The sequence below is a fragment of the Lissotriton helveticus genome, chromosome 3_1 (assembly GCF_964261635.1).
Source record: "Lissotriton helveticus chromosome 3_1, aLisHel1.1, whole genome shotgun sequence".
Lineage (NCBI taxonomy): Eukaryota > Metazoa > Chordata > Amphibia > Caudata > Salamandridae > Lissotriton > Lissotriton helveticus.
Window position 1 is genome coordinate 203,848,686 of NC_136061.1, and position 72,089 is coordinate 203,920,774.

The following is a 72,089-nucleotide window of genomic DNA, read 5'->3' on the forward strand; positions in this document are numbered from 1 at the left end:
ACTGTTCTGTGTGTGAAGAGAGGAGGGTGCAAGAAGTACCACCCCTCTTAACTTTCTAGAGTCAAAAACAGTTCCCGTGCCCTGGTACTGGTCTGCCTGAAGAGGAAAGGTGCACCAGCAGATTACTGTTGGAAGACCACCTTGTACAAGACCCCAAGCTCTGTCCCAGTGCTGGGTTTATAGAACTACTGTTGGACAGAATCAACAGTCCCAGGCAGTACTGAATTGTAGATAAAGGTGTGTGCCAGACACACAATCCTAGAACTGTGCCACAGCTGAGTACACAGCGCCGCATAGGTCTAGGGCCCCACTGGTGAACTGTATTGCATCTGGAGGGAAAGGACAACCCACGGGATACTGCCCTACTCTTGCAGGAAGAGCTCTGTAGCATCAGAGGGGAAAAACCCACTCGATGACCCTGTGCTACTCGCTGGGGGTCTTGAACTGCACTTTCCCACTGCTCACATACCGGAGTCACGTCGCTGGCTGCAGCAGTGGATGTCCACCTGGTCCCTGGTGGCAGCCGTCAGCCTGGCGGCCCAGTGGCTCCCCACCCTCGCTCTGCCCTCAGCCCTGCCAGTGCGATGGGGATGGCGGGGTAGACTGTTCCGGCAGGGGCCTGACGGCAGTTCCCGTGGGGCCTGGCGCATTCACAAAATCTCTGTAAGTATTTTTCTTGTGTGAGAAGTGGATATAAAACTGTTAATAAATAACTAGTCTCACCGAATGATTCGCAGCAATATATATTTAAAACGGAGTTGTGGAATACTTATGAAACGATGTCTATTGAAAACTACGCTATAATATAATAGCAGCACAAATGTACTGATTTCAATATGACTGTCCCCTTAATGTAGTTGCAGGTCATTGTAAGGTGATTCTATCAAACTTAAAACTAACGTATGTCGTTGTGTGTGGTGGTTATCACACACAGGTGGAGTGAGTAGGTTGGGAACTTTTTAATTTTAGAACAATTGAGAAGTCTCCTTTGAGTAGTTTAAAGTGATATTTTTATACTTTACCTGCATTCATCCCTGGTTCTTATTTCTATTATCGTCCAATTGCAAGGAAGCGCTTATAGAATGGCATAAAGCACTACACAGATGACATACATGACATATCCTGTAGGAATGCGCGAGGGGATGGTAGCAACTTTCAAACACCCACTAAAAATGAGAAGTGGGCACTCTTTTTCTATCTTTATCAAACGTGTTCCTCAGATGATAAGCTGGTGCTGCAAGGCATATATTAATGGCAATGTAGCACTTTGTGAATCTCTGTAATATTATAGTGGTATTCTGTGGCTGCTAAACCCACGGTTGCAAGTTTATGCATCATGAAATTGATGACACTTTATGCCAGATGTCATCATATTGATGATAATGTGTAACTGCTTTCGGATGGATGGTGGTGTTTTGTGCCTTAAATTGGAGCCAAGAACATTTTTGGTAGAACCTGCATTCTATGGTTCTTGTTTATATTTCCTGTGTCAGTATGTACCTCATGGTCCTTACGCTGTTTTCTTATTAGTTATCGTCAGAAACATCATATTTGGGCTACATCGTGCCTAGTGTGGTGATATTGGCAGTGGTCGAAGTTGGGTGAAAAAAGTATGGGAACTGTGGGCGGTGACTCCAAGGGCGAGGATAACCCAAGGATTGGATCAGTGGGCGGAGTCAGAGGTGTGGCCAGAATGTGCCAAACATCCCAATTTTTTGTATTTGTTATTTCACCGACCAGTTACAGCTTATTGTGTTATTTAATTCAACCAATGGATACACTTGATTATTTAAGGTTTAATAAGAGTTATTGGCATTTAAATACATTCACAAAGTGGGATACATATTTCCAATCACACAATGTCCCAAATACGCCTAAAAGTTGAATCACAAGCCATTTGTCTCCAAGCCATGCAGTTTCTCTCATTAGCACTTCGTTCCCTTCTTCCACAAGAGCAGTTCAAACATGTACGGCTAAATATCCCTGTTTGCAAATGTTTTCTATACAATTATGGCTCTGCCATATTTGCCACATAATACATCATCCACTGCATAATCTTACAGTTTTAACTAATCGTTTTTGTAGCTCAAATGGATAAAAAGTTATAAAAACGTGTCTTGAGTTGCTGCAAAGTGGACGGCCCTTTGCAAAGGTTGACTGATCACCTTCCTCAATGCTGCATTTGTATGTTATACTGATACTAATGAGACAGAATCTTTGCAGAGACTTAACATGTGTAAAAATGTCTAAATAATAAAGTATAAGAAAATATATTGCATTACGCTGCAGCCTTTTGTTTGTTGCATAATTTAGTCAACACTGCAGCATCATTTTGTCCCCCATCACTGCATAATTCCAGTGGCTCCAGAGCAGGTAGCACATGTTAAAAGTGATTGTGCATGAAGCAGAGAGACTGTGAAGTTTGCAAACTTAGTTTGGTGTGCGCGCAAATCCTGCATTGCTAATCCTTGGTGAGTTGCAGCTACTACTGCTGAAACAAGGCCAATGGAGGAACCAATGGGTGAGGCGGACCGGCCTCGATGGCAGTGCCGGCTTTAGTGCTGGTGGCGCCCTGTGCAACAATGTTTGTTGGTGCCCCCAATGATCACCTATGCCTCGGACTCCCTCACTACCACCCTTTAACAGTCCCCCTCAAGTCTCCATAACCACACTCTTTCTCAGTTGCATTTAATTTGATTTACAGCGCACTCATACCAGTATACGTTGTCAGAGAACTTCACATCACTCACACTACACAGAGACAATCATTTATATGTGTGTAAATCACTGCATAGGAAATGTTACATAAGACAAAGGACTACAAGGTTTAGAAGCCAAATGACAACCATACTAGTAGGCAGTATAGTTTAATAGCTCACTGTTCTATGTTAGGATTTTAACTTATAAACTGCAAACAAAAGGATCTCACTGACAAAAGCAGTAACCTACTAACCTAGTTAACAGTATGTGCACTTTGGGATCTGCATAGTACATGATCTTTGCAGCAGGCACATTAACCCTCTGTGCTACCTTTCCAGTAGTCAACCCTTCCACTAGACAAAACTCAGATCTCTCTCTAGGAAGAACATTAATCAACAAGGTTATCATGACATTTTTATTGTTGCTGAAAATTGCTGGAGGCCAGGAATAATATACTTGCGAACACTACACACCCACCCAAAATAGGTACCCAGTGCAGTCACACCGTTCGCACCGCCCTAACCTGCTCAAGGTTCATGTGACCTCAGTGACAGAGTCACAGTGACTGGATCACTGCTGCTCTAGGGTGTGCTGCTTCGCAGGCCTGCCCGAAGACTGGAGATGAACTTCAGTATGGATTGTGGTGGACTGGCCTTCAAGGTTAACCCACAATTGACACCATTAGGGTACACCTGCTTGTGCTAAGACATCAGGCCTTCTAAGGTCTAGTGGGGCCTTCTAAGGTCTAGCAATGGAATATGCTCCCTCAGTAGAGTGGTCTGGTCATGAAGGCTGAACCCGGTTCCCCAGTTCCAAATTCAACAACTCTGGCCATAGTGCCACATCCTCTCCCCCACTGAACACCATACTGCCCCACTGAGAGAAACTCACACTGCCTTCGGCTACAACCTAATTGTGCCCGCTATAAACACTTAAATGCGGCTCAATTCAAATTACAAGAGTAATATGCTGCCTAAAAAAAAAAGTAATAGCAAACACTCTTAGGGAATGCAAGATTCAGTAAAGCATGTGAAATGTAAGCAGAAACAACATGGTTACCTTAACGATCTCTCACTCATTATTCAGAAATCAGCGAGTGGTTTTACCTGAAAAACTAAGGACAGGACTACAGGGCCCTGAAGGGAACCGTTTCAAAGTCCATTGCTTATATCCTTACAAAACGTAAGCAGTATGGTTTAAAAAGACCACATCCATAAACACAGAGCCATGGTATTTTCTTTCCAATCCACCCATCAAGCAGGTATTGCAATACATCCAGGAATGGTTCACTTCCCCACCTGGGGATAACAATGCTGTTAAAAGAAAGACGAGAAAACAAAAGTAGCGCTTCACTGCAAAGTCTGTAAAGTGAGGCTGATGTGTTTGGATGTGAATAACACCAATCTGACCACTTTGCAACTACTCTGTCTTTCTTTAATTAGTTATGAATTTATTTTTCATATTTAAAACCTTTTATTTCTCTCAATCCAGAGGCTGCACTTTGGAACAGGGAAAAATGTCAGAAAAAGGGCATTTCCCTCAAGAGTGTTTTTCTTTTTTGGATCCATTTCACAGGGAAGCATGTAAATGAAAGACAGAAAGAAAGGTTGTGAACTTTTCTTCAAGTCACTGTTTTCAGTAAGTGTGGAGCAAGACAGAAAGAGAGGGAATAATAGGAAGAGAGGGGGGCAACCGTGCGCACCACCATTTAATTCATGATTGAACTTTAATCATGAATTAAATGGTGCGCACAGACTTGAGGCTTACTTGATGTCCCCGCGGCTGAAACTCAGTGAGGAGGCCCCTGGAGCGCACCCCCCCCCCCCCCGCACCTGTGTTACGTCCCTGCCGTGACCTCTGCATGTTTCCAGTTGTCTGCGAAAGTTACGCTATGGGTCTTCCATCTTCTATAGTAATCTTGGTCTACTTGCTTTTGCTACAGAGAGGCAAGTGATAATTATATCACGTTATCATCTGCACTGTTCACATTTTAATCTTCACAGGACCAAGTAAAAACCAAGAATATTCAATCTATCATTTAATCAGTGTTGCCATCGTTGCAAATCCGAATAATTGCTCCACTGACTACTTATAGCTAGAAGGGCAATGTTCAAGGGCCTCTGCTTTGTCCACAGAGCCCTCCAAAGAATAGGACAACTATACCTAGTTCAAGTTAAATTCAACCAATACAAACCTAACAGGACACTGCTTCATGCTTGCACCTTACTGCAACAAATCCGTAAAAGGCGCTTCTTTCTCAGTACAAGCTACCAAGCTCTGGAACTCACTATCACCCAGCATCAGATGCACCCAGGAGCATATACATTTTGAAGACAGTTGAAAACCTGGCTATTTCCTAGAGGACTGCACCACCTGCATCCAGACAACTGAGCCAGAAAACAGTCACACCCTCATGAGCAATCCTCAGCTTACAATGCACAAACTGTAAACAACTCAACCACCAAACCGCTTTCATTATGCAGCTAATCAAAATGAGCTGACCTGTGGTTTACTGTAGCATTATATAGTTATGTACTTCCATATATGATTGTTATGGCCCACAATGAATGAATTAAATCATTTTTAAAGTGTAGTAATACCCATGGGCGTCTTGGCACTAAAACCACAGCCCCTAGAGAAGAGGTGCAACTGAAAAAGAAAGCACATATAGCTAGGAAAAAAATAAATAAATAATAAAACAATAATACGCAGTGGTCAGCAACCAATTGTAACTTATACCTTTTTAATTCACATAATACATATCTTCTACGAGGGTTGTCCATCACCAGCACTGTGCAGACAAAGAAACAAACCCTACCAAATAGACAGGAAAGGGATAACTGAAGAGATCTGTCACACATTACTGGACAATTTTGGACGACTTTAATATAGTTCATTCACTGTAGGTCCCAAACATCTATATTTATCTTCTTTATACCTCACATCGACACTCAGATTTGGGATAATAATAAAAATGCCCTCTATGGATTTCTTCACTTCTCTCTCCTTCTAACTATGCCCGTATCAGGACCACAACTATACACAAAATCTCAGATTGGACAACCCAGTGCAGTAAGCCGCTAAGTAGACTATATTGTATGAAATACCATAAAAGGATTGCACTGGAGTTTAGCGCTAACAAGCTAACTGCATACTGAAAACCATATAACTGCACATCTGTTTCTTACACTGTATCTTCTAACACACTGCTACAAGCTGCGTGCCATAACACGATAACCGCACTTCGGTGGTCATCACTCAGGACATGCAAACACTTCCCACATAGGCTGTAAACAAAAACAATATCTTTCCAATCACACACCTTACATGGGTCAGGATGCTACTCATTTAGGCAAGCGCCGCAGCTCCCCACATAGGGTTAGTAAGCGCCATATAAATGCTGCAATACAATACGAAAGAATACAACACAGAACAGCAAAAAAATATGTGCAAACAAGATAATCCTGAGAGGCCAAGAACAATACAGCTCAGCAACAAAACTGTTTATAACAACAAGCAGGATGGCTTAATGAGCCGAAAAATGCAGTGATCCGCCAGTAACATTCTCTGATGTCAGCAAGGCTGACTCAGCCTTCCATCCCTCTGAGGTGGGTAAACTAAGTACCATTAAACTTAATTATAGTAACTCCTGTTCAGTAGAGCGCTTAGAAACTGGAGAGGTGTAACAGGACATGCTATATAAAATGAAAACTGTGCACAGTTGCAAGTGTTTTGTTCAATTATTCATCAGGTTCAGCAATTATAGTTTGTAAATGATAAATGATTAAGTGCATATTTATTTACACTCCACAAATGTGTATGCTAAAGTACTGTATAAATAACTATGCAGAATTGCCTAAAATGCAGTATAATGCATAGGGACGAACATGCTAAAGGACGATTTTCATGCAGCACTCAACAGTTGCCTCCACATAATGACGAAGTTGAGAATTGTTATTCTGCAAATTAGAATTCACTAAAACAGAACAAAACACAACAATTTAAAGTTCCAATTGCAGAAAGTCCGAGTCAGTGGAAATCAGAAATGTGCCCCTGTGGGCCACATGTTACTATCATAATAGTGATAGTTTAAAAAAACAATGCTGGGATTGTTTGTTACGGCTAAAAAATATTAATTTAAACTTTTTAAAGAGATGACAGCAAGTTATTTTAGACTTTTAATTTAAGTGTGTGGGCATCTAGAAAACTTGCATCTCAATGGCTTGCCCAGATGTTGGGTGGATACAAGGACAGTGTTAACCTCAAATCATTAGACAATGTGCCCCATGAGACGGAAATCAAACCAGCATTTCAACATACAACCACTAAAGAAAGGACTAACTCAAAAGAGAGTTTGAGATCAGAAATTGTAGAAAACACATGAAGGTTTATTAATAGATTAAAGTGCAATACAGAAGTTCAGTAAATGCAGAGTAGCAATATTCTCAGTTGGAATGAATAAAATCATTTGCCATGAAGGCTCTCGGTATAATAACAATGCAGAATAGTAGATAAGCACAGAAGATAGACTAAGGGCCTAATTTAGATCTTGGTGGACGGGTTACTCTGTCACAATGGTGTCGGCTATCTCATCCGCCAAAATAAATTCCAGAGGATATAATGGGATTCATATTTCGACAGCCGGGATATCCATCACCATTGTGACGGAGTAACCTGTCCGCCAATATCTAAATCAGGCCCTGGGTCTCAACTTGCAGCAAAATCAGTGAAAAGTCAGGCAGCATCCCTGGGGGGGTCGGAAAAGTCTTGATGACTCACCCCCAAATTCAAGGGTTTATATACAGTTTTCTTGCATAGGGGAAATCTGAAAATTCAGCATAGTATGATCAATGTGCCAACAAATCACAACCTCACATTTTTAAGCATCACAAGTCCTGTCACCTTAGCACAAACTGACTATATGAACATTGATCCCCTTTAACCTCTGACATAAAATCATCTGGAGATCTCAGAACAAATTAGTTGTATAAACAACAGAAACATTTGTGAGAGAATGCACTACAGTGTGCTAGAAGGAAGAACCTTGAAGATTGTTACACATGACCCCTTCCAGTGAGATATCAAGTTCTTTGAGAATAATATTGTCGTACAAAATAAGCAGTGAGCATCCTGCTGCATGCACTGTCAGGCAAGAAATATAAACCGAGAAAGAACATAATACAGTATCCATCTTAGACAAGATGGTGTCAAAGCCAAACTAAATCCTAATGAACCTATGCCAGGAAAACACACGAAAACACAGCATGATGATTTTGTTTCACATTGCATTAGCTGTATGTCAATATACTCTTGTGAATTCAATTGTGAATTAATTACTCTACAGATTAATATTAATGCACATTTAATTTAAATGCACAAACGTTCCCTCAACATTTATGTATTTGAATAAAACAAAAAACGTATGAAGGTGTTTTCATGTAGGGGATTATTTGTAAAACAAAATAACCTAACAACGCGTATCATTTTATATTTTGCAATTCTTTGCTTTGCAGTAAAACACATGTAATGTTCACTGTAAAGAAATGGATTGGATCTTGGCTAGAGACGCTGGAAGATGTGGTGGTATGTTGTTTTGGAGGTTGTGGTTTCGAAAGTTCATGTACTGTTTGTCGAGGTTCCCAGTGCCTTACAGCTCCTTGAGCCTTGCTCAATAAAATTGTAACCTGCTGTCAATTGGGCTTTTGCATCCACTGGTGCCTATTGGTGATTTAGTGGTGCATTAAGGGTGTTTGAGAAGAGGAGACGAGGATTGGAAGAACCATACAACCTCACTGTGGGGCATATTATCAAAGAATGGCGTTAAAATTATCGCCACTTTAGCGGCAGGAAACTGCCGCTAAAGCGGCGATAATGGGCTTGATAATATGCTTGATAATATGCCGTAGAGAATTCAAATTGAAGCCCATGTTCACACCGGAACATGGGCTTCTATTGGAGTTCTCAAGGGCGTATTATCAAGCCCATTATCGCCACTTTAGCAGCAGTTTCCTGCCGCTAAAGCGGCGATCATTTTAACGCCGTTCCTTGATAATATGTCCCTGTATTGTTTCATCACTGCTTTCTCGTCTACGGCAAATGAGTATTAGCTGTCTACAGTCCTGGCTTTAGTGCGGTGCAACCATTGCCGTCACACTCGGCGGCGAACTCAGGGAGCACTGCATTCTGAAATGCCTCATGGGTGGAAAGTTCCTGCTGCAGATTTCTTTGTGCACCCAGCTATTTTCATACTTTAATACAATAGTCACAATAATTCTGGTGATTAATGTACATGCTAGAGAGGTCTGAGTATAGTTTAATAGCAGTTTTGACTCCTGATAAAGTAATGCAGAGGGTTAACGTGCCTGCTGCAGAGCATTTGTAACATGGAGATCACCTATTTATATTTCATCCAGATAGCTCAGTGAGCACAGATAGCACAGAGATCCTATGGCTACCTGCAGTTCTTAACCTCTTCCGTGCTCATGACGAGCTCAGCTCGTCATGAGGCACGGTCGCGCTGTACTCATGACGAGCTCAGCTCGTCATGACACGTGCGGCGCTCACACGCAGTGCTAATTCCCCCGCTGTGCTGAGCGTTCTATAGAAACAGGCGTGGTCATGACGAGCTCAGCTCGCCATGAGCACAGCGCCACCGTGCTGCATGACGAGCTGAGATCGTCACGAGCAACGCGGCACTGCGCGCGCCACCCCTACCCCCAGCATAGCGGGGGAATTAGCCCCCGCAGGGAAGGGGTTAAGTTAAAATCCTTCTAATAAAGCACAGTGAGCTGTGAAATGGTATCTAAGCGCTGCATGGAAACTGCACAGCATAGGTTTAGAACCTTATGTTTTTTCTCTAGTCTTTGTTATCCTAACATCGCTAAAAAGGGTTAGTTTGGGTAGAATACATTCTTATTATTAAATCCTGAGTTTGTGCTTCTCCAGACCAAGCACTCTTAAAATATACTGCCTACCAGTATGGATGCCATGTGGCTCCGACACCTTTGAGTCCTCATCATCTTAAGTAACAATTTGAGTGTGGTAGTGAGGAAGCCTGTAGAGAAGGAGGTCATTGAGATTCGCCAACAAAGACTCTCATCCAAGGTGGCTCTACCGCAGTAGGCGGGTCTGGCTGTCCGAGCCCCATAGTGCAAGGCCTACTCATCACTGCATAGACTTTCCACGTACTTTATTAAACTTTGACTCTGTTAGCGGAGATTTCACAGCTGCTAGCAGATGGCTCATGCTCTCCCCTCTGTCCCCCGTCATTTTGTAACTAGTGGTGCCTTGCACCTGGCTCACTTAGTTCCTCCTGCTGCCCCTCCCCACCCATGCCGCCAGCCTTCGCAGTGCACGACTTGTGTTTTAAACTCATGCTATTTTGCCTTCAGATGTTATACATGCCAACAGACCCAATTCAGGCAGGATACTCTCGAAGGGCTTTATTTTACGTCTCCTGCCCAAAATTACCTCCGCCTCAATATAAGTCAACGGGGAATATACATTCCCCTATTTTTTCTTATCTCCCACTTACCTGTTCTAAAATGTTGCCATGTATGAGATATAAATGGGGAGATCCTCTCCACACTTATATCTGATATTTCACCTTTATGTAGCTTGTGCTACTTTTTGGCACTTTACAGCTACAACTGGCCTACCAAAGTATGAAATATGAAATTTACCAATTACATGGTTTTTCACTTCTCGGGAACCGCAAGAACACTTGGTAGCTAATACCTATTCAGTCGTCTAAATATGAGATGTCCTAAGCGAAAAACTAAAACAAATCAGGGAAAGATGGAAGAATTATGGATATCCTACACAATCATAGAGTCACTCACTCAGTCACACACATTGAATTATTACGCATTTACATGCACAATTAATTGCAGTTTCTCTGTGTTTTATGAGACACCAGTACACCCTTGTTAATAATAACTGTTACACCAGAAATCTGTTTTCTGTTTAATATAAATTCTCTGTTTCCAGTTCTTTGCAAAAAACATCCAACATGTGTTTTGTGACTCTAGTTGCTCCATTAACGTATTATGGTAAAATTCCTTGTTCCTATTTCTGTGGTTGACAATCTGCAACTAGTTTTCTGAGCTCTAAGTAATGTTCAAGGCCCACAGTGCAAGAGTCTGTGAAAGGGGCTACTCACCAGGTCATTAAGGACATTGTCTGCAGTCCTCAATGCTTCACCTACAAGTCGTTGGTTTCGGGTGTGACAACACTACAACACCCAGAATGCATTAGGCTATCACACAAAACCAGCACTGGAAACAGTGTCCAGAATGACTAGGAGTCGGGTGGTCTTCTTAGGCTATGAGTAGAACAGGTTCATGGTGCCTTGGTTAGGAGATGGCAGCCCACCCTGCTGTGAAACCTGCACGCCACTGGGAAAAGGCCAGAGTGCACAAATGTCCAGTTCGGCCCAGAACTGCAGGAAGGAACTTGGACTCACAAGTGACAATGCTGCATTTTCTACCTTTGTATGCCATCACTGGTCAACATCTCCGTGAGGGAATGTCTTGCTCTCCCCTAGCCCATATGATACTCGACACCCACCTCACAATTCTACAGCACTCTGTTGTAAATTATGGAAGAGTGCAGTGCAGGTGGCAAATCCTGCGTAGATCAATGCAGCACAAAAATGCATTTAAAAGGCTGTTAAAATTGCCTCAAATCCTTTTATGCAGCATACAATTAGCGTCAGGAGCAGTATTAAAAGAGAAGCTTAAGATGCATAGAGGCTGGACGAAATACTGGCGAGCCCGAAAAATAATCCATGAGCAAACATAATTTAGCATATTATTTAAATTAGTGATTAAGGCAATTTACGCATAATGTGCAATTTGGCATTTGTACCACACTTACTTGATGTGGTGCTGTAGTTCAGCAGACTTGGGCACCCATAGTTGTCTCCCATGGGAGGTGCACCAGCTTTTCATGAAATTGAGAATAAGTATAACAGACAAAGGTCATATAAGGTGCACCTGAGGCAAAGCCAGGTCTTTCCATTGCTCCTGCAGTAGAGCAGAGGACACAATCCAGCACTCTTCTTTCCGTGCCCTACGCTTGCACTGGAAGAAAGCGTAGACTCAACCCTATTCTAGGGTCAGAAGACAAAGCAGTACTATTTTTACTACATAGGCCATCAACATCAGTACAAGTGGATAGGAAAATTACTTCCACTGTGCAAAGCCTCTTTGCACATCAGTCGGAATTATTAACTTATTAGGGTGTTAATCAAACCCGGCAAATACTGGGTGCAATAAAGTACACATTCCCTGTTAAATTTCGGAACATCAACTCTGCCAAAGTTTAACAAAGGGAAAATGCCCGGAAATTAGCATGGCATGCAGATTTTACTGACTAACCACCAACATTTGCATGGTATTCATCCATTATTGTGGAAAATCTAGTAATATGTGTCAGGGACTGTCCGGGACTATGTGGGGAACACAGGCAGGGACTTGGGCAAGGACTGGGCACGGGGTAGAAAACTTATACAGGAAGTGGAGTACAGAGCTGCCCAGGATCATACAGGGAGTCAGAGGAGAAAAAGGGATCCAAAGGGGAAGCCTGTACAAGTAAACAAGATGGGTAAGACTTAGAAAGGAAGGGCACTCACAAAGCAATTTAGCATTCAGAATAACTACACCCAGGATGAATGTGCAAGACATATATATGAAACAACATTAACAATAAAGGGGGGTGTGGGGTAAAGCACTCAGGAGCTCCAGATGGTAAGACTGAAGCTCAGTAAGTTTCTTACCCACAATTGCTGTTACAGATACTGACTGCAAATACCCACATGTAGGATATGCATGCAAAGGCAGGGTCTGTGGAGCTTATACCTATGGTGATGTTCAGCGTCGGATTGGTAACGGGGGCATTCGGGCAATGCCCGAGGGGCCGGGGTCCGAGTTCCAGCTGAAGGCTGCTTTGGAGCAGCGTGGGGGGCGATTTCGGTGGTGTCTCTGTTGTTCTGACTATACCCCCAGCGGACCAGTGGGTGTCTGAGTGGCCTTTCTGGAGGTAGATGGGGGCTCATTATCTCCCGTATAGCAAGAACAGGTAGAGGTGTCACCCCTTTTCTTTCGCTGGGCCTTCCATTACTTTAGGCACTGAGCAGGGCAGGGGGCCTGAGCAATAAGTGGCCTCACTTGTTTTTAGGTGTATTTCACTAGTGTAAACTGATGCGTGCATTTTTTGTTACCACTTTTACCCCTTTTATGTAAAATTACGCTGAAAGCAGTGATTTGAGGGAAGGCATTATGCAAATGTGGGCCGATTTTTTTTATGCGTGCCCGGGCCGATTTTTAATCCCAATCCAACCCTGGTGATGTTATACATGTAACTCAAAGACAATACTCACAGTGAACAAGAAACACCACCTAGGTAGTCAGCTGTGCCCACGGATCCTGGCGATCAAACAGGAACGCTCAAGGCAGTAACAGCAAAGGGGTAGAACTAAACACAAGCACAATAGACAAAGAGCTAGCAAGGAGGAGTGCTTAACAGGAAAGGAAGGAAATGACCGGGCGTGCTTGGCAGAAAGCAGGTAAACATACAAGGTAACAGAAGTAAGACAGCAGAATAGAAAGACAGCAAACTAGAGCTGGAACGAAGGAAATGGGAAGTAAGGCAGGGACTGGAAACGGATATACAGAAGGGGAGGCTACAAGGGTATACTAGAATAGTGCAGGTTAAGGAATCAAGAAAACAAAGAAGCATAGAAGGCAGTGCTGGGGCAGGAACAAGAAGTGAGCTAAGGCTTACCAAAGCTTCAGGAGTCAAGGTAGCACTGCAGGCAGTGCTAGTTCAGGAAACAGGGAAATTACTTTAGCTCAGGAGACAAGGTAGCACTACAGGCAGTGCTAGTTCAAGAAACAGAACATAGCAACAGCTCAGGAAACAAGGAGTCAAGAGAGCACTGCAAGCAGGGCAATTGAGGAACAAGAACTAGCTGAAGCTCAGGAACAAAGAATAACTATAGCTCAGGAACTCAGGAACAAGGTAGCACTGCAAGCAGTGCTAATTCAGGAGAAGGGAAAATGCTGCAGTTCAGGAACAAGGAATGCTAAGGCTCAGAAGTAAAGGTACTAATTCAGGAACAAGGAAAACAGCAGCAGGTCAGGAACAAGGCATAACTAAAGCTCAGGAAACAAGGATAGCGAAAGCTCAGGGAGCACTGGAAACAAGGATCGGTCTCACCGGTAAACAGCTACAATGACAAACGTTGGCCTGAAGGTAGCTGGGGGTTAAAAGAGCTCACAGTAATCATATGCATCAGGTGTGAGCAGGCTAGCAGCAGCCAGCCACAGGTGAGCTGAATTCCTCCACCCATCCTTGGCCTGCAGGGGTGGAGACAAAGCAGTGAACAGGGAATTCTGGATAATGGAGTTTCAGGCATGAATAGGCTGGCTTCATGTATAAGCAGCTGGCTTTCACAAAACCCGGCATGGATTTGGAATGGATGTCAATTCCAAATAAGTGTCCAAATGCCTGGAAGTCAGAATATGCATACAGGTGAGTGTCTGGAGGCATATTAGAACACTGGAACGCCCCACAATTCGGCCCCCTGGTGGTGGACACGAGAGCACAGGGAGCGAATCGTGACAATATGTCCAATTTAGCACACCTTCTTCAGGCCATTCGTAATAAGGGACTTAGTTAACAAAATCTTATGGAAATAAAGTCAACAGTGTAATGTAGGGGAAGTCCTGAAAATGAAGTCACAAGCCGGATAAGGGTCCCATGACTTCCTCAAAGGAACACTACCCCTGGGCTGAACTTTGTAAATGCCCCAGAGATGCAACAGGACAGCAGATCAAGGCTGATACTTACCTGCAGACCGACAGAGACCGGCCAACAGCAAAGACTGCTTATTCCCTTTGCTAATTTCCTGGTCTTATTCCCATATTCCATTAGTACACCTCCCTCCCTTTCACCTGACTCTAGGTTTCATTGTAAAATAGTAAGATATCGCTTTCCGAAAATATGATGCTTTCCTGCATGAAAAGCATGAGTCAAAAAATACACCGACCTAAACTAGCAGCAATCTTTGGCCCTTTGAAGACCCAACAGCCCCTTACCTTTGTACAGCATATATTAACTTTGTACATTTTCAGAGGCATAGATCTTGCAGTGAGTATTTTAGCTCCTGTACACACTCCCGCCCAGCCAGCCACAAATTCGACATTTTTCTCACTTGCAGTTGCTTATGCATTTGAATCGCCCCCTGGAGCTGCAGGCAGCTCAAACACACACATATTCATAGACACACAGCGTCTGTTTCTAAATAACTCAATGCAGAACACACACAGCTATACCAGCTCACGCACCGCCATGTCCTTGGGCACATCTTAGCACGAGCTACCGAAAGGCTGGGATGAATATTTGATGAAGGTAGAATGAAGAGCTTTTAAAAAATTAAAAAGGTAGGGAGACGGACAAGTTGGAATAACAGCAGTCTCACCGCATCAAGCGAGTCTACAAACAAGTCATTTAGCAAACGAGAGGTCGGAAGTGATTTGTTTCTTGTGCGCACAGTAGATACCACTGCTCGGCCTGGGACTGATACCTTCCCCTGTGTCTATGTGTTGTCGGAATAGCACTCTATGGCACGTGTAGCGGTTAAGACTCCGTGTGTGCCTTGCTCGTAGACCTGCATTTGTCTCCCCATGCCTATTGGTGCGGAAGGTCAAAACATTAGTCTAATAAAGTGTTCAAGGACATAAACAAAGCTAAGTAACGTGATTGGTCGTGCTTTATTTACCAAGTTGGCTTATATGGGCTATCAATTCGAACTTCACATTTTTTCCCGCAAATAAACCTCAGTTAAAACATTATTTTCACCAGCTAAGCTTATTCAACAGATTTACAAGACTCTTAAACAAGAGGACCCATAAAAAATGCAAGAAGTGCAAAAATTAAGAAATATTTTGTAACCTTTCCATGTCAATTGGATAAAGAAACCTAGGTATCTACCATTATGTAATATTTTTTTTTAGAGTTTAATATAGCGCAAACTAGACCCGAAGATATCTGGTATCAGAGCGCTTTACATGAGCACCAGTCTCATTACAGACGGACACATTAATTTTTGTTAGGCACTGGGAGAATAAGTGATAAGCCCAGAATCACAAGATGTTGATCATAGTTGTCGAGACTCGAACAAAGTTCCTCAGCTTCGAGGTTTACTGCTCTAGCCGTTACACTATAAGGTTGTGGGATCTTCAGGTTGCACCAAGTGTGATTTACAATGTGGGAAATTGCTTTTTGTGTGGGTTTGACAAATTTGTGACTATTTTTCCAATGCTTTCTGAGTTATTTAAGCGTTGAATTTTATTTTTGGTTTAGCATTTTCAGTTTGTTTCTGTCCAGGTAGATCACTGTGACGCTCTTGAGATAGAGGCATTGACAACCCCAGTAACTCCTTTCATTCTTCTTTCCCCTATGCTAGGCAGTGTCTCATTTGTTTTGCTGTGCACAATCATAGAAGGATGCCTGACAATAGGCATACTGGTATACAGTGCATATTGGGCACTTCTGCGTATTGGTTTACTGTGAGTGTAAGCTGTTGCAGGACATAGAAAAAGGAAAATGCATTCAGTAGAGAGAACATGTGCCCTGTCCCTGCTCTGTATATTGAAGTTACCGGTCTTAAAGTGGTTTGTCACCTCTAGTGAACATGTGGAGGTGTTGCATGCATGTACACCAACATTCCAATATTTTATTGCCGTCATATTTTCCAGCATATCAAAATACACATAACCCCTATATGCAACTCTAGATAACATTGAATACAACGACTTTCCATAAGTATAAACATGCATTTAACAGAAATGGTAATAACATCCCCCACTGTTCATTCTTGTATAAACCTTCATACCCAACCACAATAAAACACACACATAAACTCAAAAAGCATACACAAGATAAATGCAAAGAATAGAAGTAGTGAGAACAAACATGTCACAACATAAACATGGCAGGCATCTGCTTGCAAAAAAATATAATTGAATATAGCCGCAAGCAGCCATCTTGGAATAATATTGTTTGTAGTGTATTGCTGTACTAAATTTCCAACCCAGATGCCAAGATTTAAAGCAATGTATTGACTGTCTTGAAGCAGAACAACAGTCAAACAATGAAACATTTTGCAAAAAACTCAATCCATCATCACCATTCAGTAAACTACGCACTGTGTGGCCATTTTTGAATAGTAATGTGCATAGTAATGCATTGTTGCACAAATCCAAGATGGCAGCCATCTTGTAAGGGTAAAACAATGAGAACATGTTGACAATACATTACAAGATGGCTTACCCGTTTGGAAGAAGTGTCCACATGGGATGCAATGCACAACAGCTGAAGTTCCTAGCAAGCGATTTGGCTGCACAGACTAGAGAGCTAAAAAAAAAACAAGAAGACAGAAAGAAATTAAAAAAAAAAGGCCCTATAAAAGGAGAAATGAAAAACTGCCCCACAATCTCTGGCACTATAGCACACTCATTTACATGAGTTTTTCCCCTTGGAGGCAATATGCAGTCTTTACCCCAAAATAAGAAACCCAACCCCAGGCATTTCCTATCTATTAAAAAAATGGGGTGGAGGTCAGCCCCCGAGGCATCAGGCTAGACCTTTACCCCAACAACAACAGTCTTTCTCCACCCTAGGGGGTGCAGATTCACCCCAATGTCCCTCAAAGCGGTGGAACGCTAAATGGATGCCAGGGATATATTTTGTTTGACAAGGTTCAGGGGCTGGTCCATCCTGGCATCCGGTCATGCCTCCATCCCTAAAGCCCCCACCCTGGGGAGACATTGGGGGGTTTACCATTCATCTGCTCCACTCTCACTATTATCAAACCTGCTTTTTTTTACCCGCCCACCTAGGGGTGAAGGGGCTGAAGCCCACCAGACCACCTGCGAAAAAAGAGAAAAAAGGAATGAGGTAGGGTGCTGCATCATCTCTGCGTTGGTCCCTACCCCCGGGCACCAGGCACCATTTCTGCCCCGCGAGAGAATCACAATTTCCTCTCACTTATTCATGCTCTGGATCACACAACAACAGGGCAAGCCTACCAACCATGGACATTTCTGAAACCTGGAGACACAGGGGAATCCACTGTGGTGTGATGTGCATGGATGGATTTAAGCACATTTTCTTAACCAGGCTTCGCTGTAAAAGTGTGAGTTACAAGTGGCTATCTTTTCCATGTTTGTGTGACAGAACACTCAGGGTTTCCACACTATTCCTGATTCAAATGCTGCCTCCCATGTGGGGGGGTAACCTAACGCTGGTCATTGGAAAGGACCAAAACCATAACAAAGTGATGATATCAGTGATACCATATTGACTTCACCTGGTCCAAGGTTTGACCTGTTTCCGTCACGGGCAATAGGCCCAGCCTCATAAGTGGGGTACTTTTGGTATCATGGAAAGTATTGATGGTAGGAGTTTTGTGGATCCTTGTAGATTTCTGAACTTTCTTTGACAGAAATGTGAGTAAAAGTTGTGATTTTAGCCAAAATCTGGTGTTTGCTGGGCATTTAGGGTAAGTAAACATAGTGGAATTCACACAAGTCACCCCAACCTGGACTCTCCTGGTGTCTTGTTTTAAAAAAGTTACTATATTATTCCTTGGTAGTGGCTGAGGCCTAGCCACAATAATACAATTTGCAAGGCGAAATATTGATTTTTCCTTGCTGTTTTTTGTGGCTTTTACTGTCGCAGTCAATAGAGTCAGCCATACAGCGTGATGTACTGTTTTTATTAGGAGAAGTTGGGAACACAGAGTGGTAGGAATTCTGTGGCTCTTGGCATATTCCATAACCTTTCCTCACAGAAATATCAAGAAAATCATTCATTTTGGCCAAAGTGAGATGTTTGCAGGGCATTCTTGGTAAGAAAATATGATGGGATCCATGCAAGTCACACCACCCTGGCCTACCTGGTTGTCTAGTTTGTAAAAATATCTGGGCTTTGTGACTGTCTCTGGGTGATGGCCAAGCATGTCTGAGCCCAAATACTAAAGCTATACACATCGCTAGAATGGGTCAATTTGCAAGGTGACATCTTGATGTTTCCTTGTTGCATTTTTGGACTTATCCTGGTGCAAGAGATAAGCCAAGCCACATGAGTGGGGGTACCCTTTTTATCTGGACGCACAGTGGAAAAAGTGAGAGGTAGGAATTATGTGAACCCTTGCAGATCCCCAAATTTTCCCTCACAGAAGTATGAAGAAATTCTTGAGTTTAATCACAATTTGGTGTTTGTAGGGCAGTGCAGGTAAGGAAATATATTGGGATCCATATAAGTCCACAAAATCCTAAGCTTATTATCTTGGGTACATATTTAAAAATAAATAGCATACTGCTTAAAATGGAAGAGCAGCCCCAGATGAGTGCCTGCGAGGCTTTGAAACGGTGTGATCCTTCGATCATACAATTTGAGAATGGCGTGCAATGCAATCATACTGGCAATCAATTAATGGGTTGTATAATACAAATGTTGGGACTATCACAAACCTTACTAAACGTTGTGGGTGACAATCAACCACAATACACTAAAATAATCTGGATTACACTTTGGCCTGGTGGTAGCAAAATCAACTATTGCCCATACATGGGGAGTAGAAGGGGTCCTTACACTGGAGGATTGGAGCAATGACATTGATTGGTGCATGCTTCTGTAAAAAAATATGAGGGCAGGGGATGCCGCAGGAAATGGAATAAAATGTTGACAGCATGTAAGACAAAAAATGGGCATTGAAGGTCTTCAAGAGCACACTCCGATGTTCCATGAAGAAACCCATCCAGCCATTCAAGTTGAGTCAATCAGACACCGAGAAAAGAGGAAGGGGAACTTGACTCGAAGGGTACTGGACTATATACACCATCCACTCACTGCTAATGATCTGACTGTGTAATACTGTGCTATTTGAAATTTCTAAAATGGCAATAAAAACACATTAAAAAAAATGTCTAGCTTAGGTTTCCTTTGTATTTGATTTTAATTTATTAGGTTTTACCATGCAAATGAATGTATGGTTAGTACACAATGAAAAATCATTAAAAACTGCAGCCCAGTGGTTGGTACTGGTTATCATGTATTTTTAGACCACCAACCAACAGTATATATACCTGTGACCAGAAGAGTCTGACATACCTAACTTTATATTACTTTCGTATATTGCCCATCAGAGAAAAATTTACAGATAACAATATTGTTACCTATTTCTATTTTTCTTACTTATTTTCATAACTTTTTTTATTCAATTATTGTTTTCTTTGATAAAACCATGAGTGGTCTACACAAATGACCCCTTGCTGATGAAATTTACATTTTGCCTACTTTTCAGAAATGTATATCTTTTGAAGTTAACTCATGTGTTTTCCACAGGGGTTTCACACCTCTTTCCCCCATAGCTGCAAGTAGGTATAGAACATAACAAATAGGAAAAATCGACGACTACTTACAAGAATGCAAACACTTTTGTAAACATTTTCTTTTTTTTTTACAACAGTGCCTGTTCCTCAAAGCTGGGGAAAAGGGTGATCTCAGCACTGCAAACGTTTTGTTGATACAATTTTTAGAAAAAGCACAATTTCTTGCTGAGCACTTTTTCCCATTTTTCTAAAATGTTGCTACATTGCGGCTATTTTCTCGGTTCCTTCGAGGGCAATCCACAAACCCTGTGCATCTTTAGAATAAGTAAAGAGTGGGAATAAAGGATGCAAATTGTCCTGGATAGAGTTTGTGAAAAATAAATTATAAGAGCTGAAGCATGAACTGCCCCACACACCCCAAATAAAGTTCCACATTGGAGAATGGGGGAGATGCTGCAGCGCTTAAAGCCTGTCTCCTGAAGCGAACAGTTAAAAATCTTGGAGTATGGGTAGATACCACCCTAACCTTTCAGGCTCAAACGAAAGTGGTTGAAGGGGTCTGTTTTGGGCTCTTACGTGATCTTAAACCCTTGCTGGGCTTCTTTGATCTAAATATCCACCAGGTGATCATCCAAACCACCATCTATCCAGGTTGGATTATGCAAGCTCCCTTTATCGTGGGGTAAGCAGAGTAGAGGTACTACGCCTTCAAAAGGCGCAAAATGCTGCGGCTCGGTTGCTCTTGGGTTTGCCAAGAACATGCTCCACCTCTGATTCCATCCGCAGATTACATTGGTTCCCGGTGGAGAAACGCATTTAGTTTAAAACTCTCTGCATCTTACACAGAATTATGAACTCTCAATCTCCTGATATCTTAGCTAATCTACTCGTACCTTATACACCCTCCCGCCAATTACGTTTTATGGGTCAGCACCTGGTGGTAATTCCCCGAGTCAGAAGAGCATGGGCAGGAGGGCGCTCATTCTGTGCTCTCGCCTCTAACCTGTGGAACTCCCTCTCTCTGAGCATTAGAAGTATTCAAAGCCACTCATCTTTCTGCAAAGCCATAAAAACCTACCTTTTCTCCATATAATTGTCTGTTTATGCGTTCACCTGGTCTGCCTTTGACAATTGTGTCTAGCGCTGGGACTCCCCTTTGCTGGGGCAGCTGCATGCCTTATAAAATTTATGACAACATAACACATAAAGGGTTACAGTTAGATGTCTATTAATCACATAAGGGGTGGTAACATCTGTGCTCTACCAGGATTCATACAAGCTGCTTCCTCTGGATCCCCAAAGTCCGTTCCCATTTACCTTCTCATTACTTAAGGGCATTTTCATACTGATTAACTGACAGACCCAATGTATTGAATATTATATATCACCCACACTATGCAAAATGGTAGGATTTATGAGGATGAAAAACTAAAACTTAACTAAATGACATTGCAAGTTGCAAATATCTTTGCAACTCACAAAGTCAACATTGTACATCCTTGCAAATTGTTTAAAAAAAAAAGACGGCATTGAGATGCCCACCCTGTCGTAGTCTGCATGGAAATGTATCATTGGGGCATTACCACTATCACAAAGAATTTAAAGGTTAGAAACTGCCCTTTTCAATCAGTAACTATTTGCCTTGGGGAGGTGTAGTAACTCCTCCACACGAGAATATATTCAATATCTTCTTTATTTAAGTAATAAGTACAGGAACAGAATAAGGGTGCTGCCAGCTTGAGGTACAATTCAGATCTGAACAGCTTCCTACAGAATACATATGATTCTACACACAACTAACATTCCACATTCCACATCATACATTCCATCCACACTACCAGACACAAGACTCAGTCACCACACATCTCCCCTCTTTAATAAATTAAAGAAGAAAAGAAATATGATGAACTACCAAAATAAATTTACACTTTACTTACAAACATATTCTTGTAAGAATTTCGGTGCACAAACTATCCTTCCACTTTTTGTGACAACTTGCTGTTCCTTATTAACATCAATAGAACAGTCCCCCACTTCAGATTCGTGTGGAGATGCATCTGAATTACCCTCAAGAACCAACTCCATGAGATCTTCGACACTTGATGTATTACCATTCAAAACAGCATTTCTTGAGCATTGACTACCCCATGTTGGACAGAACTCAACTCAGAAGCATTAACCGGGCTCAACCTCCAAAAATCATCTAAGTCACCAGTACACACACCCCATCTCCCTCCTTTAAATTGCCTCTTGAATCAAAAGATCTGGCAAATGCAATCTTACTCATGTGATGAATGCTACCATCATCTAGCATAACAGTACTACACATCACCTTGGTGATTGTTTTGGGATCTGAAAACCGTGGTTGAAGTTTCCCAATTTTCTTTGACAACTTGACCCTAACTAATAGACCAATTTCTACTTGTGTCTCCTTGGTTCCATGTTTTGTGTCAAAATACGTCGTGTTTTTATTTTGAGATTTGCAAATAGATTCTCTCACCTGTTTTGCATCCCAATAATATTTCCTACTTCTGCCCATCCAAACAGGATTTATCTAACAATAAGGAAATCTGCCCCTCATCAATCCAAAAGGACTTTCACCACATGTATCGTGTACGGTTATTCTATATGACCACAACATCTTGTCTAATTCAGAGCGCCAATTCTTTCTGCTTTTGTTGGCTAACTGTAAGGTTCCTTTAATTACCCTGTTCACCCTTTCCACAACAGAGTTACCTTGAGGATGATATAAAGCCGAAAATCTTTGTTTAACTCCCGTAGATTCTAAGAATACTTTCATAGCATCTGATTTAAACTGTACTCCATTGTAAGTCAAGATAGACGCAGGGCGACCTTCTCTGATGAAGCACTCATCCAAAAATCTGATAACTATTTGCGTGTTAATTTTGTCTACAACTTTTAACTCTATCCATCTAGAAAATAAGTCCACTGGGACTAAAATGTATTTCAAAGAATCATCTTGCCATGTTATTGGTCCCATAATATCCAACGCTAAATCTTCCCAAGGTAATTTTGGACACCCCAAAGAAGACATACGTGGATTGAGCGTTTTCTGACTTTTGTCTGAACATTCACAACTGGTACAATCCCTTACCGACCTTTCAATTTCCAAATAAATGCCAGGCCACCAATATACAGCTTTAATATTCTTCTTTGTTCTGGAAATACCTGGGTGTCCTTCATGTCCTAACGCAATGATTTTTGAGCGAACCCCCTTTGGAGGAACTAGTTTATCGCCACGGCAAACAAATGTGCCATCCACACTTAGCTCGTTTCTAACTTCCCAAAATGGTTTGAATTGAGGATCACCTTTCACTTGAGTATGCCAACCAGAACTAATTTTCTCTTTGACTCCTTCAAGCACAACATCTTTTGCACGTTCACTTTCCCATTCATCTTTTGATAAAGCATGTGAATCCGAAAATACTCCCGCTACACAGCAATCGTTCCACTTCCCTCAAAGGTAAAGACAACCTACTTAGAAAATCCGCCATGACATTCTTAACTCCCGGAACATATTCAATAGTATACAAAAAATCTTGAAGTCTCATGGATAATCTTGCTATCCTGGCTGATGCCCTGCTTAAACCTTCAGTGGTTAACAGTTTTGTTAACGGTTCATGATCTGAGCGGAGAGTAAATTCTTTGCCCCAAATGAATTTTCTAAAGTGCTCCATTGCCCATACGCAGGCTAAAGTTTCTCATTCAATAACGGAATACTTCTCCTCACATGGTGATAATGAGCGTGATGCAAATGCTATTACTACTTCCACACCCTGCTTGGACATTTGTGAGAGGACACTTTCTAAACCAGTTCCACTAGTATCCGTGGTAAGAAAAGTATCTGCAGACCGATCGAAACCTTGTAACATTGGAGCATTGCAAATTGCTAACTTGATATCGTGAAAAGCTTTCTTACAACTTTCACTCCATACAAATGGTGATTTGTACTTCATCAAAACTCTCATTTCATACGTTTTCTGTGAAAATTGGTTTACGAACTTGGAGTAAAATTCAGCTAAACCTAAAAATGATCTGAGATCATCCTTGGATTTAGGTTCAGGAGAATTGACAATTGCTTCTACCAGTTTTGCTTTAGGTTTGATACCACCATCCCAAATTTCATGCCCAAGATATGTAACAGATTTTTCTGCAAACTTGCATTTACTTAATTCAGCAACCAAACCATTAACCGAAAGGATTTTGAGTACTTCTCTCAGCACAGTGTCATGATGAGACTTGCTCTTCCCCATTATTAAATTGTCATCTTGGAAGAAAATTACTTCTTGCATGTGACCAAATAACCTTGACATTAATCTCTGAAAAACAGCAGCTGCCGAGGCTAGACCAAATGGCATTTGCTTAAACCTAAAACATCAAAAAGGTGTACAAAAGGATGTGAAATGTCTACTGTCGGGGTCCAAAAGAATTTGGTGATATGCCGCCGATAGGTCTAAGGTGGAAAACCACTTAGCCCCTCTGGTTAAAGACATCATTTTGTCAATTCGAGGAAGTGGGTATTGATCAATCAATATTTGACTGTTCAAATACCTCAAATCCACACACAAGCGGGCCTTTCCGTTGGCCTTGCAGGCAACTACCAACGGAGAAACCCACTCTGCAGCTTCTACCGTCTCAATTACCTTAGAATTTAACAATTTATCAATTTCAGATTTGACTTCATCCCTTATGATCATCGGAATGTTCCTTGGTTTGTGAATCCTAGGGATTGCACCTTCCTTCAAACGGATATGATGGGTAAACCCTTTCAACCTGCCCATACCCTCAGAAAACACAGCAGCAAATTCATCAAGAACCCATTTTTTTGTATTTTCAGCTTCGCAGGAAACCAAAATCTGTTCCTTGCTGTTTGGATCCAAGATGATATCCAAGCTTTTCTGGTCCTTCCATCCTAAGACGGATGGTCCATCTTTAGAAATATATAACTTACAGGTAGCATGTCTTCCTTTAAATCTGAAAACTAATACTCTAAAACCTAAAATGTCTATTCTTTCACCAGTGTAACTCTCTGGAGCAATGTCAGGAGGTTCTAACCACCCTCCAATCTGAGAAACAAACTGGTCATCCCAGATATGCTGAGGTATGATTGTGAAAGGGGAACCCGAATCAGCCGCCAGTTGGGTAACAACCCCTCCCAAAGAAACATGACACAAAGGTTTGTCGGACGACCCAGAAATATTCAATACTACTTTTTTCTTTGAAGCTATTTGTACTTGAACACCTTCATCGCTTGATGAAGAGCTGAAGTCTGGTTCTGTTTCTTGAATGCATGCAACTTTACTTTTATAACTTTTGTAAATTTTCTTTCTGCACACCTTAGCAAAATGTCCCACAACTCCACACACTAAACATTTTGTTTTCTTAGCAGGACTTTTTGGATAATTGGCTGAATGAGAATGACTACCACATCTAAAACAAACTAATTCGGAAAACTTTTTTGTTTCTATGTTATCTTTTTTAAATCCAGCTTTCGTATCTCTATTGCCTTTATAATTGCTCTTGCTATCTGAAATTTTATTAACCACTTCTACTTCCTTTCTTTCATTGGCTAAAGAAGCTTTTGCACATCTTTCAGATATTTCTGCTTTTTTAACCATCGCGATAATTTCTTTCAATGAACCATCGCCCTCAACCTATAACTTATTTTGAATAGATTTGTTTTTTGCATACATCACAACCAGTCCCTGGATGTGTTCAAGGAAGTCCGTAGTCGTGTGCAAGGAAGCAAAAATAATCTTCGCATGCTATAAAGTTGAAAAACACCAGGAATGCAGGAATCACACTTCCTGTAGGCTCCAATCCCGATTCACGACGTCACCAAATCTGTAGTAACTCCTCCACGCGAGAATATAATAAATATCTTCTTTATTTAAGTAATAAGTACAGGAACAGAATAAGGGTGCTGCCAGCTTGAGGTACAATTCAGATCTGAACAGCTTCCTACCGAATACACATAAGATTCTACACACAACTAACATTCCACATTTCACATCATACATTCCACCCACGCTACCAGACACAAAACTCAGTCACCACAGGAGGCTACCTGTGCTTAGACTTTCTACGGTATAAATGATAGTTTTCTGCTTTTTTGGGGGTGGGGAGTAGGGATATATTTTTTCTTCTGGTATCCTTTTGCAAAGGGACGCCTTTCTTTGGTTGCAACCCCTTTGAGAATACAGAAGCTTCAATTTGGACATGTTGTGAATGTCAATGCAGAGAAACAGGTCTGCTGTCCCTTTATAGGCCCCTGTCTCTGCACTTAAATCTGGTTGCAAGGAATCTCTACAAGAATTCTTCCTCATAAATATTGATGAGGCAGGATTTCTTTGAATCCTTGCAACCAAACTTTGTGTGCTGATGATGGATTGATACACCCGGTACAATTCACAGAGCTAACCTTGTGGTGTTGTAGTGTCTTTCGTTGCTTTACCCCTACAGTGTCCTCCAATAGTTCTCTATTAGTATCTCAAAGAGAGGTTTGAAGAAGGGGGTTCCTTTGATGCAAGGGACCTCTGCTGAGCTAATAGTGTTTCTCGTGTCAAGTATACAATCACAAAAATGACATTTCGTTAGGATAAAGTTGACCCCTGCTGCTTGAATCCCAAAGAATTATCACCATAATATTTACCATAAGTAATTAACGTAATAAGACCTAAAATACATTTTAGAGATATAGAAATCCCCCTTGGTGGAAGAATACCACCACGAAACGTAGTTCTTCCAAGTGATCTTGAGCTTGTTATTCTTTTGGCAAGGAGTAGCTGGAGAATAATCATTTCTTTAACCACCAGAATTGAAAAAGATCAATTGGTTTCTGCTTGCTTCCATTCCAGAATCATGCTTCATCTTGGGTACAAAGACATGAATGGAAACATAAGCTTTCTTGTAAGAAGATAACGCATACATCTTTGATAGGAACACGTCTAAAGGGAAATAGGCATACCGAGGAGCAAATGCACTAGTTTGTTCTACTTTGCAATGTAAATGTTAGGGGTGAGCGGACATCTCCATTCCGCCCATGGAATGTGCGGAGATTTGCCCATTCCGCCTTTTGCAATGAAAGAGGAGAAACGGGGCAAATCTCCGCACACTCGGGGTGGAACAGAAGTTGGCCACCCGCCTCCCGCCCGCCTCCCACCAGCAATATTAAATGATTTTAAGCTTAAAATAAGATGTAAATAAGAACTTACCTTATCGCGGGGTCATCTTCTTTGTCCAGCTAGCCGTCTTCTTGGAACTGCACATACGCGGGAGCCTGCGCATGCACATTCCTCGCCAGGAAGCGGGTGGTGGTGGGCGGCTTGCGGGCAGCAGATGGGCGGCGCATAACGGAAATATGTGGAGAGGAACGGAGAATGGTTTAATCTCCGTGCCTCTCCGATTAAGTCCCTTACGCGACTTCCGCCCACCCCTAGTAAATGTTCTGCATTTGTTCAATTATTTTTTAGTCATTTCTGATACACAGTATCTGCTTCGAGGACAGAAGAAAAGCCAATGGGCCAGATGTACGAACGACTTGCAATTTGGCTATCAATCGCAAATAAGCTAGTGACCGCTGAAAGGTAAGTTTGGAATATATCAAAGTGGTTTCCTTCTCCAGTGGCAAAAATACCGATGTGAACTGTGAACTGGAATGTGCTATTTTACCGATAACCAATTTTCCGCTTCTTAATTTGGAATGTACAATTGATTAGCTATTTGAAAACTGTCACAAAAACATTTCTATACTTGCAAATTATCATCAAGTGCGAGCAGGCGATAATTAGGTACAAGCTATAAGATGGGTGGAAACGTTGCTTTTTCCACAATGGCTGCTCTGCATGCTATGGTGAGGAGGGCAAAGCTGTTTACTCTACACCACTGTTACCCCCACAGAAGAAGGCAAAGACAGAAGCGCATTTTCAGAGTCAGGTAGACTTTATTTCAGCAGACTGAGGAGGAGATATATAGTAAGTATAGGTTCAGCTGCACTGTCATTTTAGTTTTAATAGCTGAGTTAGACCCTGTGTTGTGAGAGACACACACGAGTGTTGCTATACCAACCCACATTAAAGTACTTTGCTGCCTACGCCATTTAGCCTCAGGAAGCTCGCAAGGGGTTGTTGCCACAGCGGGAGGAATTCCCAAAATGCTCTTTCACATTTCTTTTAGATGCTCTGCTGCTAAACATTCATAGATATAGTTTTTCACCAGCTCACAACAAGAAATGCAGCAAACAAAATTCGTTTTTTTTTTATGTGTCACATTTCCACCGGTTATAGGCTGTGTTATTGGGACACATATCTTAATTTGCCGTCATAGTGCTATTGAGTTTTTGAATAGGAATTGGATGAGCCCGCACTCATTAAACATTCAAATAGATTAAAATGATGGTTCTTTGATTAATGACCTTGTGGCTAAATTTTCAGATCCACCTGTGGGAAATTGGGTTTTTGTTTAAAGAGGATGTTAACCCTTCTCAAGCAACTGCCACAATCCCTATCGAGGATGTACCATAAAAAGTCTAAATTAACCTTTGCTTAACCCTCTGGTAATGGCACAATAGCAGTCAGGGTTAACTTAGAGACAATGTGATATTTACGCATAACTCAAACAGTAAGTAAGTGAAATCACAACACAAGAAAGATTCCACACCAATTTAGAAAAATGAAGAAAAAATTAACAAATAATTTGACACCAGTATAGCAAAAATACAAGTTATTAATTTTTGCACAATTTAGTGAAAAATAACACCCAAAAGATCAAAGTGCCAACTGTGTGCATCTATTCGCGAAAGACAGGGACAAAGGCAAAAGTTATGGCCAACTGTGATGAAGAGCAGTTTGGATACACAAGATGGATTGGACCGGGACTCAGCTTACCTTCAGACTTAGAAGAAATTTGAAGAAAAACGCCTGAGAAGGTAAGCTTCAGCAGGGCAGGGCAACTAGTGGGGCCCAGTGAGGAGGTGTCGGAGCCGCTTGATGAAGCAGTGATGAAGATTTCTACATTTGGAATTAGGGCCCAGTTTAAATGTTGGCGGAGAGTGAACTCCGTAGCAACAGCCACAGAGTTCCCTCCCCACCAACACAGTGTCTGAGTGCCCAATTTAAATATGGGTGGACAATAGAGTTGGTTATGACAGTGACTACTTCTCAATGGAGTAAGGACTGTTGGAGAATTAGCTATCTGTCCATCTTCCCAATTCGGATGCGTGGACATATAGTTGTTTTTACTGTCTGTCACCACCAGGCAAACCATGGTGGTAAAATGAAGTGAAAACCTAAAAATGCCCCCTCGCCATGGGAGATGACTCCCATGGTGGCGGGGGGCATTATCTTTTTTATGTAAAAAATGAAAATCCCCTTTTGGAATTTTCTTTTTGAAAATGAAAAAGAAAACAGTTTAGTGCAAGGCTCCATCATGTTGATGGAGCCCTGCATTAAACTGCAAAAAGCATTGACAGGAACCAGTTTGGCAGTAATTTCTAAATCTGGCGTAATTTACTCCATCAACCTGGCAGAGAAATGGGCCTCCCAGGGTATATATTTATGGCCCTTACCCTCTTTTAAGGAAGTCGAAATCTCCACTGAGACACAGCTGCAGGCTGTAGTCAATGAGGGCTTCAGAACACCTGATACCCTTTTGAAGAGGAGCAGCTCAAAAGTATTTGCTGCTGCTGAGATGAATATAGCAGGAACTATCGCGAAGTCGGGCCTACCGGCGATGCACCTTTGGTGGATAGGCAAGCAGGTGGTACCCACTCTCCTATTGGTTCTCAGAGCACTTTTTATATCAAAATGATTTAAGTCCCAAGTTTTAGTTTTTGGCAGTTTGGGCACCATAAGTACCACTTCCATGGAGGAGTGTGGGGGTACCCCTTTGATGGCAGGACTCACTTCAGGCAGGCTCTAGTTGTGGGTTCAAGGTTGTTGGAGCTTTTTTTTGTTTCAATAATTTTTTGGGGAATTTTACAAAAACAATACTAGGAAAACATGCAAAACAATGAAATAACATACAATAATGCTCTCGTCATTAGTCAGAAAGCATAGAAGGCAATAGTTTTGATAATGCTATTTGGCACTGGTACTTACAAGTGATACAGTTGAGAAGGCAGAAAAAACATAGCAAAACAGACGGATGTGTCCCTGTTGCGCTACCTCATATCAACAAGTGATCATCAGGTCATTGGATATCTCTAAGTAGTAACAGCGGTGATCAAGAGTGCAATTTGTGATTGTTTATAACATAGTATATAACACCTCTAGAACATATCTTCTATCCTCCTATGGCTGTATAGGGAAAGTAAATTAAACAACCTAAAATAAATAGATAGGTAAATAAGTACGTAAGTAAATACAAAATACAGAGTACCAACTCAGGGTCAAGGGGTACTCACACTGATTGTATATAATCTGTATCTCTTCATCATATTGGCGGTTTCAAAATCAAAAATTTCTTTATTTAGATATAAGACATAAATCTTTAAAAGAAGATAACAATGAATATTGGCGGTTTGTTGGAGCTTTTTATGTCCCTGTAGCAAAGAACAGAAGGCCAGCCAACTAGCTCTTTGAGTCACTGTGGAATCAAGCATCAAGGCAGGCCTCAAGCAGCAGGGCAGTCCTCTGAAGTAGAAAGCAGCCCTTCTGGGGGTCATCCACATGTCCAGAAGTGAACTGAAGAGTGGGGTTGAGTGTCCTATTTTTTACACCAGTTTCCAGCTTTGAAGTGGAGGAAACGTCTAGAATTTCTCCCCACAAGCAATTCTGACATCTCCTTGCTCACTGCCAAGACTCCCAGAGGTCTGGAGTGACAAAAGGCTTGTGTGGAGTTGCTATATGTTGAATTGGGCATGATGCATTCTCTACTTAGTTCTCTGCTACCTGCTGATCAGCCAGAGTGTGTGTGATGTCATAGAGTTAGAATGTTTATGAATGATTGAGAGATTAGTTGGAGTGAGCAGGATGAGCGACAGGAGGCAACTCCTGTTGAGTTATTGATGTTTCATGTGCATTACATCTGTAACCTGTAACAGAGACTATTATCATCTCCTAATAAATCTATTCATAAAATCAACATGACCTGCCTGCATAGGATCATTCTTTGATTGCAAAGATAGTAACAAGTAGAAACTAACCAAGCTTGAACAAGTTTGAAGATCAAGTTTACCTGAAACAAGTGAAAGGGCCTGGGATAGAAATATACAGTCTACAAGATACTAAGAGAAAGGAGATTAAGATAAAGTGAATTCTACTAGAAAAAGAGGAAAGAGAGTGATGCTTGCAAGAGAGATAAAAAAAAACTTAAGCCCCACCAGTGTCATCTCAAGCTGACAGCCTGCAGTCTACTTAATTGTGAGGGGCGGTTTTGGTCTTGCAGTTGCCTTATCATGATTCTGGAGTTTGTATTATACTGTATCGTACCGCTTGGTGACAACAAAAGTGTGTTCATCGTTTTACCAAGATATGCCGGTGTGGAGTGAACCGCAGTGCTTACATTGATGGAAAACATGATGAGGCGTTGATAATCAGAAAAAAGTAAAGGATTACTACTAGCTGGCAGTGCTGGTAATGAAAGTAATGAAGTACAGAGCAAGCAAAGTAAGCCTACTGGCTGTGTGTTCAGCTGTTTTGTGGGCTCATATGCAGTTTCATTGTTGCGCGTATTGGAATTACTTTTGCAGTGAGCGTCCATGACATGTTTGTAATATTTTACAGAATTGTTTTCCTTTAACCTTCTTGTTCCTCGAGCATTCCATGCAAGGTTATGTGTTCCTTGCTTGGCAGAGACTCAGTTGCTGAGGAAGAAGACCTGTGTAGGCTGCGTCCTACCTTGCTCCTGTGTTCCTTCTTCAATAAACAATTTTGCTACAATATTTACGTTTATTGGACTTTACAATTTGACGATGATCTACTGGAACACTAGGAAACACCCAAACTCACATTTTGGATTTTATTATTATTTTTTTTAATAATCGTGATGACCACTTGATTTCCTTGGAATTTACTATTTAAGGATTCCGACTTGCTGCCAGTCATTGAGGAACTGAAATGTTCTTTTGAATTCTACTTCTTTGGACCTTTTTTTTCAACTACTTGGAGAGGTTTGACATATGGGATTGTGATGAAGCATCTTTCAGTGAGTATCCCTGAAATCTTTTTATAGGAGAGAGGGAAAACTTCATTTTCGTAATTGCCGAAGACCCGATTTTGAGAAACCCTCGTTTACCCAGTTGGAACATTTTTCTTCTTTCCGTTTATTGGAATTCAAAGTGTGCATTTACAGTGGTACACGCACCATTTCAAAAGTAGATACCTTCAGATTGCAGCGGAGCGTGATGATCGAAGCTGGTAAAGTCAGACACAGGATTCCAGATTGCCGGTCTCTATGTCTTACGACCCTCGCTCACTTGAAGAACTTGCATGTCTGCATGTCACACACGCACGTACTCACGTGATGAGGTAAGAGTTGCGTGACGTGGTGGCCATCTTGGAAACTTCGTTTACATAGTTGCCGTGTTAAGGATTTCTCTCTGCTGGTGAATTTATTTATTTATTTGGAAAGCTTTCAAGTAAGTTTTTACTTACAGAACAAGTTCTACTGCAGCGTGTAATTTAATTTTAAAAGTGGATATTCTCGTTGTAATGCAACATGTAATTCTAATGTGAGAAGTGGAATTCCTCACGTTTATCAATTACTCTGTGAACTTTATTTTTCTTATCAATTCCAATGTTTACGCACTATTTACATTTTCGTCATCTTCAGTGTTTGATTGGACACCACCGATCATTTGTGTTTGATTGAACTTCGTATCTTCTCAGCAAAATGGCTACACAGAACTTGATGGGCGAACCCATCATTCCTGATGGCCCGTGGCATACGGTTGCCATAGACATCATGGGTCCCATTGGTATTGATGGAGCGAGATAGAAAACAAAATTTTGTTTAAACTCGCAAAGTCACATTTCCATAACATGAATAAAATTATTAATGATTTGTGATATGTCATGCTAATACAACCTAGATTAAACTTTACACGTGGGGGGACTAACATGTGTGCTCATAAACGTGCATATTTGTTGCATCTTTTTGTTCGTGCAAAATAATAAAATAATTTATTGTTTTCGTTTTTGTCATTACTAACTGCTGCATACTTAAAATAAGCATGTGCTTGTTTTGCTTTTTCTTGTCTGTGTGATGTCATTTCTACTATTCTAGGTGCATATGGGTCTCATAGAAAAACGGAGACTGGTAAATATAAACGCTGCTTTATTTGTTTGCAATGGCTAGGTAACATTTTGATTAATCGGGTGGGTTAATTATTTAGTAAACCATGGGGTGGATACAGAATATACTTTATTTCTTACATTAATACTTTTCTTGTGTTTGTTTTATACTAGAAATCATAAGTTGCCTGCTTTTGAGGCCTAACTATTTGAGCCGCAAAATGAGAGTTGAACTATAATTCTGCAGAAAGTCACGAGACGCCCATTCTGAATTAAAACGTTTATTGAAGCTGCATTCACAAAGCAAAAACTGATGAGCTGACATCATTCTGTCGGACATGGCCAAGGTCGAAAGTGAACTTTTTGTCAGTCCTTAACTTGGCATCCGCGGAAGTTGCACCGTAAGACTATGGAAGCTGCGAGGATGACTTAAAACAAAGTTGCAATCGCAGGAAGCCTCTGGCTTCACGTGGAAGAGACAATGGTCTTTGTAAGACATGATTTTGTGGAACTTTTTAAGAATCGGGTGACATGTCACTTGTCACTCTCAGCCAATGGGACGTCGAGTATTTCTGAAAACTTTCCTTTGCTAGTTTAGTTAGCGTAGAAAGGTATAAAAAGTCATGCCCTTAGGGTTGGGCTGGCTGCTGCTTTCTGACTTTCCGATGAGGGTGATGTGCTGCTGGACTTTGCGTGGAGCACGTAAGAATCCTCAAAGATCTTTACTTTAATTTCTGTCTATTTAGCTCAGTTAGGGAAATAGGTTTTAGAAATACTAAACTTTATATAATTTCTTAAATTGATTCAATTGCTTAAATTGTATTTTTCCCATATTTCTTACTATCATGCTTGCTTTATTGCAAATAAATTTCATTTATAAAACTTACAACTTATATACCATAATCTAGAAAATAAAATCTTACTTTTGACAAACAAGCTGGTCTTGGTTATTTAGAAGTATAGGTTACCTTTAGCTAGATCACGTCGCCTATGGTGGTCGTTTAAATGGTTGGGTTTTATTCTAATGACAATATTCTTTCTGCAAATGTATAAATATGTTTATAGTTTGTAAATAATGTGTATATAGATTTATTCTGACCACCTGATTCAGTAGGCCCAAAATATATCAGGTTCATAAATGGGTCCATGTTTAGTATAGAATTTTGTTTATAGGTTATGAAATTGGGTAGCGTAGTTTATGATATATTTTCTATAGCCCGCTGGATCAATTATCTGGTAGCAGAAATTGATGGTTGCTAAGCGGTAACCAAGGTAACATGTTGGTTGCTAAGGATTGCGTCATGGTATGCAAATAGGATTGATGTTTTAACACTTGTTAAGTTCGTTTTTCGTGCCTATCTGTAAGCTATACCGGTATAGATTGTGTGGCGAGAAATTAGTCACGCAAGCCATCTGTTCGTTTGTAGTGATATCGCCGAGTATCACAAGAGGTATCGCCGTGTACCATAGTGTTGTCGCCGAGCAGCACAGTTTTAGGGCTAGGTCTGATTCTTGTATAGTGAGGATTTTCTAAGAAATCAAAGCAGCATGAGAATAGGGACAAAGCGCCTTCCATAAAACTCACTGTGATGAGAGTATTAGTTATATCCGAGCTTGAGTGAAGGGTAAAATTTAACGTCGGTGCATGATTATCTATAAACAGGTTAGAGTCCTGTACGGGTACATGTTTCATATCTATAAACAGGTGAGAGCCCTGTACGGATAACGTCGTTATTTTGCTAACGGTGCATGATTTCTATAAACAGGTGAGAGTCCTGTACGGATTTCGTGTGTGTTTGAATTTAGGGAATTTTCAGTGTAAAAGTGCGAGTTTGAGTTGTATTTTATGTTCAAGTGGAACTCTTAGAACTTTCACTTCGCGGTGGGTTCAGAGCAAAGCGAGTTCATAATTATACTTGCTTGAAGGGTGGGGTAAGGTTACTCTACTAACAATTGAATATTATCCTTAGTGTGAATAGCGCCGTCTATTCCGAAGTGTGGATACTTGAATGTATGTAAACTATCCTAATTAGTGAAACGAACAGATGTTGTCTTTATAAGTCATTGTTAAGAATTAATTTACACTGAAAAGTGTTCTTAAAATGGCGCTGTGAAAAGATTTTGTGAAGGAGGGGTAAGCGCCAGGAGTGAGAAGCGAGAAACCGCAGCTGCTGTGTACGTCACAGAGCCGCGCTGGGATTGGGTGACCTACGTCACAAGCTGTATTCTGATTGGCTCCTGAGTCTCTGACGGCCTGTGAGCTGATTGGTCCTTAGGAAAATCTCCAAAATTATTGGTTGAGCAGGAAACTGACGTAGCTCAACTGCCATTGGCTTGTTGGTGTGTTTCGCGCACGGATTGGTTGTTTTGCGGAACATCCCGGAAATATTTTACGAACGATTTTGTGAATTAAATTTTACTTTTGAAAATGAGTTATCATTTTAAACATGTTGAGAAAAAGACAACATTATTTCAGAAATTTAAGAATTTATTTTCACCTGACAAGAAAATCGAAACGCGAGGTGGTAAACTACTTCATAAGTATAAAACACCTGCAGCGTACATGGAAGGTGAATACGGATATCATACTGTCTTATGGTTCGACAGTTGGAAACGTTATACTAAAAACGATGGTGTTTTGGCTTGGCCTGATGATGGTTCATTTAATGTAAGAGTTTTAAGAAACTTACGAGAGAAAATGAATGCTCTTGTTCCAAAACCGAGACCAACTCAATTTGAAGCTTTAGTTGAGTGGGAAGATGAGATGTATCAGTTACAAAGAGAAGCTAGTGGAATTAAAAGACCTTCTAAAAATCCATCATGGAAAAGAGAAACTCATGAAGATAGATTACGAATGTGGAGACAGGGAAACATGAGTGAAGGATTGTATTTAATTCATGAAATGGTAATGGGTTCTCCTACAGGAAAATCTATGGAAAGTGAAAATGAGGATGCAATTATGGAAGAAATATATACAACTGCTAAAAATAAACAGCCTAATCAGCCTTTGAGACCTCCTAGATCATGGTCTACTCCGGTGGTTTCTACTGAAACTTCACCGAGTGCACCTCCAATTAATGAAGCTCCTAAACTTTATCCAAATAATTGTGAAATCACTGAAACTCCTAGAAGATCAGAATTTGAGAATGCTCGAAATGAGGGTAGACATTTTTCAATGACTCCAAGAGCAAGGGAACCTCCAAAAGAATATACAAGAGAGACAAGAAATGTTGAGGATGATGATTATAATGAATACTTAAGGTCTAAAGAAGAATTAATTAAAAGAATGACAAAAGGCATGGAAGCTGTCACAGTTCCAGTAACAATAGGTCCTGTTCAGCCTGTATTTGATCAAAGAAATACAAACAAAACTGGATTAACTATTCCTTTAAATACAGAAATTCAAAAGCCTGCTGAAAAATTTTATTCAGACTTGACTGAATTAAACACTTCTAGATCGAGAATGCCTGATTTAACCTTTAATGAGGATTTATCTCCAAAAACACCAATGGGTGCTATGTCAGATGTAGGAAGTCCTGAAGTCAGGGTAACTACACCAAAGCTTGATGTGGCCAAATTAAAAGCAAATATAGAAGAATTAATAATTGGAACAATTGGCCCAGATAGTTTAAATTACTATCGAGATGATGAATTATTATTCATTTGCAAAAGTATTCAATGGAAAACGAAAAATAAATATGATCAATTAGAGGATCTAGCTGCAGAACTTGAAATCGATGTGAGTAAACAAAAGAATTTTGCAAAACATTACAGATTAGATTTCTCAGAAAGCGACATTGAGAGTTTGAACTCAATGGGAAGAATAGTTCACATTAAAGATTTGATTGTCTATATCAAAAAGCTAGGAGAACTGAACAAATGGAGAGTGAAATGGACTAAAAGGAAGGAAGATGAAAGATTAGAAAGAATGTCAAAACAATTTCCAATGAGAGAAGTTGCAGGTGGAGGATATGTTCATGTCCCATGGTCGAGACAAGACATTCTGTTATTCACAAATGATTTTCCTAAATTAAGAGAGAAACCTGTTGAGTGGTACAGGCAAGTCGATAGATTTATCAAAGTGTCAAAAGTTCTGTGGATTGATTTGGATGGATTTTTTGACATTGTTGTTCCATCTGATCTTTGGACAGAATGTAAAATTTCTATTAGTTGGCCAAAAACAGAACCTGAGCGAATTAAAGAAACAGGTGCCCCAAATCCACTCGTAATGGATTTTTATGAGAAAGTAATTGTTTGGATGAAAAACAAAATTCCACCCAAAGAAGTTGATTGGGTTAAAATAGAAAGAACAGAGCAGGAAACAAAAGAATCAGTTCATTCTTTTTATGAAAGACTACTGTTAATCTTTAAACAATACAGTGGTTATGAAAAATTAGATGAGAAAGACATGAGTCATTTTATCTATAGATTTGTTTATGGACTAAAGCCTGAAATTGGAGAAATGATCAGAACTAGCATTGTCGGATGGCAAGCACTATCTATTGATGATATTCTGAGAAAAGCAAAATATTGTAGCGATGAATTAGAAGTAAAACAGAAAAAGCTGAAGGAGAAAGCCATGTGGGCACAGGTAAAAGTGGCTGAGCAACAGATTGCCAGCATGGGAAATAAGAACACTAATTTTGTTCAAACTGGAAATACGAACCAGATACAAGGAAAGTTTAAAGGTAATAATTTCCAAAAGAAATTTAGCCCAAAGATAGAAGAGCTGAAACAAAGATTACCTTGTTTTAATTGTGGCGAAATTGGACATTGGAGGGACGAGTGTCCTCATCCTCCTAGAAATTTAAAGAATCCCTTATTGAATCCACAGATGCAGAATGGTGTTAACGTGCAGCAACAGCTACAGATGCAACAGGGGTTAAATGAATTTAATATTCAGCGACAATTACAACAACAGCAACAACAACAGGTGAATAATCGTCAGGACCAGTTGCCACAACCACCTTTTCCGAATTGTGGGGGAGTTCAAAAATATAATCCAAACGTGGGATTTCAGGGATGTGAACAGGTAATAAAACCACAAAAACAGCAAAAGCAGCAAAGGGTTCAAATGCAAAATGCTTCACAACAATTTTTATTAACAGAAAGCCAAGACAGTGATTCTGATGATTATTGCTGACGGTGCCCGAGAGAGGAGGAAGAGTGTGTTGTTGGAGCCACTCTTGAGGTTGACCAGTCCGGTCCTTATGTAAACGGGAAAGTTAATGATGTAGACATCACTTTTCTAGTGGACACTGGTGCTACCCGTTCTACTGTTAGATCAGTGGAAATTGAAAACCTACCTCTCTCTGGGGATACCATCCAAGTTGTCGGAGTAAGTAATCAGCAAATTAAAACAGATTTAACTGATCCAGTACCAGTTGAAATTGGAAATTACAGAGACAAACACAGATTTGTGGTTTGTAATAGTAGTCCAGTAAATCTATTAGGTAGGGACATCTTATGTAAAATGAATTGCAGAATATATTGTTCTCCTGAAGGAGTTGAATTACAAACAATGGAGGAAGATGGTTTGTACAGAATGACAATGATGATGATGGAAGCAGAAGAAACAAAATTGTTTCCTGCATTTGAAGAAAAAGATTTACCTGAAGAGCTAAAAGAAACAGTGAAATCTGAAATATGGGATTTTACTGGGAATGAGATGGGTCTGATGAAAAACGTAGATCCTGTTAAAATTGCATTGAAGCAGGGAATAGAATTTCCAAACACTCCACAATATAAAATGAAAACAGAGACAATTGAAGGTATTACACCTGTAATTGAAAAATTAATCAAGCAAGGTGTATTGAAAGAAATGAAGAGTAGCTCTTGTAATTCACCAATTATGGGAGTTAAAAAGGCTAACGGAACATTTAGGATCGTACAAGATCTGAGAAAGGTTAATCAAATTGTTATTCCATGTTGTCCTGTGGTTCCAAATCCAGCAGTAATTCTATTTCAGATTCCATATGATGCTGAATGGTACACAGTCATTGACCTTTGCAATGCATTCTTTACTGTTCCTCTACACCCAGACAGTTATGAAATCTTTGCTTTCAGATTCCAAGGTAAGACCCTTGGATGGACAAGAATCCCTCAGGGCTATACAGAAAGTCCTTCAATCTTTAACGAACTGTTAAAAAGATCATTAGAAGATTTAGACTTACCAGGTAGGTCTACGTTGGTGCAGTATATTGATGATTTGTTAATTGCTGCAAAGACAAGAGAAAATTGTGTAACAGACACAATAATTCTGTTAAATCGCCTTGCAGAAGAAGGACATAAAGTGTCCCCAGCAAAACTACAGTTTTGCAAACAAGAAGTGAAATATCTTGGTCACAGAATTGCGAAAGGAAAAAGACAAGTAACAATAGAGAGAATAAAAATGATTCAAGCAATGCTACCGCCAAGAACACAAAGACAGGTCAGAATGTTCCTGGGAATGGTAGGTTACTGTCGACAATGGATAAGTGGATTTTCAGTAATTGCGAAACCACTACAAAGACTGACCAAATCAGATGTAAAAGATCCAATTATTCTCAATGATGTTGAGATGGAATCTTTTGAAAACTTGAAAAAGAGCTTATGCAAAGCTCCTGCTTTGGGTATGCCAAATTATGAGAAAGATTTTGAACTGTATTGCAGTGAAAGAGAAGGATGTGCATTATCTGTGTTAATTCAGAGACATGGAAACCTAAAGAAACCTATTGCATATTTTTCTGCAGTTCTTGATCCAATTGCAAAAGCATTACCAGGTTGTTTAAAAGCAGTTGCAGCTACAAGTATCAGTCTTGAACAAAGTGAAGGAATCATTATGGGATTTCCTGTAAAAGTTTTTGTGCCTCATTCGGTTGAAATATTACTGACAAGAGGTAAGACTCAACATTTAACAAGTAGCAGATTGACAAAGTATGAGAAAATCATACTGGGAGCAGATAATGTTTCGATTTCAAGATGTTTGAATCTGAATCCTTCTACATTACTGCCTGATTCAGAAATCGTTAATGACATTGAGACAGAACATGAATGTTTAGATGTCATGGAATTCTGCACAAAACCAAGAAAAGACATCAAAGACAGACCTTTGCCTGAATCGGATTTTGTCTACTTTGTAGATGGCTCATGCTTAAGATCCGAAGGTGGTGTCTTGAAAGCTTCATACTCAGTTTGTACAGTCGAAAACATTAAAGAAGCATCATGTCTTGAAGGAGTTCGTTCAGCTCAAGTAGCTGAATTGATTGCTTTAATTCGTGCATGTGAAATATCAAAGGATATAAGAGTTACCATCATTACTGATAGTCAGTATGGGTACGGAGTTGTGCATGATTATGGACAACTCTGGTCACAGAGAGGATACATGACATCAACAGGGTCACCAATTAAAAATGCAGTTTTCATTAGAAGATTAATTGAAGCAATACAAATGCCAAAAGAAATTGCCATAGTCAAGTGTGCAGCACACACTAGAGGGACTGATTATATTTCCAAAGGAAATGCCTTCGCAGATGAAACAGCAAAGTACTGCGCAAGGAAAAATTATTCTTACAATCGGAATAGAAGTACAGAAACTGATTCAAATTCATTAATGCTAACAACTGTTGTAGAAACATGGAATGAGATTAGAGATTTACAAAACGAAGCAGAAGATGAAGAAAAAGACCTATGGTTAAGATCAGATTGTAGACAACGTGATGAAGATGGAGTGTGGGTTTACAAAGATGGCAGAGTAGTTTTACCAAATTGCATGATTTCTGACATGGCCAGATTATATCATGGTCCTGCACATTTAGGAAGAGATTCTATGGTCAGACTGTTTAAAGAAACATGGTTCAATACCAAATTTAGAACCATTGCAGAATCTTTTTGTCAAAGGTGTTTGTCATGCCAACAAATGAATCCAAACAGAAAATCAGTGGTGGGGACAGGAATAATTGGTCGAGAGGGTGGTCCCTTCACCAGGTTACAAATAGATTTCATTGAAATGCCTTTACACAACTGTTTGAAATATGTACTTGTAATTGTATGCTTGTTCTCAAGGTGGGTAGAGGCTTTTCCTACAAGACATTGTGATTCAATTACAGTAGCAAAACTAATGCTCAGAGAAATCATCCCAAGGTACGGTTTTCCAGTTACTATTGAGAGTGATGGAGGAAGCCATTTTGATAATAAACTGTTGAAGTTAATTTGCGAAGCTATGAGTATTGAGCAGAAAATACACTGTGCATACAGACCAGAGGCATCAGGTGTAGTTGAACAAATAAATGGAACTATCAAAAACAGAATTGGAAAAATGTGTCTAGAGACAGGAGTTAAGTGGACTGATGCTCTTCCACTTGTTTTGATGTCAATAAGAAGTACACCAGATAAAAAGACAGGTTTGAGTCCTCATGAAATTTTGATGGGAAGAGTTATGAGGCAAGCTTTTGTACCTGTAGGTAAACTGTTGAGCATAAATGACAGTGCAATTTTGGATTACTGTAAAAGGTTATCTGATATGGTAACTTCTGTGTCTAATCAGGTGGGAACTGAAGCACAATCAAATGACAAAGTTTTGACACATGATCTGAGACCTGGAGACTGGGTCAGAACGAAAGTACATCGGAGGAGGAATTGTCTATCTCCTAGATGGCAGAAACCTAGGCAGGTAATCTTGATCACTACTAATGCTGTAAAGTGCAGAGGATTGAAGCGTTGGATTCATCCAAGTCATACTATTCCAATACCAACTCCTGAGAATTCTGATGTTGAAAGTAATACCACAGATGACTCTGATTCTGAAGCAGAAGACAGAACAGAAGGTGAAGTAATTCCAGATTCTGAAGATCGACAAGAAAGTCGACATCTGGAAACTGTGCCAGTGAATGGAAATCTGACAAGAAAAGACTTAGAAATAATTGAAATAGATTCTGAAGGTGAAGAGAATCTGCTAAAAGGAAAGATAACTGAGGATTCGGTTGTCTATATTGAAGACAGAGAAGCTGAACCAAAAGAAGTTTCAGACCAGGAGAGTATCGAAAGGCAGAGAACAAGCTCTGAAGTAAGGAACAAAAATCCGAAATCTGGGAAGCTAGAGGTAATTGAGGAAGAGGAAGAGAACGAATTACCGAGTACCAGTGATGGAAGACAAAGTGAAGTTCCTGAAGGAGTGAAATTGCCGAATAGAGAAGTTCCTGAGTCAATTGAAATTTCAGACTACGAAACTGAGGAAAGTGACGTGGAAGGTGGAAGTGAAAGCAGAAAGAAAAGGACTTGGAAATCTGAATCAAATAATTCTGAACCAAAGAAAAAGTACGTGAGAAAAGCAGACTACTGGCCTGGTGGAAGATTGAGAGTCAGATTGATTAAAAAGCCAATAGAACAAGTTGAAGAAATCAGTAGTCAAAAGAGTCCTGGAAAAGAGGTTGGAGTTGGAAGGAAAATAGAAGTGATATCAAGAAAAGGGAAGAGAATAATTAGACCAAACCAGAAATACAAGTCTCCTGAGTGGACTTACTTAGTAATTCCACCTGTTATAGACATATATGATAGTAGTGAAGAAGAAAACGAAATCCAAGAAATTAGTGACAATGATTGAAGTACAAATTTATTAAATTGGCATAAGGCTGAAAAAATCCTGTTAGTTGACACAAGGTCGAAGAAAAACTGTCTAGTAGAAGAAAAACTTATGTATGACATAAGGTCGAAGAAATCTTGTTTAGGGTTATAAAAGAAAAATATATTTTAAAAGGGGGGTGTATATAAATTTTAAAATTTATTTTTATTTTTGAGGCTAAAACTAACCTAAAAATGCCTTACATTAAGGAGAGCACTTCAAAATGCTCTGTTTTTAAAAGATGCTGTAAGATGACTCTGGTGTGTCTGCTCATTTTAGTTCTGCTCTGGTTGGTACTAGCTGTGATTATACCTTTAGAAATGAATAGAGAATTACACAAAGTTAACATAACAAGCAAAGCTCTGGTTAGCCAAACTAAACATAGTGCATCTGCTAAAGTAATTGATCATCAGCCTAACATTCATCAAGATAAATCAATAGGTGATTTTTCAAGCAATACTTTCACAAAGCTTTTGAGTGAATATGTAAAGGTAATGGATGCAAAGGATTGTTATGTATGCGTTAAGTTGCCCGCTTCTGTTTCTGAGGGAGTAACATATAATATGCTTCCTCTCACTTATGCTGTTACATGTAGTGTATTAACTAGTTTATTTTATCAAACTGGTCGTTTAGAATATTACTATTCAAATTATGATGAGATTTTTGCTAATGTCAAGATTGATAATGCTTTAAATAAGCATAAGAAAGCTAAACAATTGAGAGAATATTTCCTTGTTACTAATGAACTCACTTATGAGTATGCTTACAAGAATAATCTAACATGTAAATTAAGTGCTGAAGGAAAGAAATTTCTGAATATGGTTGAGGAGAGAAGAGCAATTTATAAGAGAAATGAATTAGTCAAGCAGACTAAGTCATCATTCTGGCAAAAAGAGGATGAGAAACTAAATGGCAAAATGCTTGAAAATATTGCAATTCACATAGACAAACCTGTTAGTGGAAAGCTTTGCATTAGAAGAGATAACACACTTTTTGATAATTATTTTGTAGGTGCAAGCAACTGTGAAGATACTTATCAGATTATGGGAGGTTGGGGATTTAAAGGTGGAAAAGATCCTATCTTTCCTGGAATTTATTTTGTTTGTGGTGACAAAGCCTACTACAACCTTCCAGACCATTGGTATGGAACTTGTTATGTGGGAATTGTTTTTCCTAAAGTGTTTCATGTTGACAGAGATTCAGAAGGATTATTTAAAATTCATAATTATGTAAATAGAGCTAAAAGAGAAACTTTTACTGAAGTTCTGGGAGATATTTTCCAAGCTGTAATACCTTTTGTTGGTATAACCCTAAATGCAGGGAGAATCAGAAAATTGTCCACTATAGTTGATAGATTATCAACTGACACTGCTGATGGATTTCAATTAGTGAATGTTGAAGTTATTGCAATTAGATCCATGGTAATTCAAGACCGTCTTGCTTTAGACATACTCCTAGCAAAGGAGGGAGGAGTCTGTGGCATTTTACATGTCCAACATTGCTGTACATATATACCGGATGAAAGTAAAAATATTGAAATGTATATTAAGAATATTACAAAAATGCATTCTGAAATAATTCCTTTAGAAGAAGAAGATTTTACTGGGAAACTTTCAAATAGGTTTCAAGCAATTAAAAACTGGTTTCATAATATCGGAAGTTCAATTCTTGGCAAGATTCTGGCACCTTTGATTATAATTATATTCATTATTATTTTGACTAAAGTAGGTTGTCTGTTGCATAAAAGAAAGAAGCATTTAAGAGAAAAGAAGAGAATTTATAAACTCAGAAAAGAAGAGGAAAGGGAGATTGAGTTGCAGGAGTTACATAGAGAGCGTCATGTTAATTGTAAAGATTATGCTGAAACAGACTTTTAGGTTTACTAATACAATGAATTTGAATCGATTTCTTATAAATTAAATTTACCAAAATTTTGAGTGCTGGTGTGGTGATTTGTTAATCACCAGATGAGGGAGTTGATGGAGCGAGATAGAAAACAAAATTTTGTTTAAACTCGCAAAGTCACATTTCCATAACATGAATAAAATTATTAATGATTTGTGATATGTCATGCTAATACAACCTAGATTAAACTTTACACGTGGGGGGACTAACATGTGTGCTCATAAACGTGCATATTTGTTGCATCTTTTTGTTCGTGCAAAATAATAAAATAATTTATTGTTTTCGTTTTTGTCATTACTAACTGCTGCATACTTAAAATAAGCATGTGCTTGTTTTGCTTTTTCTTGTCTGTGTGATGTCATTTCTACTATTCTAGGTGCATATGGGTCTCATAGAAAAACGGAGACTGGTAAATATAAACGCTGCTTTATTTGTTTGCAATGGCTAGGTAACATTTTGATTAATCGGGTGGGTTAATTATTTAGTAAACCATGGGGTGGATACAGAATATACTTTATTTCTTACATTAATACTTTTCTTGTGTTTGTTTTATACTAGAAATCATAAGTTGCCTGCTTTTGAGGCCTAACTATTTGAGCCGCAAAATGAGAGTTGAACTATAATTCTGCAGAAAGTCACGAGACGCCCATTCTGAATTAAAACGTTTATTGAAGCTGCATTCACAAAGCAAAAACTGATGAGCTGACATCATTCTGTCGGACATGGCCAAGGTCGAAAGTGAACTTTTTGTCAGTCCTTAACTTGGCATCCGCGGAAGTTGCACCGTAAGACTATGGAAGCTGCGAGGATGACTTAAAACAAAGTTGCAATCGCAGGAAGCCTCTGGCTTCACGTGGAAGAGACAATGGTCTTTGTAAGACATGATTTTGTGGAACTTTTTAAGAATCGGGTGACATGTCACTTGTCACTCTCAGCCAATGGGACGTCGAGTATTTCTGAAAACTTTCCTTTGCTAGTTTAGTTAGCGTAGAAAGGTATAAAAAGTCATGCCCTTAGGGTTGGGCTGGCTGCTGCTTTCTGACTTTCCGATGAGGGTGATGTGCTGCTGGACTTTGCGTGGAGCACGTAAGAATCCTCAAAGATCTTTACTTTAATTTCTGTCTATTTAGCTCAGTTAGGGAAATAGGTTTTAGAAATACTAAACTTTATATAATTTCTTAAATTGATTCAATTGCTTAAATTGTATTTTTCCCATATTTCTTACTATCATGCTTGCTTTATTGCAAATAAATTTCATTTATAAAACTTACAACTTATATACCATAATCTAGAAAATAAAATCTTACTTTTGACAAACAAGCTGGTCTTGGTTATTTAGAAGTATAGGTTACCTTTAGCTAGATCACGTCGCCTATGGTGGTCGTTTAAATGGTTGGGTTTTATTCTAATGACAATATTCTTTCTGCAAATGTATAAATATGTTTATAGTTTGTAAATAATGTGTATATAGATTTATTCTGACCACCTGATTCAGTAGGCCCAAAATATATCAGGTTCATAAATGGGTCCATGTTTAGTATAGAATTTTGTTTATAGGTTATGAAATTGGGTAGCGTAGTTTATGATATATTTTCTATAGCCCGCTGGATCAGTATCAATTCCAAATATATAATATCCATTATTGATATTGTTTAGAGATGGCCGAGCATTACTATTGTGGAGAAAATTGATTTAGCAGCTGTTTCACAATTTATTGACAACGTTTTTATGGAAGAGGGTCTTCCTGTTCAAATTATTAGCATTAACAGGGTACAACTTGTATCCAAATTAGCAAAAACATATTTTGGGAGAGTAGGTGTTAAACATAGGACCACTTCTTTGTACAATCCAAGTGGTAAAGGCATGTGTGAGAGATTCAGTAACGTTTTAAAAAATGCCATTCAAATTGCAGTTATAAAAAGGGAAGATTGGGAAATTCAAGTGTTTATAGCTGTTTGGACTTACAGAACCAATATCCATGAAGCGTTAAAAATGTCCCCTTTCAAAATTATGAGAGGCCGCACAGATAGAACTAAATTCAATCCTGATTGGTTACACAAAAGTTCTAGTCTTGATATTTGCGTGAACTCGGTTAAGAATAACTTGCTTGAAAAACATTTACAGTACAAACGTATTTTTGATAATAAATTTGGTGCACGTTTGGCAGATATCAAAGCTGGAATGTGGGTTACGGCTAAAAAACCTTAGAAGGTTCGCAAATGTGAATCTCAATTTTCATAACCAATGGTACTTAAAAAAAAATTACGAAATTCTGTCCTTTTGAGTGACGGTAAGGTATGGAATATTAGAAGAGTTGCCATTTACAGTGGAAAAAATAAATTAGCTGTTCCCACGTCTACACTTCCATGTGGGACTTTTGATGATTTTGATCAAATTGTTGAGAAGGGACAAGGTTGTGTGGCAATGTCTGGAACATCTGGAACACTTGTAACTTCAGAATCTGAAAATGTAAATTCAACACATATAAATGAAAATGTAACTTCGGATTCTGAAAATGTAAATTCAACACCTGTAAATGAAAATGTTGTAACTTCGTATTCTGAAAATGTAAATTCAACACCTATAAATGAAAATATTGGAACATCTGGTAATAGTCATAATGTACTAGTTGAGAATCGTGAGAATCTTGGTTCTGTCGTATCCTGTTACTAACGAGGATGTTACCAGGCAAAGAATACACTCCAAACCTAAGTGGTTGAAGGATTTTATTTGTTGATTCTTTTGTATTTGTTTTTTCCTTCCTTAAGGAGGAAGATGTGTCATGTTTGTAATATTTTACAGAATTGTTTTCCTTTAACCTTATTGTTCCTCGAGCATTCCATGCAAGGTTCTGTGTTCCTTGCTTTGCAGAGAGACAGTTGCTGAGGAAGACGACCTGTGTAGGCTGCTTTCTACCTTGCTCCTGTGTTCCTTTTTCAATAAACGATTTTGCTACAATATTTATGTTTATTGGACTTTACAGTCTACTATAAATTAAACAGGCAGTGAGCATCTGGCTGTATTTAAGTGAACTAGGAGGATTTTCTGTGCTACATGAACTGTGGAGAGCAGGTGCATCGAGCAGTGAGTCACTTTTAATTTCATAATGTCTGATGAACCACAGCATTATTTTGTTTAAGAGCCCATGTGGCGCACTGTCATTTTAATGTGAGTATTCATATTATACTGTTTACCATTGTAATGCGAGACTGCCATGTGTTGTGGCATTTCAATATGCCACACACGCATGCGATCATCACCATCCCGAGCACCCATTAGCCTGTCCCCATGCTTGCGGATGCTTCTGTGAGATTCTTTGTGCTGTGGATGGGTGACGTGAGGTAACCAGGCAGCGGACTGAAGTGCTGCCATTGGTGGTGATGGAGGCCATTTTGGGACGGGCGGGTGAAAGCTGGGCCACTCACTTCTTATTTAACCCAGAACTTTTGACTGCGGGAGAATGTCAGCATTCCGTCCATCATTTGTTTGCTGTAATACTTTTCGCCCTAAGTGGGATGGGTATGCCCAGACGTGGGTCCCTTGCTCACTGTGCCACTGGGTCCAAACTGGGGTGGCGTAGTAAGCAAACGAGCGATGGATTTAACCCAGATCTTTTGACTGGGGTAGAATGTTTGCATTGTGAGCATTCCGTCCATCATGTGTATGCTGTAACAAAGAACGCTCACTTCAGCGGGTCTTAGGTCATGATGCACCGTGCAAGTATTGATCCCCGAGCACAGCGGGCCATTCATTGTGTAACTTTGCACCAAAAGGAAACCATGGTGATAACTGCAGCAACGTTAATAGATTTAAGGAGATAGCCATGCTGCCCGCAGACAAGACTGTAGTGCCTGTCTGGATTCAATCCGTGCTATGAGCTGGAGTACAGCCTAGATGTGTTCCGTATTAAGCTTTGTCATGATGGGAGCAGGATATTATTAAACCAAACCATGGTGTCCACCTTATTTATTTTGATTTATTGTGTTTTCAGATGGACTTTGGGGTCAATTTCTTATGAGAAGTCTATTCCTGGTGTACATAGAGTGTTTCGGGAGAGAAATCCCTCACCGGCGTACTGTGCATTGAGTTACCTGTAATGTTTTGTTTATTATGTTTGGTCTGAGTAGAGTTTTCAGTAATATTTATAGGGTCTGCATAAGTTGTAATGCAGGATAATAGTTGTATGGTAATTATATGGTATATATGTATGTGGAGTATGGTGCAAAGTTATGCGAAAGGAGCAATGGTATATTGAAGCCATGTTTAGAAATCCAGAAATTGTGTTGTGGCAAAAATGCTGTTTGTAAGAGTAGCATTGAGTTTATCATGTTCTTGGTCCTGCATCGTTTGTGGGAGAAGGAGAGTTCCTTACTGAGATCAAGTTTATGTAGTATCCTGTTAGGATGAGCGGGGGTGAGAGATTTCCTACTGTTGAAGTGGGCAATTAGTTATGCATGATCGTTGTTTACCTACTGTTGTGATGCATGGTTTGGGTTGAGACTGAGATGCACTTTTCCTTGCTTTTGTTTGGTCACAAGATGACCTAGGCTGGGCTGGGTGTGGGTTGAGTGACATCTTTTTGCTTTGCTTACTATTGTGTTGACAAGATTCCCTAAGGTGGAATGGGTGTGGGTTGGAAGAGACTCATCTTCTCAGTTTTGTAGTGTCCTGTTGCAAGGATGAGCTGGGATTGTGAAATACCTTATGCCTACTTTATTTATGTATGTGATTAAAAGGGACCTTTCTTCTGAGTTTTGTCGTGTCCTGTTGCAAGGATGAGCTGGGGTTATAAAATACCCTCTGCCTACTGTATTTCTGTGTCGTTGAAGAGACCTTTCTTCTGAGTTTTGTAGTGTCCTGTTGCAAGGATGAGCTTGTTTGTGAAATACCCTATGTCTACTATATTTGTGGATGTGGCTGAAAGATTCCCTTTTATATGCTCACTAGATGCCCTAAGTTGGGATTGAGTGGAGGCTCAAAGATGCCTGGTATTTACTTTTTGGATTAGAGTCTAAATATTCAACTTCATTATTGTTTATTATTTCTAAGGGGGAAATGTGTTATATCTTGAATTAGGTATGATGCATTCTATCTGTAGTTCTCTGCTACGCTACCTACTATTCAGCCAGAGAGTGTGTGTGTGTGTGGGATGTCATAGAGTTAGAATGTTTATGTATGCTTGAAAGATCAGTTTTAGTGAGCAGGCTGAGCAGCAGGAGCCACTCCTGGTGGGGTGTTGATGTTACATCAACATTATATCTGAAACAAGGTGTGGGAAGGGTCACCTTCTCACAAAGGCGTGCACTCTGTTAAATTGAAACTAATACGTTTCTTCACTCTTTTATTATGAAGTTCGTAATGTTCAAAACAAAATCCTTTTCCATTGATAATTCAATTTTATTAAACCATATAGTAACTTCTTAATCTCAATCTTCTTTTGAGTACATCTTCTAATTCTTGTGATATTTGCACACTTCCAATACCCAATGCATTTCGGGTCAGACGGAATGACCCTTCGTCAGGAGTCTGTAAAACATGAAATAATACAGCACCATTGCAAACAGTGTCAAAGTATTCCACATCACTGATTACATCTATCTTCTAAAAAGTGCACATATAAACGTCAACAAACAAATGGATGAGTGTACGTGATTTTATAATACAATCTCAAAGGCAGTGGATTGGATGTGTTCTATAAACTGATGGACGCAAGCTGAAGTGAGGTGAGGTAGAAACTAAAACATGCAAACTGAACGTTGTTTACAGCGTGCCGAAAGGGAAACACGGTTGTTCTGTGCAATCGAAATATATTGCGGTGATCGAGTCCATCTACATTGATAAGTGCACTAAAAATGAGCGGAAGGGTGAGAGATACGTCGTGCGTTAGAAATGCTCGACGAAGATTTCGTTTGCATGTAAGTTCATTTATTCTTTTGAACCACTTAACCTCAGATATCTTCGTCGAGCATTTCTAACGCACGACGTATCTCTCACCCTTCCGCTCATTTTTAGTGCACTTATCAATGTAGATGGACTCGATCACCGCAATATATTTCAAATGCATGGAACAACTGAGTTTCCCTTTCGGCACGCTGTAAACAACGTTCAGTTTGCACGTTTTAGTTTCTACCTCACCTCACTTCAGCTTGCGTCCATCAGTGTATAGAACACATCCAATCTACTGCCTTTGAGATTGTATTATAAAATCACGTACACTCATCCATTTGTTGGTTGACGTTTATATGTGCACTTTTTAGAAGATAGATGTAATCAGTGATGTGGAATACTGTCAGGCGACGTCTTCCTCAGGGTCTGTCGTGAAGTTATAAGGGCCCACCTCTCGATACCTCCAATTCCGAATGTAATTACTACACAGAATCTTGGAGTGATCAAGCGAGGGGAAAAAGGAATTGGGAAGGGAACTGCGGGGAAGGAGATCTGAAAAGGAAAAGTTAGTAACAAAATATTCTGCAAATTCTAAGTTAGCTATAACCTTTGTGGAGATTCTAAAACACAAGCCTATAAACAAGCTCTCTCTAATAATCCAGAAAGCTTCTTACACAGTAGTATTCAACATATAACACTTTATTAATTGTGCTGTTTAATTTTCAATCACTTGCGAATAGCGAATTCAATCTCTTGTGAATTGCGACAGATTCTTCATCAAAGAAATAACAACACACACTTCAGCAAATAAACTCCTTTACCAAAGTTTGAAGGACAAGCTAAACGATTACCTCATAAACATCATTAACAAGAAATAACCCTTTTGACCTATAAGCCAGACGTCACAAAAAGGGAATGCGCCTAGACAATCTTGCAATAGAAACAGCTTTTACGCACACTCAAATATGCTTTGCGTTCCCCCTGAAACACTATCAACAACCCTTGCCAGCAATGGATTGCGTTTATCTACTTGAGGAATAAAACATTAAAGGATGCGAACTTTCTTAGTTTTAGAAATCACTTATAATGCATTTGGCAGCTATAAATATCACCTTTAAAAAAAGATAATTAGCCAAGAACTGGGAACCAGGAATTCCTATTCCCTACCTGTAGAGTACGACCTACTCTACTACTCAGATGGATGAGAAATCGCCTTGAAACGCTCCAACTTGGTTCTTGAAGGCTGGAAAGCTGAAAACGGAGCAACCTGGAAACTGCCACGCCCCCTGCAATGAACACCGAAAGCCTCCGGTGAAATTCCTATCCAAAACGCTGCTCTGAGGGAAACAGGAAAGGGAGCAGGAAGAAACCACAGCCACACCCCAGGAACAGTCCAGAATAGTGAGCACAGGAGGCAGGGCGCGGTCGCGTAAGTTAGCGTGCCTTCGGCGCCTACTTACGCGACCCGACAACCAAACCTCACGCATTACGCGTGAGCATGCCAAACCTCACGCATTACGCGTGAGCATGCAAAACCTCACGCATTAGGCGGAAACACAGTAAAACAGCAGCTAAAGGACAGGGAAACCTGCGCAAACCTATAAACATGGATGCAACTTAACAGCACAAGCAGGTTTGAAGCACCCCAGCCACCAACGCCCTCTCAAAGAGGACTGATGCATTTTGCCACAGGGGTACCCCCGAACGCAGAGTGGGGCGGGCCCTAGACCACAAGCCACCCTAGCCCTGACAGTACTCCCCCCTCCCAAGAGTGGTCTAGGGCCCGGCTTTAGAGGGTGGAGGAGGTGGAAACGGCGTACCAAGCGTGGAGCATGAACATTGGCAGCCGGCTCCCAGGAATCATTTTCAGCACCGTATCCCTTCCAGGAGACAAGATACCACAACCTAGAACCCCGACGCCTAGAATCCAAAATGTCTCGCACTTCATATTCCCAATTACCATGAACTAAAATTGGAGCGGGACGGGGAGCCAGATCCTGTTTAGCAGGTTTAAGAAGGGAAGTATGAAATACTGGATGAATTCGTAGAGACTTAGGTAACAACAACTTGAATGTCACAGGGTTCACTTGTCGAAGAACTGGGTAAGGACCAATGTACTTAGGTTGAAACATACTTTTGTGTTTGAAGTTCAAGTTCTTTGTGGACAACCACACTTTGTCTCCAGGGGCATACGTAGGACCTGAACGATGTTTTTTGTCATACTGCTCTTTGTATTTCTTCTTGCTTTGCAACAAGCGATCCTGAACCTGACGGTGGATAGTTTGCATAAGTTGTACAGAGTCTTTAACCGCTGGCACAACACTACCATCATTGATCATAGCTAACGGTATGGTGTTAGGTTCATAGCCATAGAGTGCCTTGAACGGTGAGAAACCGGTTGATGAATGAGGCGAAGTGTTATACGCAAATTCCGCAATCCAAAGTAAATCTAACCAAGATTTCTTAGAGTCCGTAACATAACACCTCAAGTATTGTTTCAAAGTTTGGTTCAGTCTTTCAGTTTGCCCATCAGTTTGAGGGTGATAACTAGTGGACATATTGGAAGTGATGTGCAGATCTTTACACCATTGTTGCCAGAACTTGGAAGAGAACTGAGACCCTCGATCTGAAAGCAAAACTGAAGGCAGTCCATGTAAGCGCACCACATGTTGTAGAAATATTTGCGCCAACTGTCCTGCAGTAGGTAGCTGCTTACAAGGAATGAAATGTGCATATTTGGTTAAACTGTCTACAACTACTAGAATCACAGTATGGTGTTGGGCAGGTGGTAGATCAGTAATGAAATCCAACGAAATATGTTTCCATGGTTCAGTTGGTGTAGGTAGGACCTGTAGAAAACCTTTAGGTTTAGTGTGATCGGATTTAAATCTTGCACAGACCTCACAATCATTAGCCATTTTTAACACATCTTTTTGCAGCGTTGGCCACCAAAACATCTTTTGTATTTTCTCCACAGTCTTTCGAGGGCCTGGGTGACCGGCCAGAGGATGTGAATGTAACCAATTGAATACAGTTTCTTGTAATTGCAAAGAGGGCAGATAAGCTTGCTTTCCATGGAAAGGTATCCCTTCTTTGATGGTTTGGTTAACGTTGGAGTTCAACCATGATTTCCACTGGGAAGAAGGAAAATTTTCATGAATATTCTCCAAAAATTGATCTGCCGAGAGTACATTAATTACTTTGCCTGGATCTATTATTGGTTGAGGGGTTCCTTCAAAGCGATGCAAAGAAGAGTCTTTCCTGGACAGGGCATCAGCTTTCTTATTGTCTTGGCCTGGACGGAAGGTAATTATGAAGTCATATTCGGCAAAGAACATCATCCACCTGAGTTGTCTCGGGGTCAAAAGTCTGGCTGAGCTCATAAACTGTAAATTTCTATGATCAGTGTACACGGTTACAGTAAATTTTGCTCCCATTATGTAATGTCTCCATTCTTTGAAGGCTTCTAGAATCGCTAGTAGCTCCTTTTCAGCTATTACATAATTTTGCTCTGCGGGATTTAGTTTTCGAGACATGTAGGCAACCGGATGCATTTGACCAGTAGTATGATGTCTTTGAGAGAGAATGGCTGCTATAGCTACATCAGAGGCGTCAGCTTCAATGATAAAGGGTTTCTCTACATTGGGATGCATGAGAACGGGAGCTTCAGTAAAGGCTCTCTTTAACTTCTGAAATGCATGTTCAGCTTCAATGGACCATTCGAAGTTCACCTTCTTTCTTAACAAACGTGTGATGGGAGCTACCACAGCAGAAAAATGATCAATGAAGCGGCGGTAAAAATTTGCAAACCCCAAAAAGCACTGTATGTCTCGAACAGAGGTCGGAGTGGGCCAATCGGCAACAGCTTTGATCTTTCTGTCAGTCATTTTCATTCCAGTTGGAGTGAGGAGAACTCCCAAAAATTCAACTTCCCGAACATGGAAATCACATTTGGATAATTTGCAGTACAAATTATGTGATTGCAGAGTTTTCAGAACCTTTCTGACATGGCCTTCATGTTCGGCTTCGGAATCAGAATAAATCAAAATATCGTCTATATAGACAATAACAAAAAGATCCAAAAATTCTTTCAGGGCATCATTCAAAAAAAACTGAAAAGCTGCTGGTGCATTGCACAGCCCAAATGGCATCACCAAGTACTCGAACAAACCATATCGGGTTTTGAAAGCAGTCTTCCATTCATCACCTTGCCTGATACGAACCAAATGGTAGGCTCCTCTGAGGTCCAATTTAGTGTAGATTTCTGCCCTTTTAACTTGGTCCAAAAGAACAGGGATGAGAGGCAATGGGTATTTATTTTTGACAGTGATTTTGTTCAACGCCCTATAATCGATGCAGGTCCTCAATTCCCCATTTGCTTTCGGAATGAAAAATAAAGGAGACGCTGCCGGAGACTTGGAGGGGCGGATGAATCCATTCTCTAGATATTGGTCGAGATATTGTCTTAAGTGTTGGTTCTCTTTTTCAGACAAAGCATAAATGCGACAATTTGGGACACTAGATCCAGGTACAAGATCGATTTGACAATCATAGCTTCGATGAGGAGGAAGGAGGGCTGCCTCAGTTTCACTAAAAACTTCTGCGAAGTCCTTGTAAGCTTTAGGTAACAATGTTTCTTTTTCCTCAGCTGTGGCCAATCGACTAAGAGTTGGTTTTGAGGCATTAAGACAAGTCGAATGACAAAAATCAGACAGAAAAACTAGTTCTCTTTTTCGCCAATCTATGGTTGGATTGTGCAAGCAAAGCCAAGGCATTCCCAGAATAAAACCATACTGAGGTGCTTGGATAACATCAAATTGAAGCTCCTCCTTATGTATTTGTTGCTTAGCATCTTCACAGATCATAATAACCTTGGATGTTTGCATGGTCACTGGCCCTCCAGCTAGAATTTTTCCATCCACCGCTTGCACTATTTCTGGAGTCTCTTTTTGTTCACAGATGATTCCTAAGCGTTGAGCGGTTTCTAAGTCTACAAAATTTCCTGTAGCTCCAGAATCAACTAAAACTTCCATTTGGCATGTTTCTTGAATTAACCTGATTTGTACGACTAATCTAAAATGAGCTTTGTAATTAGAGACACATGAGTTCACAGAAGGGAAGGCAATAGTACCCAAGAGATCTCCCTTCAAACATCTTGGGCCAGTTAGTTTTCCGATTTCGGATCTGTTTTTTCCAGAACTGCTGACTTACTAGAGTTAGGAAATTTTCCCTTTGGCTTAGTTAAACAGTCCTTCACGAAGTGACCTTTTCGACCACAATAAAGGCATTGTCCATTCTTTCGACGGTTGTCTTTCTCATCTTTAGACAATGGTTGTCTTAAAGTTCCTATTTCCATAGGCTCCGAACCGGTTTCAGAATTTGAAAATTGAGGCCTAGATTTAGCTTCTGATCTCCAGTTTGGTTTGTCTGTTCTTTTTTTATCTGATCTTCGTTCAGAGAGTCTGTGGTCTAAACGCAACGTTAGATTAATCAATTCAGAGCAAATTACTGGTTGAGGATCAATTTGAGCCAGAACATCTTTTAGCTCGTCTTTTAGACCTTGATAAAAAAGGGCGGCCCTTTTTTCCTCTGGCCAAGAAGTTTCAGCGATTAATCTGTTGAAGTGAGACAAATACGAAACAAGGTCCCTATTACCTTGTTTCAACTGAAGTAGTTCTCGATCTGCGGATAAAGTAACTGTTCTACGATCAAAAACCTTTTCAAATTCTTCCACAAAACGTTTCCAGTTGTAAAGCAAAGTGTCATCTTGTCTGACCAAAGGAACTGCCCAGTTTGCGGCATCTCCGGTCAAATAGGAAATTAAAAACGCAATCTTAGACTGTGGGGTTGGAAATGCAGTTGGTCTACAAGCAAAATGCAACTCTATCTGGGTCAAAAAGATTTGCACCTTAGAGGGGTCCCCAGAAAAACGTTCAGGAGCTGCCAAAGGAATCTGGGGGGGCACAGTAACAGCTATGTTTGTATGTCCCCTGCTAGCACCAGTTTCGTGAACCTCATCCGGAAGAGGAGTACTCTGTAATTGAATATTTTCCACCTTAGCTGCCAACAAAGCAGTTACATCCATGGTTTCTTTTAGGTCTGCTTGTATTCGCATGATTGCAGACATTAAATCATTGATGGTGGTCATTATGACTCCACGTACAGACCAGGAGGAAAATAATTCGTGGGCTCACTATTCTGTCAGGCGACGTCTTCCTCAGGGTCTGTCGTGAAGTTATAAGGGCCCACCTCTCGATACCTCCAATTCCGAATGTAATTACTACACAGAATCTTGGAGTGATCAAGCGAGGGGAAAAAGGAATTGGGAAGGGAACTGCGGGGAAGGAGATCTGAAAAGGAAAAGTTAGTAACAAAATATTCTGCAAATTCTAAGTTAGCTATAACCTTTGTGGAGATTCTAAAACACAAGCCTATAAACAAGCTCTCTCTAATAATCCAGAAAGCTTCTTACACAGTAGTATTCAACATATAACACTTTATTAATTGTGCTGTTTAATTTTCAATCACTTGCGAATAGCGAATTCAATCTCTTGTGAATTGCGACAGATTCTTCATCAAAGAAATAACAACACACACTTCAGCAAATAAACTCCTTTACCAAAGTTTGAAGGACAAGCTAAACGATTACCTCATAAACATCATTAACAAGAAATAACCCTTTTGACCTATAAGCCAGACGTCACAAAAAGGGAATGCGCCTAGACAATCTTGCAATAGAAACAGCTTTTACGCACACTCAAATATGCTTTGCGTTCCCCCTGAAACACTATCAACAACCCTTGCCAGCAATGGATTGCGTTTATCTACTTGAGGAATAAAACATTAAAGGATGCGAACTTTCTTAGTTTTAGAAATCACTTATAATGCATTTGGCAGCTATAAATATCACCTTTAAAAAAAGATAATTAGCCAAGAACTGGGAACCAGGAATTCCTATTCCCTACCTGTAGAGTACGACCTACTCTACTACTCAGATGGATGAGAAATCGCCTTGAAACGCTCCAACTTGGTTCTTGAAGGCTGGAAAGCTGAAAACGGAGCAACCTGGAAACTGCCACGCCCCCTGCAATGAACACCGAAAGCCTCCGGTGAAATTCCTATCCAAAACGCTGCTCTGAGGGAAACAGGAAAGGGAGCAGGAAGAAACCACAGCCACACCCCAGGAACAGTCCAGAATAGTGAGCACAGGAGGCAGGGCGCGGTCGCGTAAGTTAGCGTGCCTTCGGCGCCTACTTACGCGACCCGACAACCAAACCTCACGCATTACGCGTGAGCATGCCAAACCTCACGCATTACGCGTGAGCATGCAAAACCTCACGCATTAGGCGGAAACACAGTAAAACAGCAGCTAAAGGACAGGGAAACCTGCGCAAACCTATAAACATGGATGCAACTTAACAGCACAAGCAGGTTTGAAGCACCCCAGCCACCAACGCCCTCTCAAAGAGGACTGATGCATTTTGCCACAGGGGTACCCCCGAACGCAGAGTGGGGCGGGCCCTAGACCACAAGCCACCCTAGCCCTGACAAATACTTTGACACTGTTTGCAATGGTCCTGTATTATTTCATGTTTTACAGACCCCTGACGAAGGGTCATTCCATCTGACCCGAAATGCATTGGGTATGGGAAGTGTGCAAATATCACAAGAATTAGAAGATGTACTCAAAAGAAGATTGAGATTAAGAAGTTACTATATGGTTTAATAAAATTGATTTATCAATGGAAAAGGATTTTGTTTTGAACATTACGAACTTCATAATAAAAGAGTGAGGAAACTCATTAGTTTTAATTTAACAGAGCGCACGCCTTTGTGAGAAGGTGACCCTTCCTACACCTTGTTTCAGTATAATGAGGGCACGAATAGGCACTGTGTGACAGACGTAGCGCCAACAATAAAATAGATTAACCAAAGAAATTGGAGCAAACGAGTGCAAAGGGATAACTATTGCTTTTGATCAACATTATATCTGTCACCTGTTACATAGACTAATATCTCCTAATAAATCGAATAATAAAATCAACATGACCTGCCTACATAGGATCATTCATTGATTTACAACAGGAGTTTTTCGTGAGTGTGCTGGAGGAAGCTCCTTTGAAATTTCGGTTGGCCATGGATCATCTTCCCCACATATCCTGGCAGGATGGCCCATCCTTTGTCTAACTGGTTCGGAAGGAATACACAAATTCCAACTCCTAAGCTAATCACAATTATGTGACTCCGAACAAGGACTGCAGGCACAAAATGGTTATGACAAGAAGATGCAAACTTTCTAAAAAGTGCCATTTTCAGAATTGTAACTTAAAATCCAACTTTACCATTAAAGAGGTTTTAAAAATTACAATACTTTTGAGACCAAACATAACATTCTGACCTGTTCCCAACGAAAGGTTATCACTTGTTAAATGTAATAAGGTAAGCCAATGTTATCCTATTGGAGAGGTGGCCTTGCAGTAGTGAAAACGAATTGAAGAGTTTTCACTACCAGGTCAGGTAAAACCTAAAAGTACATGTCCAACCTTTTTAAATATAGTACACCCTGCCCTATAGGTTGTCTAGGGCCTACCTTAGTGGTGATTTATATGTATTAAAAAGTTGTGCTTAATTTGTAAAACAATAAGTGCAGGTGCCCAAACCTTTTCTCAAAAGCCTGCAGCTGGAGCCACTTAATGTCAGAATAGCTGAATGCCGAGGCTGCATAGTCTTTATTCCACCTCCCTACACTTCCTGTCTCCTTATATCATTCTTGTAGGTTATGTTTATTAACTGTTTACTTATTTTGTCACTACTTTTCTGTATTTCCCTTCTTTCTTCCCTTTATGTTTTTTTCTCTTCAGTTCTGGGGCAAAGTGTGAAGAAAAGCAATCGCTGGTCCACAAAAATAATACAGGTGGGCCCCACCTGCCACCACAGGCCCAATTTATGCACTGTAAAGGTTCCGGCCTGGCAAAGCGTTCAGTTTCAAACTGCTCACAGAATGCAATGGAAGTCCTGAGACATGTTTAAAAAGGCTACTAAAGTTGGTGGCATAACAATTGCTGTAGGGCCCCTAGTAGCATTTACTTTAGCATTTCATTTAAAGGCCCAGGGTACGTGATGTACCACTTTACTAGGAACCTAAAGTAATGTAAATGTGCCAATCCGGTGTGGCCAATTTGTCCATGTTGTAAGGAGCATACACACGCACTTTAGCACAGGTTAGCAGTAGTAAAGTGCACTGAGTCTTAAGGCAAACAAAACCTAACGTCAGCAAGTAGGAGGGGAGAAAGCAAAATGTTTGAGGGAAGACTACCTTATGGCTAACTGATCAAGGATGTGCCCCCCAAGTTGAACTCGGAAGTGAGCCCCAAACAGATATAGTTGTATCTTCTTCAGTGCCCAGACTGCAGCAAATGCTTCTCTCTTAGTGGGACTTTACCCGTGTTCACTGGGAAGAAACCTCCTACTGATGGAGGCTACAGGTTGGGCTAAGCCCTCATCATTCAGCTGTGAGAGAACAGCCCTTTGCCATGTTCTGAGGCATCAGTCTGAACTATGAACTTCTTGGAGAAGTCAGTGGCCTTGAGTACAGGTGCTGTACATATGGCCTCCTTGAAGGTGTCAAACGCGTTCTACCAGGCATCTGTCCAGATCACCTTCTTGGGCTGCATCTTCAAAGTCAGCTCAGTCAAGGATCTACAATGGTTCCATACCCATTGGCAAACCTAAATATCCAGTAAGGGCTAGGTAGGCCCTCACTCCTATCTGAGTTTTGGGGGGTTCCCATGTTAGGATAGTCTCTATCTTGGCTTGGCAGAGCTTCTCCTTAACTCCGCCTACTAAGTGTCCCAGATATACCACAGAACCCCGCCCTGCCTGGCACTTGCAAGCTTTGATAGACAGGTCTGCCTTCTGGTCATTCCAGGGTTTCATTACCAACTGACTGGCTTCCAGATTTGCAGGGGTGATCTTACAGAAGTACTGCTTCTCGTTTCTCAGGGCCAACATATAGCTGACTACATCCTGGTGGGCTTCTTGGGAGCTTGCTCCCATCCCATCTTTACAAAACTGAAAGGTTACCTAAAATGGTTGCGATAGAGAAGTTCAGTTTGGGTAAACGCAACTCCCTTCTGTGCCACCTCACTGTAGGCAAAATGTAGGCATGGTAAGAGGACATCCCACTTCTACCTCATGGCCTCAGGCAGGCCACAAGCAGGCCTTTCAGGGTCTAGTAAAATATTTCAACAATCCCATTTGTCCGATGATTATGATTGATTGATTGATTGCTTTATTTCGATATGCATATATCATAAAAGCAGTACAAAAGATAAAAACAGCATGTCGAAAAAAAGTATGACTGTACATTCGGTGAAAAAATAAAACACATTAGATCAGCATAAATTAATTAAAAAAGAGGATTAAATTGATATGGACAGTCTTCTATATCTAATCAACCAAGCCCATTTTAAAAATTTGGCAACAGCACAAACAATGGGAGGGGCTGTATTGGTTAAAAGAATCCGGAGGGCAACAGAGTGCTGGCGGGTACCCAATTCTCTGCAGATAGGACCAAGCCAACGTGATCTTGGGCGACCATAGTCCGGGCATTCGAAAAGAAAGTGTGGCACCGTCTCTGGTATATCGGGACAAAGAGCACAAAAGCGTGATGGGGACTGGGGTTTATTCCACCTGGAGCAGAAGTCGGCCAAGGGTAGGGTTCCTAACCGGAATTTGATGTACAAGGACCGATCCATGGCAATTGTTATTATGTCCATGTACGGCTCGTAGGTGACGACATCTTTTAACAACAGAAAAGCTGCTGTGGTTTTGCAGTGCTGCTGGCTACTGATGCGCTTCACACAAACCCACTCCCCAAAAAGTTTTTTTAAGGTCTCCTTCGGGGGAGCGGAGTGGCTATGCCAGCAGGAGTCCAGGCCTAGGTCCCCTAAAAGGTGTTTAATGTCCTTCAGCCATTTAATGCTATGCCAACCGTCGGAGTGCATCACCTCAGCTAGACCATTGGCATAAGATTTTAGCTCAGGGACCCTCCACAGGCGAGCCCAGAGCAAGAGGGGTCGAAGACGGGCCTGATCCCTTATAGCTTTACAGCCGGTGTCCATGAGCACTGGGATAGTCGGACTACTTGACGGAATAGCAAGGAGATCTTTAATGAATTTGTTTTCGGCCTTGCTCAGTAGGTCCACTTTGCCCAGGCCCCACAGTTCGGCTCCATAGAGTGACGCAGGGACCGCACGTGCTTTGTATATGTCTAATAGAGGGGCAACACAGTGTTTTGTTGAGTTGTTGAACTCCTTGAGGAGGGCCCCCCCCACCCTTTTGTGGGCCATTGTCATTTTATTGATGTGGGCGGTCCAGCTCATCGCGTCGTTAAGTCGAATTCCCAAGTAGTCGAATTCTGCCACTCTTTCAAGGGGTATGGAGTTCAGAATGGGAGGGCGGCCAAGTTTGCGTGGTGGATGCATGACTAGGTACTTAGTTTTTTCCACGTTGATGACAAGTCCCTTGGTGGTGCAAAAGTCCTGAAAGCGGTTCAGTAATGTCTGGAGACCTTGGGGGGTTTTAGAGATGAGGAGGGTGTCGTCGGCGAACAGTAAAGTTGGAATTTTTACGCCTCCCAGAGTGGGAGCGTCTGCTGGTTCGCCGAGTAGATGGTCTACCACTCCATTGATATAGAGGGAGAATAGGGTAGGGGCCAGGACACAACCCTGCCTTACTCCCCTCTCGACCCTGATCTTATCGGTCTTTTCCCCGTTCAACCCCCATCTGACCTGGGCATAGGTGTTGTTGTGCAGTTTGATAAGGAGGTTTAATATATACGGGGGCATCCCTAGTCCGTGAAGCACCCTCCAAAGTTCCTCCCTAGGAACCAGGTCAAAGGCAGTCTTTAGGTCAATAAAGGCCAAGTAAAGACTGCCTTTGCCCAGCTCCACCACCTTCCAGTATAGTAGCAGGAGCCTAAAGACCTGTTCGATAGTTCCTGTGCCTGAACGGAACCCGGCTTGCATATCGGACAGGATGTGGTTATCGTCCACCCATTGAGAGATCCTCCCCAAAATGGCTTTCCCCGCCAGTTTCTGGCTCGAGTCTATTAGGCTTATGGGCCTGTAATTCCCAGGTAAATCCCGGCTGCCCTTTTTGTAGATGGGGACCACCTCCGCACCTCTCCAGGAATCTGGCACAGGGCCTCCCACAACGATTGCATTGAGGAGTGCAGAGATTAGTACCCCCCATTCTTCCGGATATGCTCGGAGGATATCGCCTGGTAAGCCATCCGGACCAGCTGCTTTTAATGGTACCAAGGTTTTAATCTGCTTTGTAACATCCAAAACAGAAAAAAATTCCAGGTCTTGAACTAGGGTAAAGGGCGGGAGGTTAAAAGGGTCGTTTAGTGGGCCTTCAGCGGCAGAATAAAGTTTTTGGAAGTGGGAGAACCATGTATGGGCATTGATGGTACAGGTCCTCAGGGTGTCATCGGGACGGTTCCTATTGCCCACCAAGTCCCAAAAACCTTTGGCGTCTTTCCCACGACTGGCAGCCAGGAGGTCCTGCCAGAAGTTATCCTCCCACTCCATCTTAGCGTTTTTTTGGCAGAGTGCATAGTGTCTCCTGGCCACCCTAGTCTTGGACGATGATTATAAGGTGTGGAGAACTTATAGGTTACCCCACACTCATCCCACATGGACTTCATGTATGCAGACATGAAGTTGGTGTACCTGTAAGAAACCACTTTTTTGGGGAACCACACTTGGTTACAAATTCCTATCAGGGCTCCAGCCACTACAGGTGTGGTCACAAATCTCAGAGGTATAGCCTCTGGGTATCTAGTGGCATGGTGTTTCAAAACCTGCTGCTTAAGGCTGTTTTGGGGCCCAGGAGCCCAGCAATGTTGATGTCCACCCTTTCAAAGGGGTACCAACAACAGGAAAGGGAACTAGGGGAGCATTTTTTCCCCAGACGTTCCGCTGGCCTTTCAGGTGGAACATGACCTACAGAGTACATTTGAGGATGTCTTCATCAGGGGCCAATAAAAGTGGGTACCAAGCCTAGCAAAGGTATTGCCCTGCCACAGATGTCTTTCCAGGAGTACATCATGAGCCAGACCCAGTAGGAAGGTTCTGTAACATTGGGTAACCACCAACACCTGCACTTCCCCAGGCCAAGGAACCTTAGGCACACTATATAGGAGGTATTTCTTCAATAGATCAGGTGATCTCCAGAGCCTTGGGATTTCGCTTGTCGCCTGTTTATAATAATACGTGTCGTCAATTGATATTAATCTTTTACCTTAACTAGAATTACAACTGTCCCCTTCGTAAACTTTGCACTTTATTGTTTGTTGTACATATGTCTTTTTTTAATGAGCACGTAAGCACTTTATTGAAGCCTTCCTCTCGAGTACATATCGAACAACATATGTTTAAAGATGGCCGCTGCATTCGTACCATATGCAATGAACCCTTTTCTATGTTTATGAAATTTTGAGAATGTGCTGAGAGTAGAAATGGCTGCACTTTACACACAACAAACCGACACTGATGAAGCTGCATGGCGAAACGCGTCTGTCGGGGGGGTGAGGGGTCTTCAATAAACATCATTGAAAGTAAACCTGCGGCTCTCCGTCTTTGGCTGTATGAGGCTGATTGTGTTGGAATATATGTATGTATATATATATTTTTTTTTTAATGTTAGAAATTTACATTGATTGTTTACCTTCCCGACATTGACGAAGGCGCGAAGCCGAAACGTGTCTGTCGGGTGTGTCTTTTTTTCCGGAAATAAACTAAGAAAAGAATAATCCCCCTGGTGTGCGCCTAAATCTGATCCGAAAGAGGGATTGTCGTAAGGGAATAAGTTGCGCGTTTCGCCAACGCGGAGGTTCAAGCACCTGTGCCGGGAGAGAAGCAGCTAGTGAACGTATGGGAAGATTAGTTAATGTGCTGCTGGCTCCATCACTGAACTCGTGCTGTAGTATCACACAGACTCCAGCTGGAGAAGACAAGCCAGGAAGAGCAGTAGGCAACGCGGAACCGTGAGGAGGAAGAAACCGGATGCCATGGGTCGGAGGACAAGTGGTGGTCGGCGGAAACCTTTCAGGTAAGCGGAGTAGCTGTTTTCTTCTATTTTTAAATGTTTTCTGAGAATTGGCAGTGACAGGCATGAGAGGGGGCGAATTTACAAAAGAAATCTAACCGTAAAGAAAAGAGAACAAAGGAGGTGTGTGAAGGCATGTTTTCCGACCGTGAGAGGGAGGAGGCAGCAGACAGCCTTTTTACGAAGGGACAGAGAAAAGCAAATACCGAGGCACCTAGTGGTGCGGCTGCACAACGGAAATCAAGCAATTTGAGAACCTTATTTGCCAAATTAGAAAAAAAGTATGAAAAAGAAACGAGAAAGTGGTGGGAAGCCACATCTTTACAGCGTTACTTGGATGCCAAAAGAATTCCCAGGGGATTAAGGATTTATACAACCCCGCGTATGAGAATCCAGACCCTCAACTTTTACAGGAGTGGGCAGAATATACACATGAAAGCGTGAGTGGAATGGTAAAAATACTAATTAAATATGCATGGAGTGATAGACAGAGACTTCTTGAGGAGATCAAAAATATTGAAGCAGAGAAGGACAACAAGCTGAAGAAGGAGTTACAGGATCGGATGAAGAAACGCCTCACTGACTACGAGAGTGTTATTAAACATCGTAAGCAAACCAAGTACCTCTGTGAGGAGGAGGATTACGAATCTGGGAAGATATTAACCTTTGCGAAAAAGTTTGAGGGTTCAAGTAAGTTGCTATTACAACAAAAGTCCTAGGAAGCATCGTCCAGAGAAACATCTAAATCAGAGGTTTCAGAAGGAGAACAAACCTCAAGAAAAGAAAAAGAAGTGATTCCCTCTTTTTTTCAATAATATCAATTGCTGCGACAAGCGAAGCAGAGACCGGCAGCAAGAACACACCCACCACCGAGAGGAAAAGGAAACAAAGAACACGAAGGGGCAGGAAAGGGAAAACCCGCAAGAACAGAGTACATGGTAACAAGGAGCAAGCGGGGGGGGGCAAGAGGAAGTAATGAATAAACAAACAATTGTGAACTTAACCAAAAGGGAACTGACATCGGAAGAAACAAGAGTACTAGAGTTCGGACTCTCATTGTGCCCAACTGCACAATTTGAATATGCCAATGTACGAATAGACCTTTATAAATACATTCGTAAGATAAAACTGAAGAAGCTGCATCTCCTGCACCCTGGAGATCGTCAAAGGAGTGGGGAGGTTGCCAACATAGAAGAGGAAGGGAGCATGACAGGCACAGACATGGAAACAGCCCAGATATTAAGGGAAATGGAGTATGAAAGTACCATGCTAAGCCAAGCGGACATAGTAAAAACAATGGGGGATGCAGGGATTACACAAGTTGGGGCGACTAGCAACATCAAGTTGAAATCTAAATATATTCCACAAACAGCTTATGACAACATAGATACCTTCCACGATCTGATAATTAACAATCTAAAGAAACTGCAAGCTGGGGGTCCAGACCTCAGTAAAGAAAATATCAGCAAAAATGAATGGAAAGCTATAATGAGCTTAAAGAATGATGACAACCTAATTATAAAATCCTCAGACAAAGGAGGACCTGTGCGCCTACATTTGATCCAAAAGAGGGATTGTCGTAAGGGAAGATATATATATATATGTATATGTATGTATATATATGTATATATATATATATATATATATATATATATATATATATATATATATATATATATATATATATATATATATATATATATATATATAGGTAGTTATAGTTAGGACCTAGTTTCCATAGGAACTCCACAACATTCTATTTGGAATAACTTTGGCGCCGGTGGACGAATCTTCGCGAATTTCTCAAAGAAGATGGCCCGCTCCGCTCCCTCCCTGAAAGTTTTGGGGGGATTTGTCAAGTGGGGGCTGAGAAAAAGGGGGGTCCCAAAACATGTTTTCCCCATGTTATTTATATATATATATATAGGTAGTTATAGTTAGGACCTAGTTTCCATAGGAACTCCACAACATTCTATTTGGAATAACTTTGGCGCCGGTGGACGAATCTTCGCGAATTTCTCAAAGAAGATGGCCCGCTCCGCTCCCTCCCTGAAAGTTTTGGGGGGATTTGTCAAGTGGGGGCTGAGAAAAAGGGGGGTCCCAAAACATGTTTTCCCCATGTTATTTTCCATAGGACGATTAGACACGGCTACAACCCGAACTGCTGGACGGAATTACAAGAAATTTGGCAAAATGGTAGAGTCTGATTCGCAGATTACGCTTTTGCTTAAATGGTGTAAAAATATATGTCTAGCATTCCGAGCACGAGCTACATGCTGATTGGCTGTCAATTGTCTGTCAACACTCCAAACCAAAAATTGTTGGCAGCCATCTTGGGACCAATATATATGATAGCACCTCTTTAAAAAGCATTGCACTTAATAGAAGGTTTTAAGACTTTAGTTACATTATAAATCATCTGTTGATAGTACCATACTAATTTTAGGAATTGTGGTGTGTTCTAAGGTGATTTTACCATGTGAAAAAGCCTTCTGCTGGGATATCATGAATCATGTTTTAGAGAAAACTATTTTCTCATGCTTTTCCCACAGAGGTTTGGAAGGTGATCTATAAGCTAAACTGAGAGCATATTTTCTGTAAATTCACATTATCTTTCTCAGTCATGTGAGAATGAAGTCTGACATTCTCAGCACATGTACATCCAACAAGAGCAGAGACTGATTCCTTTGTGTTCTACTGCAGCTTCCCAGAGTGTTCTAAAGAACAACTAGAGCGCTAACAGTCCTTCTTATGACAAACGTATGGCACACCTGAAGCCATCTTGATTGGAATAAAGTGGTAACTCTTAAAACATTTAATTTAAAAAGGAACAATATGAGGGGGTTCATTTTGCCATAGAAAGTATGATTAGTGCTGCAGAAAGAAACATTAGACTGATTTGCATATAGCCATGTCTGAACTGGGGTGGCAGAGTGGGCTAAAGAACGGTGATGGATCAAACCCAGATCTTTTGACTGGGTGTGAGTGTTTGATTGGTTCAGATGCTCCGTCCATCACCACCCCCTTTTGTACCGAAAGAAAAATTAGGGCACATTTTGAGTGACTTCTCAAATCCTCTTCCATTTCATTAAGAAATTCTGGCATGCAGACTGAAACATGCACTTTCAATACCAGCAGCAGACTTTCCTGGTGAGCAGTAGCTTTACTACAGTGATCTAATAAGCAACTAGAGTGCTAACATTCTGAATTTATGGCAAATGTGTGACACATCTGAATGCCTCCTTGATGGAATCAAAGTAAAAAACTGAAAGTATTTCCTACTGAGGAGACTGTAGTAAAAAGAGGAAATTAGGAAACTTCATAACAAATACGTCTCCCAAGATGGCCATCAGAGACAAAAGAGCCCAAATGTAGCACAAATATCACCCAGATGTAGCCCAAATATAGCCTACTGACAGAATGTCCCAGAGTGTTCTAAAGAACAACTAGAACGCTAACAGTCTTACTTATGACAAAAGTATGGCACACCTGAAGTAAGTATGGGCGAAATTTGCGAATTCGTGTTCCGCGAATTAGCGCGAAAGCGAATTTGCGGACCGCGAAATCCGCGAATTAGTGCGAACTTGCGAATTTTTTTATTTTGGTGTGTTCGTGGGGGTGGGGGGGTTTCAGCACGGCTACCGCGAACTTACCCATGCGGTCGTTTTTGGGCGTGACCATCTTGTTCGCAGGAGGAAAACAACTCGGCAAACTCAGAATCAAGGTAAATCAACGCAGCGCGCGCTAGATTGTATTTTTGAAGCGCGAACAAGCAAAAAAAATTCACGAACTTGCGAATTGCAGTTAGTTTGGCAATTTTGCGCGATTCGCGGAACGCGAAATTGCCAAAAATACTTAAATTCCACAAGCGGAACGAATTTTCAGCCCATGCTTAATAAAAACTCATATCCCTACTGCCTAATGCTGGTAATGATCCTCTCACATGCCCCAACTACAGCTCGATATCCCTCATTAAAATTCTTGCAAAGAGCTTAGCTACTAGGCTTGGTATGGTCCTATTATTGGTAATCCATGGACCACATGATGGTTTCACACCTGGTAGGGTTTCCAAGAACTGGATTGAGGTTCTAGACTCCTCGACTGATGCAAAGAGGGCTTTTGGTAGGGTCGAGTGGGTATGCCTTTTCCACACCTTCGAGAGGGCCGCTGTCGGCCATCATTTTATCTCTTAAGGGCACTCGTTGTATGAAGCATTGATAACAGCTTCAATCATTTGTTCATCAATTACAATATCAGGTCTACCCTGACCCACTGGAACTATTAAATCATTCCTGTATGCCAGTGATGTCCAATTAGTCTCGCTGACCAGAAGAATGCCCCTTATCCTGGAATGTTCCCAGGTTTCTGGATACAAAACTAACTGGAATGGAATGTGACGCTCTATCCCCAACAAAGATCATAACTAAGGCGAGTCTCCATGGTGATCTAGTGAGATGGATTGCCAGGGTCCTGACTTACCTGGAATTGCCTCAATCAATCAATCAATCAATCAATCACTCAACAGCATGTGTAAAGTGCGCACTGTCCCCCTTAGGAGAAGCTGGGCGCTGTGTCTTCGTCAAAGAGCCAGACCTTGAGTCTCTCTCTGAAGTCTGCCAGTGAGGGGGCTTTGTTATATTATTGCCTAGATGTGCCTAGAAGCCTTAAATGCATATCGTTTTTATTCTTTGTCTATATTGGTGCATCATATCACTATGTGGGATTGGCAGTACTCTTGATTGCCCCACCCTTTATCCCTTCTTCTCCTTTCCTATTAATCCCATCGTCCCCTCCTTGCCCATGACTTCGCTATTTGCTTCCAATAAAGAGTTGTTAAAAAATTAAAGAAAAACTGAGATTTTTGAACAGTACAGATCCTGACTCATATGAGATAATAAAGAAAAAGGCGCTAATTGATTGCCTAGGATCACACAAATTGGTGACGGGGGACCCACGATTTCTGATATGACATTGTGCGATTCATCCACTAGAATGGCATCTCTTCTCCTTCCTGTATTACATGAAAGGTTCCTTTTTTTTGTCTTTAATTTCTGGCGCATGAGGTTAGTGAATGGTTGGTAGCAACAAGCCACATCAAGGCTCAGCTCTTTGGATTGAAGGACTAAAGAGAACCATGTGACTCCTCCATCTAAGACTACTGCATCAGGCACATCGCAAGCAGACTGGGATTCTGTGGTGAAATCAGACAGGTTGCACGGGTGCCCTTTTGTTCCGGCGTTCCCCTATTACTAGGAATCCAGTACTGGTGTTGACATTTTTCACCAAGTTTTTCACCATATCATATGTAGAAACTAACATTTTATACTCATTGTTCAGTCCAAACCTCAGTGAACAAATGCACCAGCGCAATCCAAGATCCCAGAACTCTTTGCTTTAATTTGCATAGTTTGTGATACAATCGCAAAGAATTGGCGCAAACTTCCCCGGACGTACATACAGTCTAGTTACACCGACTCCTTTGCACTTTCAGTACACGTTTTTTGATATTACCAAATGTACTGGTACCCGGAAGATGCAAGGCAGAGCTTCACATAGTGAGAGTCAAATCTGTCAGCTGCACGTGTTTACCTTAGCAGCAGGCACTCCAACCATTCTGCTTTGTTTACATATGTATTGATAAGGCAAGCTTTCACCCCTTCGGACATGTTGGCATTGAATAACAGACTTTTATTGATTCCATACTTAATCTTATTCATTTCATTGACCTTGGAAGGATGAAAATCTGAGTTGACCTTCCAGGACCCCAAGGCCAAAGATATCTGGGTGGACATATTCATTAATTGAGTAACCGGGTCCGAATGTACCAGGTTTTTGGATGCCATGCTGCTCAGCACAGGGAATGTGGATACACGACCAAGCCTAGTTTTCACATTTGCCCGTAGTGGTCTCACTAGCGAGGGGGTTCCCTGTCTGCCCGCTCATAATCCATACAAAGACACCCTTGGACATCGGAACTTCCAACGAAGGTGCACAACAGCAGAGGACTGCCCACGCCTTTCTTTGACTCCTGAACTTTCCTTTTTGCCTTGACTTGGAGACCCTTTACCCTCCTTGCCCTATCCTAGTGACAAGGAGGACAGGGGCCCGCAGAAGGCTTGAGTGCCCAGCAGAGTGGACCTCGTTGGCATTTTGTCTCCTCGTCCCTAAGGCCTCATTGCACAAGATGCTCAGACAGTATCTGCGGATGTTCGAGCCCTTGCCTTGGGCACTGGCATGAGCATGGCGACAGGGTGTTCACTCAGCTTCCTGGCTCTGCTGAGACAATGTCAGGACATCTCTTGGAGATGAAGGCTCTGCACCCGTGCTACATGTTTAAAGGGCAGAAGGAGTGAAACAGCTTGTACAATGAGATCTGTTTCAAAGGGCCCACCCTTCCAATGAAATTGGAAGCCTTGGCAGTCTGCTGAGCCGTGCTGCAGCCTACACATGAAACATGGGTATTTTATGCAAGAGTTTCTTCCATAGTTATATTTGATTTGCTAAACTCAATAGCAGTTATCTTGTTACATATTAGGCGGTTCGCACAACAATCGTGCATGCTGATGGAAGGGAATGCTTGCATTAATCTTAGAACTGTTATTTACTCTAGCTGCCATTCAAATCCATTGCTTGTAAGTTTGTCTGTACCATTACAGACTGCAGTCACAAAGCATTCCTTATAATGCACAGCACAGTTATAGGAATTCAATACATGGTGGGAATCCTGTTTACAATCTTGGACACTACACCTTTCTGTTCCCAACCCCACTAATGGAGTTGGCAGAGTAAGTAATCCCTGGCATTTAATCTTGGTGACTGCACTGATTAGGGACATGCTCTGGTCACTCAGTCACCCCCAAAGCATATGCACCCAACAGTTCAGTTCCCTTTTCTCTTCATAGATTTATTCTTAAACTTCTGTCTGCTGTTTATTCTTTGTTTTCACATAGTTTTCACGCCCCATGGTTACCTGCATTTGCCAAGTCTTGCTGCTCTGATTCAATTGTATTCCTCTGTGAGAGTCGTATGCTCAGCAGATATGAATCTGGCCTCCATTCCCCATCACAGAAGAGCCAGAGTGGCTGAAGTTCTTTTCCGTCCTTGCTCCAGACCTATAGAACTCTTTTCCGTCTTCGCTAAGAAAGACTCAAAACCACTTAAGTTTTCAGCAGCAACTAAAGACCTGGTTGTTCTCCTCCTTGGCCTAGCCTGCCTTCTTCTTCTGATGTT